The sequence below is a fragment of the Wolffia australiana genome, chromosome 16, assembly GCF_029677425.1.
Source record: "Wolffia australiana isolate 7733 chromosome 16, ASM2967742v1".
Classification (NCBI taxonomy): Eukaryota; Viridiplantae; Streptophyta; class Magnoliopsida; order Alismatales; family Araceae; genus Wolffia; species Wolffia australiana.
In genome coordinates this window covers 6,668,340-6,740,428 of record NC_135850.1, presented here as the reverse complement: position 1 = coordinate 6,740,428, position 72,089 = coordinate 6,668,340, and the positions used below count along the sequence as shown (strand labels likewise).

General features: G+C 37.8%; 4 protein-coding genes and 2 long non-coding RNA genes across 7 annotated transcripts in view; all 6 read right to left on the bottom strand.

The window, feature by feature from the left end:
- Positions 1-9,293: 9,293 nt before the first annotated feature.
- HSFB4 (heat shock transcription factor B4) lies at positions 9,294-11,302 on the bottom strand. Its single transcript, XM_078588672.1, has 2 exons — positions 10,847-11,302; positions 9,294-10,039 (listed from the first exon to the last, which is right to left on the bottom strand). The coding sequence occupies exons 1-2, from the start codon at positions 11,108-11,110 to the stop codon at positions 9,326-9,328; spliced, it is 978 nt and encodes a 325-aa protein (XP_078444798.1). The 5' UTR covers positions 11,111-11,302; the 3' UTR covers positions 9,294-9,325.
- A 2,347-nt stretch (positions 11,303-13,649) lies between these two features.
- Positions 13,650-14,977, bottom strand: LOC144713786 (uncharacterized). Its single transcript, XR_013584149.1, has 3 exons — positions 14,752-14,977; positions 14,572-14,650; positions 13,650-14,281 (listed from the first exon to the last, which is right to left on the bottom strand). It is a non-coding gene; the product is annotated as an uncharacterized LOC144713786 (long non-coding RNA).
- Positions 14,978-35,962: 20,985 nt separating this feature from the next.
- Positions 35,963-38,783, bottom strand: LOC144713835 (uncharacterized). The gene is made up of 4 exons (XR_013584173.1): positions 38,606-38,783; positions 36,903-37,060; positions 36,770-36,826; positions 35,963-36,197 (listed from the first exon to the last, which is right to left on the bottom strand). It is a non-coding gene; the product is annotated as an uncharacterized LOC144713835 (long non-coding RNA).
- A 2,940-nt stretch (positions 38,784-41,723) lies between these two features.
- On the bottom strand, positions 41,724-43,298 carry LOC144714032 (uncharacterized). Its single transcript, XM_078588772.1, has one exon. The coding sequence runs from the start codon at positions 42,926-42,928 to the stop codon at positions 41,933-41,935; it is 996 nt and encodes a 331-aa protein (XP_078444898.1). The 5' UTR covers positions 42,929-43,298; the 3' UTR covers positions 41,724-41,932.
- Positions 43,299-59,645: 16,347 nt separating this feature from the next.
- Positions 59,646-60,835, bottom strand: LOC144713659 (transcription factor HEC2-like). The gene has a single exon (XM_078588312.1). It carries the CDS (start codon positions 60,336-60,338, stop codon positions 59,820-59,822), a length of 519 nt encoding a protein of 172 aa, XP_078444438.1. The 5' UTR covers positions 60,339-60,835; the 3' UTR covers positions 59,646-59,819.
- Positions 60,836-70,642: 9,807 nt separating this feature from the next.
- The window catches only part of LOC144713774 (elongation factor), a 5,042-nt gene continuing 3,595 nt past the window's right edge, over positions 70,643-72,089 (bottom strand). For both annotated transcript variants that reach the window (XM_078588457.1, XM_078588458.1), the window contains exons 5-6: positions 71,867-71,975; positions 70,643-70,906 (exon numbers count right to left, since the gene is read on the bottom strand). In XM_078588457.1, coding sequence (XP_078444583.1) covers positions 70,825-70,906; positions 71,867-71,975 — 191 coding nt within the window. In that variant the 3' untranslated portion in view covers positions 70,643-70,824. The remainder of the gene's footprint in view (positions 70,907-71,866; positions 71,976-72,089) is intronic.

Here is a 72,089-nt window from a genome sequence, read left to right as displayed (position 1 = left end):
AGGGGACACAAACAAACTGTTGGTGCTTGAGGTCTCCACTACAGCATGCAGTGATATCACTATTATATATTTTTCCTTTGTGTCATGGGTATGGGCAAGTGGGGTCTTTGTGTAATTGGAATATTTATGCTCGTTCCACGCTTATACATTTTTCTAAACACTCAACCTTATATATATAAAATCCCTTGGGTAGTGTCTACGGCACGGTTGGATCGGTCTACAAGCCAAATCCTTAGGTTGGTTGTACCCAACACCATGTTTTTTCTAATAATAATAATAATAAAAGGAGATTCATTTTATGATAAAATTGAATTAGGAAATATCATTTTTAAAAATTAGGCTTTTAGGAAATATCTCTTATTTAAGATGAAAATTCTATTTACCTTCACTCGATATGATATTTTTAATGAAATATTTCACGTGGATATAAAATTGAAGATAAAGTTAGTTATTTACTTACATGAGGAAATGAATGCCTCAAGTGATTATTTGTGGATTAATTTTTATTCATTTTAAATATTTATAATTTGTACAATAAAAAATTCATCTCATAGTTTTGAGTATTCATGAATTCATAAATATGAAAGTAAAAATGAATGACATGTGAACTTGTCTTGTTCTATGGCTTTTTATTCGGATTTCATTCATCATCAATATTTCCATAGTGATTAGCTGTAACCTTTTATCGGATAATAATGACAAATAACATTAAATTTTTATTCCATTAGAAATGGAATATTCATAAAAATTTTCCATTTCTAATGTTTTGATATCCGATACAATGAACAAATATCAGATATCAAAAGGACTTGATATATATTTATATATATATATATATTATATACATATTGCATTGTTGTTCGGTGAACACCCATCCAGGCCCTAAGCGTTCGCCCAACTCACTTAGTGATCCTCTTGGTGGAGATTTGAGAGAAGTTGATGACAGAGATCTCATGGCAGAGGGGGATCTCATGGTGGTGGCGATCTCGTGGCAGCGGTGATCTCGTCCGGGTAGTGAACTTCTGGTATTAGCAAACCCATGATAATGGTAGTAACTCATGGTGGCAGGCTCTTGGCGGTAGTAGAGTTGTGCCAGAAATGGGGGTCTCATGGTGGTAGTGAACTTGTGGTGGTGGCGGTGTTGGACTTCCAGTAGTGACAAACTCATGGTGGTGGTGAACTTGTGGCTTCAATGGCGAACTTGTGGTGGTGGTGAACTTGTAATGATGGTGGCAGACTTGTGGCAGCAGTGGAGGGCTCGTGGTGGTGATGAACTCGTGGTGATGACGGCAGACTCACGACGGCGGTGAACTTGTGGTGGTAGTGAACTTGTGGTGAACTTGTGGGGGTCTCATGGTGGTAGTGAACTTGTGGTGGCAGCGGTGTTGGACTTCCAGTAGTGACAAACTCATGGTGGTGGTGAACTTGTGGCTTCAATGGCAAACTTGTGTTGGTGGTGAACTTGTAATGATGGTGGCAGACTTGTGGAAACAGTGGAGGGCTCGTGGTGATGATGAACTCGTGGTGATGGCGGCAGACTCACGACGGCGGTGAACTTGTGGTAGTGGCGATGGACTCATGGAGGGATTAAACTCGTGGCGGTGGCAGACTCATGGCGGCAGTGAACTCATGGCAGAGAGGCTCTTAATAATGAATTCATGGCAGCAGCAAAGAGTTTTACATTAATGGCAGTGAATAGGTGGCAATGGCAAGAGCAGTGGCATCATCAGACATGTGGCAGCGATGTCAGATGCGGTGTTGGTGACAATCAACCTAGTGGAAGAGGTTGAAAATGATGGTGGTGGTGAAGGTTACATCCACCAGAAATTGTGGAGGTGATGTGCACCAGCATTGGTGGTGAACAACCTTCAAGTGCGTAGGTTACAACCACTAGCAGAAACAACGGAGAAAAAGAACCTAGAAGAGGTTGTTATGAGATATGGCAGTGGTGGTAAACATGTAGCAGCAACGACAAACATATTGCAGCTGCAACAATGGATAAGGGCGATTGGTGTGGGGAGAATGGGGGGTGATATGGGGGGGGTACTGTGCTTTCAGGTATGTCATACATGTTTCATTCCCATGTTATTTCAAATAAGTTTATGTTGATTGGAAGATGAAAAGCCTTACTATTTATTAACTTAAAATATTTCTTTTAAAATGTATATTTGTTGGTTTATGTTAAAAGTTTCTTGATATCACTCGTACCCATAAATTGTCTTCAATTATATCCAAGTGTTATGTCTCTAATTATTAATCATATAATATGTTTACGGTCCATTGTTCACTTCGAAGATTGTCATGTTGACGACGGAGAGCTCATGACTCCAAATAGTTGAGGACTTATCTGAGCAAGAAGTTTGAAGAGACACAACCTATGATCTTTGAGAAGTCCGAAGATAGTTCTAAAAGGTCCCCAATACTTAAATATTTTGCACTGGTGAAGGGTTATATTTATGAGTGTGAAATTTGCCCCACTAAGAGTGCGACAAAGAATATCCAAGCGAATCATTCATCGGACAGTAGTTCAAGTGTCGTTTGGCGACACTTCAAATTTGTCCACCCTAAAGAATATGATGTGCTGAAGGGCGCTCCTACCAGACAACGTTGTTTGGAGGAGATCTTGGATGATGGGACATCACGACTCTTCGGGGATAAGCGACCATTGGAGATCTGAAAAAAATGAGGAAACAAATGATGTTATTAGTCGCCATGTTTGTCACAGCAATTTGCCATTGATAACAGTCATCACATATGCTGTGTCTTCCTTGACCCCTAATGTTTAACTCAAAGAGAAATAATATCACCTCCTGATAATTGAGTCCCAAGCCATCAAGAATCTTGGGACAACCTTCTGCCTTTGGTGTTAACCTCCAGAGTAGGCCTCTACACTTATAAGGAGAGTAGCCTAAGTAGTTATTTTGAACAATATGTAATGAGGCTTTAATGCTTATCTCAAATCATAAGTGCCATCATCTTTTGAGTAAATTATAGACTTCTTCCCTTTGGAAGTAACATGGGATCAACACATAATCAGAAAGCATCCATAATTGCTAATATAAAATGATCACATTTGAATTTATTAATCCATGAAAATTTAAATTTTTTATTTTAATCATGTTTTTTTAATGCAAAATTTGAACTTAATTATTATAGGTCATCAAGAAATGATAGCACAAAATTTTGTTCATAAAAAAAATTAATTATTTTTGTGAAATAAAAAGTGATATCCCCTAAGCTGGTACATAAATATATGATGGAAATATTTAGTTATTGTCATATTTGTTCCATATTCCATTAACCGTGCCACAAGGAAACATCTAGAGTAATTTTTTTTGTGAACCCTCTATTTTCACTCTCTAGGAAATTTTCATAAAAGTCCTTAGGAAAAAATCATAGAACTCCTCATCCCTGGGACCATTTATAAAACCCCTAAATATGTATTCTATCCACCAATATCCATAAATCTTATGTGTGTGACCTTCTAGGTTCATCTATCCATATAGTTGATACTTTTAATGGCCCAATAAACTTTATAATTTACAAAAAATAGACTAATTAATCAAATATAAATTGTGGTGTGCCAAGGTGTACCTTATGTTCTAGAAAAAAAAGGATTATGCCAGCTCGCTTTAGAAACCTTTACTGCCATTTGTTATTGTGTATGCATAATCCTTCATGAGTTAGGTTGTGGTTAACTGCCAAACTCTAATAGGTTGTTCTAGTTAGTACCGGTATATGGCATACTCATTCAAGGTTACCTTGTCTAATATTTCCACTATCATAGCCAGGGATTTAAGTACATCATCTTCCTTAACTCGATCTCCTCTCCTACTTAGGGTAGACAGTCCCATTCTGACCAGAAAATCACCTTCGTGGCCCTATTATTGTATATGAGCTATGACAACTTTGAATCTTATGAATAGAGGATCTTAGGTCATAGTCAAAATAAAACTATTGATCCATAATATGTCTTTGGCATCTCATGCCTAAGGACTACTCATACAACAGTGATGTGAACCATCATGATTGACATTAGGTATAATACCATTTAGGGATTCATATGGATAAATTTATTAAACTCCAAAAGAGCACCCAATATCTGTCCATTATGTATCCACACTAATGACCAGATCAACCATACTAATCATTTGAGTTAAACTAGACAGTGTTATTATATCCCAATAATTTGATGCCCAAATTAAGCATCTTTTGAATAATATAATTTGGAACACATGTTTTTAAAGATCAGTAATCACAATAATATAATATCATCATAACTTGTTTAGTCATAACATTCATTCATAGACTTCCATTGTAAGCAATGCATGTGCATTGCAATGAATAGATAAATTAACTTCGAATGAGATATGGAATGTGAGATTGGCTTGTAGGCCACATATATTCCATACAACTAGCCCAATTATTTTGCATAACTTCTGGAATCCGCTCTCCCATCCATAACTAGTGCATGTCCTATTTTGAGACTTGTGATTCGTCCCCTTCATCTAATGGTCCTTTGAAGTTAATGTGGTTTAGAAAGTCTATTCTTTGTCACGTGAGAATTAACCTAAAATATCTATAATTTAAAATTCTATTATTTAATTCATTATTTAAATCTGTGCATTGTGACTTAAAGTTGAGCTTTTACTTGAATGATAGTACAACTCTATTTTATCAGGAACTATTTTTCCATCTATTTGATTTCCTTCCTGTGAGATTCTCCAAGGTAGAAGAGTGATATCTTCTTCATTAGTTGAACCAGATATGGTATTCATAGAGATGGGCTTTTATTTTAGTTTATCACGACTGTAATGGTTGATATTTGATTACATATTCTTATTCCTCTTGATTTGGCTGGTTATAACCAAAGTCCATGAACTCATTCACTAGTATCCAGTCAAAGTAATTCAATTTCTCTACAGTATGGCGTTATTCCCCATGAATCATAGAGAAATTAATATGACTATGTTAATTTCATAATGATTGCAGAACCCTAATGCTCTCGTGTGTTTGATCAGTATGAATAACATTTTTCTCATCTTCTTTAACCTTCATATAAAGCTCAATGTTTGTTTAAAGTATCAAAATATCAAAAAAAAATTACCTTTCAAGTTATGTCATGAATGATTCACATATTTTCCCAAATTTTTTAGGAAGTTATGAGACAGACTTCACTGTCCAATGACTACACAAAGGAAATGATATTATTCTAATATTTCAAATTTAATGGTTATTCCTTCTCATCTTCTTAATAAGAACCTTTACATGGGCATTCAATATATATGTTTACTGTGTAACAAACATTGATATGTGGAACATATTGATCTTGTTCTTCAAAGATAAAAAGTGAGTGAGAGTGCGGGACAAAAAGAAGGAGAGAGAGAGAGAGAGAGAGAGAGAGAGAGAGAGAGAGAGAGAGAGAGAGAGAGAGAGAGAGAGAGAGAGAGAGAGAGAGAGAGAGAGAGAGAGAGAGAGAGAGAGAGAGAGAGAGAGAGAGAGAGAGAGAGAGAGAGAGAGAGAGAGAGAGAGAGGGAGAAAGAGAGAGAGAGAGAATGAGAGAGAGTGAGAGAGAGAGAACGAGAGGGGGGAGAGAGAGAATAAGAGGAGGAGAGAGAGGGAGAAAGAGAGAGAGAGGGAGAGAGAGAGACAGTGTGGTGGCACAGATGACCATGCCCCATCATCGAACAGGACACCACCACCAAAAGAGGAAATGACCGGTGTCATGACACATCGTCATCATCAACCTTAGACCCGGGATCAGAATTTCATGTATTATTAAGATTTGTATTCTGAACTTAGTTCAAAATTTCTGGTTCTTTTCTCTCTCCTCCAGGACCTATAAATATGCCATTGCTGTAATAGATCATTGGTGATTTTTGGAAATGATTTCTTTCTCAAGAATTACCCTGCTTCCTCTCTACTGTCGCCACCGCCGCTTGTTGCTGCCGAGAGGAGGCTGCCCATCTCGTGCGATGTTCTGACCGTTGAGCACCATCCCACACCGCATGTGTTGGCAACTCCTCCACTCGCCGCCTGCGCCATTGCGCACCACACAACCTCCGTGCGACCACCGTGCGTAGTCGCCCTCCCGTTTGGCCACTACGCGTTGCCACCCTCCTGCGTGGTATGCACCGGTATGTGCGGTCTGCCCCTCACCCCTCTACCCTCTACGGGTGGCCTCTGCATCCGTTTGCCGTGTTTATTGTTTAGCTTTCAGGCCTTGTCGAAGCACATGTCATCCGCTCTCGCCACCGAACGCCTCCTCAACTTTGCGCATTGCCCAATCACTCTACGCCTGCGTTAAGGGTCCATTGTTCCCTCTTTAGTGATCCACATTATTTTTATCCACTATCGTCTGACTTAGTAGAATAGGTTAGTGAAACAGGTTTGTATCTTCTCGAAGTTGACCATTTGGGACTTTGGAATTTGAGCTTTTTTTTCACCGCAGTGGTTGTAAGACAGTCCTCCCACCCTCGATCAAGGCAAGGAGCTGCACCATCCTCATTTCTACTGATTTAAATGTTTGAAATAGATCGTGTTGATTTGTGGTCTGCCTTCCTTAGGTGACCTTTACTCATCCCTACCCGTGTCAGTCCTCATCATCCTACATCAGAGCGAGGGGGAGAGAGAGAGCACGAAAGGGAGAAAGAGAGAGAGAGAGAAATAGAGAGAGAGGGAGGGAAAGAGAGCATGTGAGAGGTAGAGAGAGAGTGTGAGAGAGGTAGAGAGAGAGTGTGAGAGAGGGAGGGAGAGTGTGTGAGAGAGGGAGAGAGGGAGAGAGAAAGATAGAGGGAGAGAGGGAGAGAGAGAGTGAGAGAGGGAGAGTGAGTGTTAGAGAGGGAGAGAGAGTGTGAGAGAGGGAGAGAGAGTGAGAGAGGAAGAGTAAGTGAGAGAGGGAGAGTGAGAGGGAGAGAGAGAGAGAGCAAGAGAGAGAGAGAGAGTGAGCGAGAGAGAGAGAGAGAGAGAGAGAGTGAGCGAGAGAGAGAGAGAGCGAGTGAGCGAGAGAGAGAGAGAGAGAGAGAGAGAGAGAGAGAGCGAGAGAGAGAGAGAGAGAGAGAGAGAGAGAGAGAGAGAGAGAGAGAGAGAGAGAGAGAGAGAGAGAGAGAGAGAGAGAGAGAGAGAGAGAGAGTCTACTTAGCAATGCAGAGTCAGAGAGGGAGATAGAGTGTGAGAGAGGGAGAGAGAGGGAGAGAGAGAGTGTGTGAGAAAGGGAGAGAGTGAGTGAGAGAGGGAGAGAGAGAGTGAGAGAGGAAGAGTAAGTGAGAGAGGGAGAGCGAGAGGGAGAGAGAGAGAGAGAGCAAGAGAGAGAGAGAGAGAGTGAGCGAGAGAGAGAGAGAGAGAGAGAGAGAGAGAGAGAGAGAGAGAGAGAGAGAGAGAGAGAGAGAGAGAGAGAGAGAGAGAGAGAGAGAGAGAGAGCGAGAGCGAGAGAGAGAGAGAGAGAGAGAGAGAGAGAGAGAGAGAGAGAGAGAGAGAGAGAGAGAGAGAGAGAGAGAGAGAGAGAGAGAGAGAGAGAGAGAGAGAGAGAGAGAGAGAGAGAGAGAGAGAGTCTACTTAGCAATGCAGAGTCAGAGAGGATAGAAGGGTATCCACCTACGAACTTTAATGAAATTCTTCTGGGAAAGTCTGTCTAGGTTTCATTGGAGAGGGCGGCCCCTACCTCGAAGGTTTTCCTTATTAGCTACACTTCTCTCCTGGCATCTGCTTCCAACAACGCCAGCTCTTTTCCTTTTATGTGGTCTTTCACCCGTTTTCCCTTTCCTCATTTAATGATCAGCTCTCTCTCTCTCTCTCTCACTCTCTAGCTCAGTGGGGCCGCAGAGCACACAAGAGAGACGGTTTGAATAGTGCAGTCCACGAGTCTCCTCGCTTAGTCAAAGTTTTATGCAAGCTTTCCTCTTCTTGGCTAGGCTAGAAGTGTGCGGTGTGATGCAGACAGGGCCCATGGAAGTAAGCTAGCATAAATATTGCTTCTTTGCAAGTTTACTGCAACTTGGTGCCTAGGGCTAGGTCTCTCTCTCCCTCTCCCTCTCTCTCTCTCTATGTCTCTATTTCTCTCTCTCTCTCTATGTCTCTATCTCTCTCTCTCTATGTCTCTATCTCTCTCTCTCTCTATATATCGGCCCCCGTATTCCTGCAGTCGTTGACCCGCAGCTCTAAATGGAACTTGGAAGAAGAGAAAGCGAAAGGGCCAGAAGTGAAGAGGCGGCGCAGAGACCGACTCAGAATATGAAAGGGATGAAAGGAATGAAGTTTTCACGGGAAAGATAATAGCGCTTCTTGAGCGTCGGTCTCCATCTGTCTTCGTCTTCTCACTACTCTTTGCGTCTCTTATCTGTGTCAGGCATATTTTCAAACGTCTTCCCTTGCGCAGTCATGGGATTTGTGCCTCTCTCTCTCTCGCGCGCGCGCGCCGTGTCGGAGAGAGAAAACAGGCGGTAATATCATCGCAGTTTAACCCTCATACAGCTCCCGCTGAGATCATCATCAGACCAGATACTAATGATCACGTCACACGTAGTAACTGCGATCTTCCAAACTTCCAAACTAGTCTAACATTTCTCAAACAGTACGATGTGCTCAGAGCCATTCAATCTCTTTCTCTCTCTCTTTACTAGTCTCAATCTCTTTTTCTCTATCTCTCTCATTCGATATTTCTCTCTCTCTCTCTCTCACTCTCTTTATGTCTTTCTCAGGCTCTCTTTCTCTCGCTCTCTCTATGTTTCTCTCTCTCTTTACTAGTCTCAATCTCTTTTTCTCTATCTCTCTCATTCGATATTTCTCTCTCTCGCACTCTCTTTATGTCTTTCTCAGGCTCTCTTTCTCTCGCTCTCTCTACGTTTCTCTCTGCCTTCATCTCTTTCTATCACTCTCTCTTTCTCTCTCATACTCTATGTCTATCTCTCTCCCCCCTTTCTTTCTTTCGCTCTCTCACAATATTTCTGTCTCTCTCTGGAGCTCTCTTTCTCCCACACCGTCTCTCTCTTGTTATCTCCTTCTCTCACACTATGTCTCAATGTCTCTCTCTCTCATACAAACTCTCAGTCTCTCTTTCTGTCTTTGCCTCTCTTCCATTCTCTCCCTTTTTCCTATTTCTCTCTGCATCTCTCTATCTTTAGATACCTATCTATCTCCGTATCTATCTATTTCTATTTATAAACCTATCTCCATCTCTCTCTCACACGGGAGAAATTCTTAAATATCAGCCGAGGATTTCACAGGTCCTTCATCGTACTCTAATGTTACCGAATTGAAACCGCACAAATAACATCACGTACGAGCACATCGCAAGAGGAGATAAAGAACTCATTCACTATTCAATGGCTTAACAGGCGCAAGGAGGTCCAAGGTTCAACCCTAATTCCTTCCTACTAATCAGCCTCGGCTTGCTGGCCGGCGACGAACTCTCCTCCGTCTCAGCAGACTCCGACGGCCTCTTTCCAGGACCAAGACAGACCCCAAAGAGCTTAGCCTGCGCGCTTGTACGCGTATCATTAGCAGTCTCATTATCACCGTCGAAGTCATCCTCGCTGCTACTGTTCGGAGACTGCTCCTCAGCTAAGGTAAGTGAGCTTCTTGACGTATCGCTACTCCAGTTACGGCACATTTTCACTGCAAACGGCGGCGGCGGCGGCGCCTTGTGGAGAAGGAGAGATGAAGGGAAGACGCTGCTCGGCGAGACTGGCTGGACGTGGTTCTGTACGAAGTAGATGATGTCGTTGTAGAGTTTGCGCATGTGGGATAATTCTAAGAGGAGGCTAGCGTTGGCTCGCCGAAGCCTCTCGTTGTCCTCGGCGAACGGTGGGGAGGTGAGAGACGACGAGGAGAAGCGCTCGTCGGAGAGGAAGTAAGTGGCGGCGGTGGCGGCGTTGTTAGCGGCGTGGTAGTGGTGGAAAGGGAGAGGGAGAGGAGGATGTGCGGTGGGGGAGGGAGGGGAGTGGGTCTTTCTGCGGTGGATCTCGCAGAGGAGGTGCTTCTCCCCCTTTCGGAAGAGGTCGTTGGCGAACTCCCATCTTTCTGGTACGATCTTTCTGAATCCCTGCGAGAAGAAATGGGAGAAGAGATGAAGAGAAGAGAATAAATGCAAGAAGAAGACAAAGATGATGATGATGCAGAAGAAGAAGCAGAAGAAAATAATAATGATGATGAGTAAGAAGAAGGTTATGCTTATGAAGGAGGTGATGAAGAAGAAGAAAAAGATAATGATGATCAGGATGTCGAAAAAGATGAAAAAAGGAGGAAGAAGAAGATAATGAAGATCAAGAACTCGAAAAAGATGAAAAGAGGAGGAAGAAGAAGAAGATAATGATGATCAAGAAGCCGAAAAAGATGAAAAGAGAAGGAAGAAGAAGAAGAAGATTGTGATGATCAAGAACTCGAAATAGATGAGAAGAGGAGGAAGAAGAAGAAGATAATGATGATCAAGAAGCCGAAAAAGATGAAAAGAGAAGGAAGAAGAAGAAGATTGTGATGATCACGAAGCCCAAAAAGATGAAAAGAGGAGGAAGAAGAAGAAGAATAAGAAGAAGCGGAGGAGGAGGAAGAAAAAGAAGAATAAGAAGAAGCGGAGGAGAAGGAGGAAGAAGAAGAAGAATAAGAAGAAACGGAGGAGGAGAAAGAAGAAGAAAGAAGAAGAGGAAAGAAGAAAAAGAAGAAGAGGAGGAAAGAAGAAGAAGAAGAAGAAGAAGAAGAAGAAGAAGAAGAAGAAGAAGCAGGAGGAGGAGGAGGAGGAGGAGGAGGAGGAGGAGGAGGAGGAGGAGGAGGAGGAGGAGGAGGAGGAGAAGAAGAAGAAGAAGAAGAAGAGGATGATAACGATGACGATGATGCTGAAAGTAGGCTATCGTACGTAGGTATTGAGCTGCCGGACGAAGGAGGAGAAGTTGTTGTGCTTGAAGTAGTTGGGGAGGACGTCGCGAGCGAACTCGGGAGGTCGCCACACGATGAAGGTCGAGTTTTCGTCGCCCCAAGAGACGATGTGGTCGGTTGCTGGGTCATCGACGAGCTGGTAAGTCTTAGTCAGAAATGGCGCCGGCACCGATCGGTGAGGTTCCAACGTAAGCAACGCCGCCGCCCCGCCGACCTCGGCGCCATCGCAGGCCTCTAGAACCATCTTTTATCTTTCTATGACTAGAGAGAGAGATAGATATGGCGAGGTCCAAGCTGAATAAGAAAGCTTGGGAGGGGGGCGAAGAAAAGAGAGACTTGCTGGGTAGTGTGTCGCGAGGACGGGAAAGATAAAAAGAGGAAGAGAATATATGTCTGCCCGACTGTCGCAGAAATCGCTGTGAGAGAAACAGGGAGGAATTGGTTTCAAGACAAACCCGTGACTGCTCTCTCTTTCTTGGCTTCTTTCCTGCTTCTTTTTTGATTAGGAAGGCAAGATGCCCGCCATCTCTCTCCTCGTTTTCTCTGTCTCTCTCTCTCTCCTCGTTTTCTCTCTCTCTCTCTCTCACTCTCTGTCCTCGTTTTCTCTCACTCTCTGTCCTCGTTTTCTCTCTTTCTCTGTCCTCGTTTTCTCTTTCTCTGTCCTCGTTTTCTCTTTCTCTCTCTCCTCGTTTTCTCTTTCTCTCTCTCTCTCCTTGTTTTCTCTCTCTCTCCTCGTTTTCTCTTTCTCTCTCTCCTTGTTTTCTCTTTCTCTCCTCGTTTTCTCTCTCTCTTTCTCTCTCTCTCTCTCTCCTTGTTTTCTCTTTCTCTCCTCGTTTTCTCTCTCTCTCTCTCTCTTTCTCCTCTTTGTCCTCTCTCTCCCCTCCTTCATTGCCGCTCTCTTTGTCTCTCTTTGTCTCTATCTCTTTCTCCTCTTTCATTCCCTCTCTCTTTGTCTCTCTTTCTCCTCTTTCATTCCCTCTCTCTTTGTCTCTCTTTCTTTCTTCTCTCTCTCTCCCTCCCTCTCTCTCTCTCTCTCTCTCTCGCTGTCTCTCCTCTTTTTCCCTCTCTTTATCGTCTCTCTTTCTCTCTCACACTCTATCTGTTTCTCTTCGCTCTCTCTCTCTCTCTCTCCCTCTCTCTCTCTCTCTCGCTGTCTCTCCTCTTTGTCCCTCTCTTTATCGTCTCTCTTTCTCTCTCACACTCTATCTGTTTCTCCTCGCTCTCTCTCTCTCTCTCCCTCTCTCTCTCTCTCTCACACACTCTATCTGTTTCGCCTCGCTCTCCCTCTCCCTCTCTCTCTCTCTTTCTCCTCTTTGTCTCTCTTTATCTCCCTCGCTGTTTCTGCCATGGCTCCACAGGCCACCTTGGACTCGCTGCTACGTTCCCGAATACAGAGAGGATACTGTTGTAAAAGAGGGGAAAAGATGAGGATGCCCATCCACCCTTGGGAAGCACAGTTCGAGAATTTTGGAGTCGCTCATCATTTCATAGAAATGCACTACCGTCAATTAAAACATGTATAAAAAAACATGTAACTTAAACTATATATGTAACAACACGCGAAATTATTATTTACAAACGTATCATACTTGTTAATGCGTCTTATAAATATCTATAAATGTGTGAGGTTTTGATCGACACAGTTAATACAGCGAGTAGCGTTACAGAGCTGGCCAATATTTTTTTTATACCGGCCGTTATTTATCATTAGACCAAAGAGCATCATAATCATAACTGTATTGTTTTATTGTTTTATGTTTTCTATTATGCCAAATGTGAATTTTATGAATTTGGATGGTTTATCATTAACTAATATAATGTTCATCGCCACGACTTCCAAAGTACGATTGTCAAAATATAAGAAACGGTTATATGGTTTGTTTAGGCTGCGTACACTTCTCCGTTTTGAAGCCGAACATTTTTGAAAATTTCAATTTTCTATACGTTAATCATTCCAGCGAATAGGTTCACACGTTATTTTCCTAACCCATGCATTTTTCACTGATCATGATCACCGATTCCAGACATTACACTGAAGTGTGATCGTCTCACTCACCGGTTTTAATTCAATTCGCTAGGTAACGCCACATTTAATTTAGAGAACGGCTCCGAGATTTTCAACATAGAAGTTCTCTAGTAGTTTTTTCATTAGTCCAATCATGAAACAGAGTATAATCTGAGATGATGCTGGCAGAAAAGAGTAGCATTAAATGTAAACAATGACATGATTATAGGATCTCCCCCCTCACAGTTTCCACGTCATAGTCACGTCATTGACGTACTGAAAGTTTCCCTTCTCTCTCTCTCTTCCAACGCAGTGAACAGAAAACACGTTTGCCTTGGAGAAGAAAGAGAGAGGAGACAGGAAGAATGGAGAGCATTTTCAGCACTTATGCCAATTGAGTCTTTTCTTGGTATACAAGAGTTGCTAATTTTTCCGTGTATATGTTCATGTAGCCATGACTTTTCCTGTCTAAGATATCAACGCTTCTTTCTAGGAGGTTCCTAGCGCTGACGACCTTCTCTCTCTAGCCTACTCCTGGGCCTACGCAAGGAAGATTGACCGCCATATCCAATAGTTCTATTTTTATTTTTTCGGGATATCCAATAGTTCACTTCTCTCGCAGCTTTTCCCTATCATCGTCTCTTCTTCTTCTTCTTCGCCTCTCCTTTGCAGTTGATTCCGTCACATCCCCGTCGTTACACAGTTGAAGGAAGACACGTCTAAGGTGGCGTTACCAAAAAAATAAAATAATCAGAGAGATGGGGTTATCATACAGAACTACAGTTGAGGGGGATGGAGATATGAGGAGTAGGGGGCTCGCATGTGATTGTGCCATGGAAATAAGACAAGGTTGCTGCAAGTACCAATGAGTATTATAATGTGAGTGGAATATGTCTTATCCGTACAGCAATGCTGGCTTCTGGCTTCTAAATCTTCGGTGTTTCGTTCTTTCTCTCTCTAGAGTGAGTGCTTACGATGGACTGTAGCGCAGCGGAAACGCCGGCATTGTGGTAGCGTTCGATAGGTCTCGCCTTGGCCGCCCTCGTGATCCTTGTAATCTTTTGTGGGATGGGCTTCTCGCCAAGATCTAGGGGGGTCCTTCTTTGGGTAACTGTGTGGATTTATAGATAGATGAATAGATGATATATAGATAAATGTATAAATAACTTTATAGATAGAAAGAAAGAAAGATAGATAGATAGATAGACGGGTAGATAGAAATATATATGGATTGCTAGATAGAAAGATAGATAGATTGATAGATTGAGGGTAGAAAGAGTGATGCAATGAACAGCTTGGAATTCCAGAAGATGCCCTTCTTCGATGAGAAATGAAAAGGAATATCGAAAAATCAAGTTGCTGAAGCTCGAGCAGAAGAGAAGAACATGCCAATTGTGCTCATTATTAAACCTGTCGAAGAGATCAAATAAAACAAAGGTCTATCATTTGTTGAATCAATCATCAGAAGAAGAATTAAGCAACAATGAGAATACATTCTAGAGGTAGACAGAGAGATAGAGAGATAAAGATAGAGAGAGAGACATAGAGATAAAGATAGAGAGAGAGAGACAGAGAGATAAAGATAGAGAGAGAGAAAGAGAGATAAAGATAGAGACAGAGACAGAGAGATAAAGAGAGAGAGAGAGAGAGAGAGAGAGAGAGAGAGAGAGAGAGAGAGAGAGAGGATTCTAAAATCCTACCTTCTTTCTGCCTTTAGGAAAATCACATGACCCGTCAGGCCGCAACAGCCGAGTTAAAAAATACTATATAATAATCACCCTGAAGGCAGAGAGCAGAACAAATAAATTTGTCTGAATAATGGCATCTAAACTGAGATAATTATCTCACACTTCCAGCGTCAGCAAGCAGCCAAAGCTCACCTCTTTTGAAACCCCTCAGCCTTCGCGGTTCTTTTTTCTGTCTCTTCTTCCACTCTCTCTGTCCTCTTTCCCCACTCTACGTTTTTCCTCCCACTTGGTCAAGGAACAGAAGCCCGACGTATTCTTCTGCCGTTTCGCTTAGATACGCGCGACCCCTCTGTATCCCTGTTTCTCTCTCTATCTATCCAGCTGGGTACAGAGCGAATACATGTCACGAGAGAAGAGGAGTCTGCACGCAGCCTCTTCTAGGTCAGGTAAACGAGAAAGACGACAACTCGAGCTAAGGCCAGGAAGATTCCTCTGGCTGTTCCTTGTTTGCAGTTTACCCCCATCTACCTCTATAGTTTAGCTTCATCCACACATTGTAAAAATCTGTAGCATAATCTTGCTGTTTGTGGAGATCTACAAAAGCTGCTCATGTCTGCATTCAATTTTATATCTCTGCACGCCGTCCTGGAAACGACGTGCAAGACGCTCATTCTCTGTCCGCTGAGGGAAGAAGATTTGGCCGAAAGCTGCGCTATCCTGGCTGTATCACATTGTTGCGTTTTTCCTTCTTTGCTCATTGCTTCCTCCATGTTCACGATCTGCAACTTGCGCGTTTGTGGAGAATGGAAGTTAGTTTACATGCGATGGATCCCTCTTGGATCTAGTATTAGACATCTCATCCCTGACACAGAGAGGACGATAGATGGATCCAGAGATAATGAGATAGAGAGAGAACAAGAGAAAGAGAGATAGACGGATAGAGAGAGAAAGGGAAAGATATAGAGAGCTAAAGAGAGCTATAGAGAGATACAGAGAGAGCGAAAAAGAGATGCAGAAAGATAGAGATGGATAGATAGATAAGGAGAGATTGAGAGAGACCGATAGAGTGACAGAAGGAAAGAGATATATAGAGAGAAAGAAAGAGAGATAGGAAGATATAGATAGAAAAAATAGAGAGCGAAAGATAGAGAGACAAAGAGAAATGGACAGAGAGAGAGAGACATATAGAGAGAAAGATAAAGAGAGAAAGAGAGAGATAGAAAGAGAGATTGAGAGAAAGAGAAAGAGAGAGATAGATAGAGAGCTTGAGAGATTGAGAGAGAGATAGATATTGAGAGAAAGAGAGATATAGAGAGAGAGCTTGAAATATTGAGAGAAAAAGAGAGAGATATTGAGAGAAATAGAAAGAGAGAGATATTAAGAGAAATAGAAAGAGAGAGATATTGAGGGAAATAGAAAGAGAGAGATATTGAGAGAAATAGAAAAAGAGAGATATTGAGAGAAATAGAAAGAGAGAGATATTGAGAGAAACAGAAAGAGAGAGATATTGAGAGAAATAGAAAGAGAGAGATATTGAGAGAAACAGAAAGAGAGAGATATTGAGAGAAATAGAAAGAGAGAGATATTGAGAGAAACAGAAAGAGAGAGATATTGAGAGAAATAGAAAGAGAGAGGTAGAGAGAGAAAGAGAGAGATATTGAGAGATAGAGAAAGAAAGAGATATTGAGAGAAAGAGACGTAGAGAGATTGAGAGAGAAAGAGAGAGACAGCTTGAGAGAGTTCTTGAAAGATAGAGAGAGGTGGAGAGATAAAGAGAAAAATTGATATAGAGTAAGAAAGAGAAAGAGCTTGAGAGATAGAGAGTTGGAGAGATACAGAGATAAATAGATATAGAGATAGAACGAAAAAGAGCTTGAGAGAGGGGTTGACAGATAAAGAGATAGATAGATAGATATGGAGATAGAAAGAGACAGAGCTTCAGAGATAGAGAGATAGATAGATATATGTAGAGATAAAGAGAGAGATAGATAGATATAGAGAGATAAAGAGAGAGATAGAGAGAGAGAGAGATCGGGAGAAATAAAGAGATATACAGATCTAGAGAGGAAGAGAGAGAGAGACAGAGTTGTATATTTACTCAAATTATCCCTATGATTTATTTAGGAAAAAATTAACTCTAATTTTCTACTAACTCTAGTTTTCCAATTTTAGATTCACTATTAATTCTAAGTTGCTAGAGGTTTCCAATATAAGGTTAGTAATGATTGGGAGGATTAGTAAACTAGATATATAGATTGATGTAAATATATACATAAATACAGAAAGAAAGACAAAGGGAGGGATAATTATAGTAAATAGCGACATTTTTAGTTTGGATGAGTCGTAAATAGTGTGATGGATAGATTGGTAAAAGATAAATAGATATAAATGGATAAATCAGTAAATTGTTGAGTAGGAATGTAAATGACAACATATAGATGAATAGCTAGTTTGTTAGATTAATAGGTAAATAGACAGTCTAGTAGATAGATATTGATCGATAAAACGATAAATTGATGGATATATACCAGTATAGATTGATAAACTTTGTAGAAATATAGTCAGAATGATATATTTATACATGCACGGGTTTAAGAAAGTTCCGGAGATGGCGTGGAGCAAGATTTTTTCGTATAGTATTCCTATGCGAATAAAATCTAGGGTGCTTACGATGTTGACCCATTTGGATAATTTAGAATACGATTGGACGGAGATAATAGTTATCATTCCAACAGGCGGGATATGTGTTTCTCTCCCTCGTTTTGATCGAAGCTACCTTCATCACCTTTAGAGGCACCTAAAGTGCACATGACAAGGGAAATCAGCTGAGCCAATTTCATAACCCTATAGAATCTTGCATTTTACTTTTACCGTTTAGTATCAGTAACGTCCAGTTTTCAACAATTTAAAGACAAATTATCATCTTTGAAAAGAATAGCAAACCTTTTCTCATTAACCACCTTCTTGATTCTACCCCAAATTATCATCTTTGAAGCATTACAATAGCAAAGCATTCATTCACAAACGCAAATTACATAGACAAATACTTCCGTTCATTTCCAGAGCGTTGTTTCTTTCGGCGATTGACACTGTACCATCGATTGAACAACCACTAGCTACAAAACAAAAGAAAGCACGTATTGGCTACAAAAACAGAACGGACGAAAAAAATTTGACGGGTTTCGCGGGAATCAACTGGCTGTCCATTGTCATACATCCATTGTGGTCAGCGCAATCGAAACTCGTCAGATTGGAGAATATCACTTGTCAGAACTGTTCAGATAAAAAACGAATTTTGGTAAAGAGGTGAGGGTGGAAATGGAAAGGACAATGAAGAAAAAAAGGAAGATCGGGGCAAAGAATAAAAGACAGAGTGTCTTGTTCCCCGTGTCTGGTTGAGCAAGCACGCATCTAAGTCTTCCTATGAGTTCTACAACCGAGACATGCCGAGTCAACCCATCTGATAAGACGCTCAAGCACGCGAGGCGAAGTCTACAGTTTCGCCGAAGTGGAACGTTCCCCTAATGATCGAAAGATTAGAAAAGATTGCGAGCAGAACTTTCCGAAAGTTTGATGTGGCCTTATTTCTTTTCGCGAGTCTTCTAGAAAGATAGGTGAGGGAACAAAGTGCGTAAAGAATAAGAGAGAGAGAGAGAGAGAGAGAGAGAGAGAGAGAGAGAGAGAGAGAGAGAGAGAGAGAGAGAGAGAGAGAGAGAGAGAGAGAGAGAGAGAGAGAGAGGTGTGTGTTTGAAAAAGAGATAGACCGTAAAGGAATAAGAGAAGAGAGAGCGGGAATAAGGGGGGAGGGAGGCGTGATGCAAGTAGGATCCTTGTCGGGACGACAGGTCAGTTAAGTACTCCAAACCGCGTGGGGAAATTCGAAGGAGAGGGCTTATCAAAAGAATGGGAAAAAATATCTCTCTCTATCTCTATCTCTATCTCTATCTCCATCTCTATCTCTATCTCTGTCTCTATCTCTATCTCTATCTCTATCTCTATCTCTATCTCTATCTCTATCTCTATCTCTATCTCTATCTCTATCTCTATCTCTATCTCTATCTCTATCTCTATCTCTATCTCTATCTCTATCTCTATCTCTATCTCTATCTCTATCTATATCTCTATCTCTATCTCTATCTCTGTCTCTATCTCTATCTCTACCTCTATCTCTATCTCTATCTCTATCTCTATCTCTACCTATATGTATGCCTCCATATATGTCTTTGTCACTATCTCTATCTCTATCTCTACCTATATGTATACCTCCGTATATGTCTTTGTCACTATCTCTATCTCTAACTCTACCTATATGTATACCTCCATATATGTCTCTGTCACTATCTCTATCTCTCTAACTTTATGTGTATCTCTTTCTCTCTCACTCAGTCTAGATCGCTATCCGGGCAGGAGTGGTCCACTTAGATGCTCAAATCTGTCTAGAGAAAGAGTAGTGCGCTCTGATGTCCCACTGAAGATCCCTCCTCTCAAATTCAGCAGCAAGGATCTACAACTGGATATTCTCCAATATGAGGGGAAATGAAAAAAAATCACAATTCTTAACTAGCTCTTGTGAGGGGCCAGGAAGAGGTTTTATACGCGCTGTGTCACGTTCTCCATCGTTCACGAGGTTAACTTTCAGTCTAGAGCCTGCCCGGCTAGTAAGAGAAAACCAGTCAGAGAGAAGAAAAAAAATCAAAGGGAATCGAAGAGAGAAAGATCCAAGCTTAATTCAGAGAAGCGGTGAATGTAGAATGGAGGAAGTATTTTGGATGTATTGCTCTTCTGTCATCAAAACTCTCTGCCAAAGACGGAAGCAGCAACAGAGACGCACAAAAGGAACAAAAGAGAACACGCGGGTGGATGAAGGCTGCGGCTGCAGCCCCATGGGTCTGCCAGACCTGCACAAGTACAGCAGCATCTAATCTTATCATCTGGGTATCATTTCAATGCATGTAAGCGTATCACAATCATGCATTTCCCATGACACATCGGTTCATTGCCCAAATGATTGTTGCCCTTCAGTTATGTGTTGTCACCAAGAGGCCAAGAGCTTCCCTGGGGTAGTCATTAATATATCTTAATGACTGTCTTAATGACTTAATAACTACTAAATATATTCAACAATGGTATATTCATTAATATATTCAAGAAGAGTTTTCTCTTAATGACTGTCTGTCATTAATATATTCAACAATGATAGGTTGTGACTCAGATATCACGTATTATCCTACTAAATACTATATTATATTATATTCGTGCTAAACAGATGTGCAGATTATAAACAAAGAATATATGTTTGCTAATTCAGAACTGGACTGAGGGTATCAGGGAAAGAGCACTTTTAAATCTTTATTCCAGATTGGAGAGGGAAAATATATTGGAGAAAAATGATTGGGAATGAAACTTTCAGTCGCCGGATTAATTTTTGGAAAGAAAAACGTATCCCTACACTTTATCACAATCTCTGCTTAGCTAATTACTGGTTTCTGGCTCTGTAAAACCTATAGGTTTGGTCAGAAGTATCTGAAAAATAAAAATAAAATTAGGTCAAATATTAGTTAAAAAGTTGAAAATTCCACTTTATTAGGATGATAATATCGTTTCTTCACAAATTCATTACAAAATAAAGCAAATTTTAATTGATATAAAATTTTATATTTATATTTACATTAATATTAATATTTAATTTAATATTTATATTTTACTGGTTTTTATCTTGAAACCTTATCATTTATATATGGTAACATGTTTTTCTAATATTGACAGAAATTACATGCAGTGGTCTAGTTGCTAGAAGGACCTAGAAAACTCTTCGTAAGTACCAGGTTTGCTACCTGGAAATACCATACACGTTTATTCCACTATTTGGATATTGGTGTAGTTTCTAGTCCAGTTTTCTCTTTTCCTTAGTACAAAAACCAGTAGGGAGTATTTGATGAACTTGTGAATATTTGGACCGGTTTAGTCAAAGTTCAGTAAAGTACGGCAAATCCAAAGTACAGATGTTTCTTAAAGTTTAAAGGAAAATTAAATAGCTAATAAATCGTGCTTCAAAATAAATCAGCTTAATAAATTATTTTAACTTTGCTTATTTCTTCATTTTTCTATTAACATCTATACCAAGATTCTACAACATATTATTATATTTAGGCCAGAAAAATGCCGTTATGGGAATGATTAATGACTTTAATCATACTATATTGACCTAGTATATTTTTCATGATCTTTCATTTCCTAGTTAAGTGATTGATAATGCTCTAATACCTTGAGGAAAAGTGCGTCCCATCGAGTTATTTGAGAGTGAAATGATAAAACCTTCTGTGCGACATATTAGTAATTTCAGGGATTTTTGCAAGATGGTATCAGAAAAAATATCCTTAGTCACACAAATAAATGATTCATGAACCATAATATTTTTCATACCTTATATTTGATTTCAAAGTTAAATTCCAGAACGTTTCCATCAACTTATGATATTTCTGTGGTTATCACTTATTATCATTAAAAGCATTTAAGTTTAGTTAAATCATATGAACGAAATTTTTTGGAAACATCAATTCATGATTATATTTGTGCAAAGATCACACCACTCCCATTATTTCTGTTTCATAAGTGGATTTTGTTTTAACCTTTGAAACTATAGCCTTTGTTTATATCACAATAGGATGAGGGACATGCACTAGATCAATATTCACTCCTATGTTTGGGACATCCACTCTACGACAAAGGGTTGAGATATATCTGGTATGATAAGGACTGATGAATGTTCTTTCAAAAATTCATTGAAAATAGGAACTAAACCTCTTTGGAATTTTGAGTTCGTTTAGGTATCTTATAATCAATCGATATTCCCCATTAACAACCATTGTAATTTGTTATGGCAGGACTAGAAAAAAGAATAAGGATATTATAAGGTCCCTTCAATTATTTAGCTCCTGAAATAATTTTATATTTTTTTCCTTATAAAGACATGATTAATGGTAGGGCATAGTGTTTATCAAAAATTCTCCCAACAGCAAGTGTATGTGATGATCCATCTCTGTTTCTTTGGATCTTTTCATAAAAAATAAAAGCATGGGATAAAAAACATTGAAACTAATAAAATTAAGGATATCGGCGGAGTTTGCATACCATAATTTTTAGGAATCAATGGCTTTGTGAAGCTATCTAGACCTATGCTGCCTCTCAGATAATCTAGGGCTTTAATCTAGTAAGAATAATGATGACATAAATTACAGATTCACTTTGAGAATATAAATGAAAGTTTTCATAGACTGAGGGTAAACAGTTTATAATTTGAAGGAAATCAATTTTCTATAGCCACAGAAGCATAGAGTAATCTCTAACTATCACCCCTTGAAATGAGTTATTCATCAATCTGCTTCTATTCATCCTTATTTTAATGACCCTAATGTTGAAAGTTTGCTCCTCAATGCAGACTTAACTTTAGGGGACATATATTTAAAATTGAGCATCATGTGACTTCCCTGAATAATTATTCTAGGTTCTATGTTTAATACATGGAGTTATACTCTTAATAGCTTATCACATTTATTTCTATGTGATGGAAAATATATATCTCCAAGATTTAAAGGTCTATATCACATAAATTAATGCAAAATTCAGCCCTCAATCCACAAAGATGAGAATTTCACAATAACTAATCACCTAGGTGAGGATCATAAACTGATTTTATATTTTTTGAATGGTGTTTTTGAAAGAAATTCTTTTCCATCTCACACAGATCTTGACCACAAGAAAGTAGTGTTCTGAAAATCTATTTTTAATATTTTCCAAATTCTTGGACTATGTTGTTTTACAGTATGCATAAAAAAGAAAGTGTGTAATCTTAAAGAGGTAATATATTAAAATAAAACTTATCACAACCATGTATTTTATGTATCATTAAGAATCATTACACACTTAAATCAGCATTGGGGCTGATTTCTTCTTACTGAAATTGTAGAAATCAAGAGCTTCAAAGGTTCAAAATGACTTCCCAATCAATGTGACAGAATGTAATTCACTCAGATTACAGAGGATGATTCACTATCCCAATCAACGTGAAAATGCACTTGTATGTCATCACAAATCACAATGCTATAATGCACCAATGATCGACTAAGATTATATTTTTAAAAAATATGCAGGGACTGCTAGCATCAAAATAAAAGGTGAAAATTTGAGGTTTAGTAACTAAAATGGTATTTGGGAATCTTTGGAGATAAGGGAAAATTATTTATTGAATTTGAAATGAATGTGATGTGAATGACATATGGGATACATATGGCAATGTGAACTGTCATCAAGATCATAAGAAAAATCATAAAATTAGTATTAAAATGGCACCACAAAAATCGATGGGCTAATTAAAAAAAATGAATACGGAGCATCCATCGTGGATAATGAGGCACTTCTTTTTTAATTCAAATGATGTAATTTTTACACACTGCAGCTTATGGCTTTCAAGTATAGAAATAAGAGTGGAATCTTCTGCGAATATGACGATTCAATTGACATAATGAGAATCTACTGTGGAGAAGAAGAAGAATCAAATGGTTTGATAGGATTTTATGCCATAAGCTTATAAAGCTCAAGAATTAACTTTGCATGCACTACATGCCTTAGTCTCTAAGCAGATGTAGGACTTGGTGAACACCTACCGAGAAGGCATATATCTCATTCATCCAGATTTCTTGCAAAACATTTCTACAATGACTTGAAAAACATGTAGTACCTCAGTCTCAACCAGCCATCTATATCTATCTTATAAGATCGATTCATAACTTTCAGTAATGAGTTCCCTTAACTGGAAGATTCACCCACCCAGATTACGACATTCCTCTATATTCCTAAAAAAATCTATTTTTGCAAATATGTCACCTGTTTCTATTGTTGGGTCCAATGGAGATGCCTTTTAAAAATTATTCTTTTCAGCAGCACTACTATTATGCTACCACAAGCACTAGCTAATCAGTTCGAGACATTCCTTATTTACCCAAAGGTGTTATCTTGTATAAGAATCATATTTGGTATCAATCTATATTTATTGTGAGGTCCCAATTATTGACTGGAAGAGACACCCAAGAAAACATACCAAATATATTCCCTCCTATCGATGATTAAAAATCTATAATTTGAGTTCATCATTCACTTTAATGTGACCTGTGCACTTCAAAAAGTTAGATTATTCAGTCAAATTTACAGGCATTCATCATTGGTACAAAAATATTATTAATCCATAAAAAAATTAGGGATAATAGTCAACAATATGCTAGATATCTTCAAGATAATGAACGAAGTAATAAACGGCCTTGAACTTGTTGAAAGGCGTATTTTATGGAGGTTTTGGGCTGGAAAGATATACTCTTTGTTGGTTTTGTTTGAAATAGAGGAAAATTTGTAATAAAATATAAATTTACTGAATTTTGGAGTAAATGATTGATAGAAATATCTCTACCAGACATACTGATCATTATGTATGTCTGATACTTGTAATGAATTCCCTAATGACACGATCCAACATATTGAGTTAAAATGATATCATAATATAGGGATTACTAATACTGAAGCATGTGTTCTAAATATTCATATTTGAAAGATACTCTAGAAGAAAATTGAAAACTTCAGTAGAATAACACTTGTTATTAACTTTCTTAAAAAATAAAATTTTTCTTCATGTTGTCTTTTAAACGTTTTCTGAGAATCAACTCTATACTCTATCTGTTTTTAAACAAAAAGAGTACATATAGTCAAAATATGCAAAATAATGCAAATAATTCATCAAAAATTATTCAATTATATTATGAACAGAATAGCACTATATAATCTTCCTTACATGATGAGTATAAATGATACTGTACCATTTTGGGTTAACACCAAAGACATGTAGTGGATGTTTTTCAGAAAGAGTTAATTGAATTGATATGTATGAGTCCCTTAATGGTACTGCACCAAACTATCAATAAAGGTTATTCATGTAGCAGTCGTGTAAGTGCTATTTCGATGTGAGAGACTAAAGACATCTTGGTGATGGACACTAGTACTTTGATTATGACCTATAAATTCCAAATCATAGAACTCCAAAGAGTCTTAGTTCAGGTGTATCATGAAATGCATATAATTTCATGATTCACAAGGTCAAATATATGAAATAAAGCTTCAAATGATATTTCTTGAGCTATCTCCTTTTCTACCTGTTAATCATCTTCCCTGACTTCTTACTGCATCTGAGCTAAAACTAATTAAAATATTATGATAACAGAGTTTAATGAACTCAAAATTAGGTATGTAAATTATGTCATTGTTATTTGAGCTTAATAAATATATTTATGAACATTTAATCATATAAGTATGAGTAGTTATTGGTGACCAAGAATCATCTACATGGGGAACACTGATAATGAATTTAATATTTTTTTCAAGTGATTATTAAGGTGGTAACAAGTGAGACTGAAGGCATGACCTAGAGAGATATTGAGATAGTTTATATTTATTAATTGTATGATTCGTAATGTGGAATATGTGGAGTAGATGATAGAGATGCAAAAATAAAAGTAGGACAGATGAAAAGGGTGGAGTGAATGAATGATGATGGGATAAGAAAGGGGAAAGACAATAAGGGTCCGCATACGTATACTCAATTGATGTGAAGAAGGTATGTAAGTTATGGAGTAGTGCAAGGATGAGGAAATGTGATGTGGAAGGGACTATGTAGCAGCTAATATCTTGTATGTGATTCGAAGGAAGATTGGGATAGAGCTAATTTAGATAGGTGGTGGTGAATCAGAAAACATTGCAATATAAGAAAAGACACTGTAAGTCCTTCCATTTTACTAGGACTATGTTGATTTTCAGATGCTGGTGAACCCATCTTCTTTTCTGTTGATCATGGTTTTATCAGCATATGACATCGATACTCTATGATGGATCTACAACTCACTCTCTTTCACTTAGCCTAAAAATATAAGAACAAAGTTCAAAGATACTTTTTGCATCTTTTCAGACATTTGCTTGTAGATCAGAGTCCTATATTAAAAGAAGGGATAATGACAAATATGCCCCAAAAAAATGACCTTTTACCAGAATTCTGTATCCCAGTAATTATGATTTGAAATTGGTGTAAGTTGAGAAATTAGTTTTTTATATTGTTTTGCATCCTAATTTCTTGTAAATATTCTTGCTGATGTTACAACAATGTTTTCTGAGTTATTCTTCACCCAATTCTCATGATCCAATATGTATCTTGCATGAGAAAAAGGAAAATTATATGTTGTTAATGTCATATCTAATGCATGACTTTATGAGTGGCTTACAAACACCACATCCACGTTGCAAGTGGCCAATGGAACTAGGCCATGTGCCCAACCATTTTAGGCATTGTAAAGCATTCCTTGCAAATAAACTAGAAAAATGTAAGAGTACATGCCCATTGAAGTAAAATGAAATATATCTCATGATTTATATATCATAGAGACATATTTTTTTATACTCTAATTGCGCCTTTAAGGGATACTTATTATGGGAAATCACTGTGTTTTTGTCGTCCAAGAAAATTGGATTCTGAGACATGATGGATTGAAATTTTAGATACTAAGATTTTAATTTAAACAGAATAAAACCTAAAATACTAAAAAATAAATTAATATTTAAAAATTAATATTTTGACATTAGGAATTATTTTTTTACTAATATGATATCAGAAACGTCCAAAATATATTAAAAAACCAAAAAAAATTAGAACTATCATTCCAAAATATGTTTAAACGTTGTAGGCTTTCAAATATATTAAAAATTAAAACAGATAACTAAATTTATTAATAATAGTATTAATACATAATATATTATGAAAATAAATATAAAATAATAGTATTATTAATATTAATATAAAACATTTTATTTGTATCAATCAAATAGTTAGTTTGTTAAAAATATAAAATAGCCCCCCAACTTAATTATTCTTAGGAATGCGCTCGAATTTTCCTTGGATTCTTCATTCAGAACTGGAAAAAATTCTGAAGTGTCAAATATGTCAATTACACATCTATTTTATAAATATCACAATGCCGTATTAAAATAATTATGATATAGTCAGGGTGTTGGAAAGAGCAGGTTGTCTGGAAGAGTTATGCCTACTTTTGCCCATGAGTTCACAGAGAAGATGGAAATCTACTATATAGGTCACGGAGAAGAGAGGAAATGTGATCACTCATCTTGATCTAACTTCTACAAGAGATATAATGATCTAGTACAATTTTTTAGCTCATTGGACAAGGCTAGGTCTATCTTTAGCCACACTATCCATTATCTTGGATCTACAAATAGTCTGCCATCAGTTGAAAAAGATATACCCTCTGATTTTCTTCGTAATTGTGATTAGGGGAGTATTCTGTTCATTCGAAACATTTTTTGGTTTCGTAATTACATTCCATGAGAGGAGTGAAGTTCAGATAAATATTTCAGAAGAAAAATAATAAGTTTTCCTCTTGAGCACGGGTCGATGACGTTAGTGTGATCTGTGTGCGTTTAAGGCTCTCTTCTTCATCTGTTTTCCTTTGCTTATCATTGTGAATGGTCTAGATTTCCACCATCATGCCCTAAAACTTTAAAATCAATACTCATTGGCAGCTATCCACCTCCATCTCCATCAGCTCTAGTACTCCTGAAATCCACATCACTTGCCCTAGTTTAGTAATTAGTCTACTTAACATAATTATAGTTATTTAACATATATAAAATTCATTATGGTTAGAAATTTAAACACAATACTCTTTCCCTCTAGATTCAAGCCTCACTTGATCTTTTGTTGCAATAAAAATTTTAAATATTTTTTGGCGAAATCCAAACTAATAAATCATATATATATATTAATCCAAATTATAATTTATCAATATAAACTTTTGATCGAGGACATGATCTCAAAAGTTTGGTTATCTAAGTTTGTCTCTCACATGTAAAGACCACTTAGCATTTGGGGTTTCCCTAGTACCTCCCTCCTACGTGAACTTGAAAGATTGACAGTCTTTTCTGATTGTTCAAATACAAAATATAAATTATGGAAAGATAAAAAAAGTGAAAAGGCATTAAAAAGTGTATTTCATGTCACTTTATAATACATGGGTTTTGATTGGACATTAATTTCTGAACTCATTAAAATGTATTGACTCAACTCAACTCCTCACAAAGCACAGGTTACATATCGAACACAATTAAATTAGAAAAAGAGATAGGTAAGATTATGAATGATATTTATCATTTAAATTACTATAATTCACAGTATCTATTTTAATAAAAAATAGAAAAATTCGATTGAAATTGAAAGAAAAGTCCACTCAAGCAAATATTTTGACCAAGTTAACTAACTACTTTTAAAATATTGTTTTAAGAATTATATTTTTTGAAATACCCTAATGTGCGGATTATAATTTTGAATAAAAATAAAATCAAGAAAATAAAGAAAAGGACTTGGACCTACTTGTTGACTTTATGTGAATTAATAATGAAAATTGTAATAAAAGTTAAGATAGGTAGTAGAAAATATATGTATAATGATAGGAGTTTTTGGAAAAGGTATGAAATTAGTGTTCATTTTCAGATTTTTTATCTTCAAATTAACCAAATTTAGGACATTTTTCCAAGTCAAGTAATAGATAACAGATGTTTACTACATGCGGATGAATGATGTATTGATGGAGAGCGTGCAAATAAACGACCTCAAAAACAAATAGTATGAAAAATGGATGTTTAAGTATTGAGATATGGATCTCAAAATTCAGCTGCTAAAAAGTTAGATAATGTATGAATCGTAAACTGGGTTAGTTATATCATTTACAGCTTCTAGATTATCCAAAAGTATTTGTTTGTTTTCCTTGGAAGCACAAATTAAGTAGGGGTCTAATCCAATGGGAGTGATTGTCAAAACAATATTACAATTATTATTTTACCTCTTTTATTTGTAGTTTATGGAAAGTTCAAGTGATGAAATTTAATTTAAATTCATTAGCTAGGCTTTAACAGCACTTACGAGGGCTGATGGCTGTCGACATAATTAGTTGTAAGATGATGAAATAGTGCCCCTAAACATCATGGTGATGGTGGCAGATAAACCAAAAATCAGGGTACAATTACATCATTGTTGCCTTTGAGTTTAACCAATAAAATTCATAAATAAATACTCTCTTGAAAGCACTAGAAAATAGTGGATGAGTACGGATAGTCTCCACGAGGAACATGTATCAGGGAAATTACTCCCTTGATGAATTTATTTTAAGAGAACAAGAAGGAATACGCATACCATAACAAGTAATAATAATATGAAGGTGGCCATGAGATATGGGGTTAATTACAATTTAATATGAATGAGAAGAATATAACCTAGAGTGGTATATAGTGTAAAGTGAACAAATTGAGTGAAAACCAAAGAGTCGGATAGAGAAAGATATGAAGAATTGATAAGACAAAAAGATGATAACTGAAGAAAAATGATAATAAGAAATATTTAATTGAGGGCTTAATATTTAAACTGGAGTTTAAAATAGGATAAGAGGGCTTTAAAATAGGACATGATCGGGATGATACAACAGGACTTCAGAATGAAGGTAGTGGATGTATGGAATGAGTGAGGAAAATGATGTAGGAAAATGGAGGTTTAGGATAGCACTGGGGTAGATATGAAACTACGTGACAAGTCATAATCGTGTGGATGCTATATGACATAGATGGTGATTGAAAACTAGAAAATTTTATTTTTAAGTTTTTCAATATTACATTACATATTTGTGTTTAACTAGCTATATTTGCATGTTATCATAATTAATTGGATATAAATGGCTTGCACTATGATGTTACTATTGTTTTTAATTTTTTTAATTTTTTAAATAACACTTGACCTCAGCACATTGAAGAATTATTTTTTTTCAGGGAATAAAATACATGGCTAGAGGTTGTTAAGGGTTTTACTAATTCATCTGTAATTTCCATCTTTTTTTATATGTTTCTGACCATTATATAGCCAAGAAATAATTATTAAAATTAAAAATATGTTTTACGATTTATTTAGTATTTTAAAAATTATTTTTTAATGAATTTCGTGGCATCCATGTCATTCGCCTGAAAATTTGGACGAATGATTGGATGCAGAAATGAGCACTTTATTGGCTCATTATGGCATCACAATGTGCGATATCATAATGAGCAAATCATTACCTTGAAAAGAACAACATGGAGCGGAAGGCGAGGTAAAAGGCACAATGTTTTTATCTATTTAGCTTTTTCTTTCAATAAATGCACATCGAGAACCGACCTCTACGTCCATTTATGAAGTAATAATATTCCGCATAATCAATGAACGCGGAATCGATTAGCCGCGTGCATTAATTGCATGCAGTAACCAATTCTTCACGCATTGATTCTAAGAAAACTAAAAACCAAAAAAGGCGCGTGTTTTTTAACTTTTTTTATAGAGAAACAGAATAGGCAACGTGGCTCCCTCCTAGCCGCTCAAAAAGCATCACAACTCGGCAATGATTGCGCCCTTTGGAAGCGCAAAAAACATGGCAGTGCTCAATCCAGCGAGGGATAGAAAATCCAAGGAAAAGGCATGGGCGAATCAGAAATGCAATTTTCATTGTGTGTAGGAGAGATAGAAAATCCAACGACTAGGATTAATCGCCAGTAAAATGGCGATATCTTGAGATCTAGACATCGGATTACGCTCAGATTTTAAAGGTAAGTTTGTCTTTTCACCCTCTACGATTCATAACGGCTGGATTATAAATCAGAATTCAGAAAGAAGGGGAAAATCACTGAGGAAGCTCTCCCTCAAGAAATTGGCCAGGAAGGACAGGTGCTGCTTCTAAAGTCGACATATCTTAGTTCAAGCATCATAGTTGTAAGTTTCTTATGCACTGTTTGAACTTCTTCTTGAACAATTCCAAGACGCCAAGGCATGGGCAAAATGTGCATGCCCTTGGAGATTATTTTAATGGTGATTAGCATTGAAAGTGGAATTTGATTCAAGATCTGACTCTTAATTCTTAGGTCTAGAATGATTTTCATCTCAAATTGCATCTTAGATATTTAGATTAGGGTTGAATTTCATATTTAATTCATTTCCCCCCAAGTTTTTCTATTTTCTATCGTTAGGTTAATTCATCCACTTTCTCTCGCTAGGCCTAGAAATTGATTATTTGAAAATTAAATTCAACATGTCAAAACCGAAATCAAAATTTTAATTGAAAAAGGCATCCGTCTTCAAGCCCAATTTCAAAATCCCTTTCTTGCTAGATAAATTCCTAATTTTAGTACATAAAAAATTGCTTTCATGAATCAGATTTGTTTAAGTCATGATAATTCAAATTAATCTGATTCAAAGGAATCAAAATTATCCTTTCTAAAGTGTCTTGACTGAAAATATTATGATCAATATTTAGGTTTTGCTTAATTTTGATTAATTACAAAATAAAATTAAGCACACTTAAGGCCCATTTAATGCAAACAATTAATGCATTCTTGAATCAATTAATTTGAATTAGGATAAAAATTCTGTCATAGTGCCTCCGCGTGGTTTGACCCCTTGCTCTATACATAGTATTTAGTGATTAAGGGCTATTATAAAATTTATTGCATAAGTCGAAAAGCCCAAACAACGACATATTTTACACACCAATTTCAGTGCAACATGACCTCAGAATAAAGGTAGTGGATGTATGGAATGAGTGAGGAAAATGATGGAGGCAAATGGGGTTTAGGGATAGTACCGGGGTAGATATGAAACTACATGACACGATCATAATCGTGGATGCTATATGACATAGATGGTATGTGATGATAGATCGTGATGTATAACGGCAGATAGTGTTGATGTTATGAATATGGTCTATCAAACTGAATGTGTTGAAAATGGATCACCCCCGGCCTTCTCCGACAGCTGCTCTGGTATCACATTTGTATCTTTTTCTTTTCTTCATCATGGGCATAGGCGAGAAGGTTCAGGGTGTAATTAGGATATTTAAGCTGGCTTTACACCTATAAACTCTTATAAACACATTACTTCAAATATAAAACCTCCCTAGGTGGCATCTAGGGAATGGTTGGATTGTTCTACAGGCACAACTGTTGGGTTGGCCGTACCGAGCACTGTGGTTTTCCCAATTAAAAAAAAATTACTGGTAAATATATTTCCATTGAATAATCTCAATTACTGACGAGTTAAAACCCTAAATTGAGTTTATCACCAAGTACACCACAATTTGGTTCCTTTGATATCAGACTCACAGCGAGCCAACTCATCGTACTTGGTAATATAAAGAGTTCCAATGGAGAGCCCGTGATGTGCATACACGACACGAGCTTCTTCTGGAACATGTCTTGGTGGACCTTGATCCCTAGACCCCCCTTGGCCACTGATGAACATGATTACTAAAAAGAAACCAAACGATGATGGTGTGATCCATCAAGTTTAACCCATCACATGTACTGCATACAAAGGTGCTCCACATATCAATATATAGTGAGTGATATAGAGTTCACCGCTAGGATATGCAGTGAGATTGTCATGGGGACATGATGTATGAGTAGGATGCTTCCTTTGGGTGGTAGAAAATAATGTTTCCATCCCTTGGGTTTCTTCCTCAGTTTGGCCAACATGGCATCAAAATAGTGATGTTGCGTGTGATTAAGAAAGATGGGGCATCCTAGATAATTGAAAGGCAGACACCCTCGTGAGTATTTGGTGTAATTTTGGATGATGTGTGGGTGGTTGATAGTAGAAGATGCACCTACCATAAAGTTGTTCTTTGAAGTGTTGAAGAGCCAGCCCCAGACCCTACGGTATGTAGTAAGTACACTTATAAGGCCTTCATTGTATTTATTTACATGAAATCAATTATGGAATGTATGATTGAGTTTCCAGCTACTTATTTTTCAATCACGGTGAACCATAATAGTCTCATATGTGACTTTCACTAAAATTATTTTTTGACTTGATACTTATGTCAATATCATAATGATTGCGGAACACCTCATCTCCCTCCTTATATTCTGACTATCATTTTTTCACGTTCGAGGGGGATCTGATTTTGCTGGCCTAAATAGATTTCTAAGACACTATGTATGAATGTCATAATTCAAGGAGAGCATAGATAAATTTATGGCTAAAAATATTCATCTCAAGTTGACAGCCTTGTTCTACATGGTCTCAGCTTAGAGAAGAAATCTCAAGGCTCTAAATTCCATGAATCTCAATAAGACATGGAATTATTTCAATCTGGAGCACATTGAGACTGACAATAAAATGGTGGCGATGACATCAACGCACCGACACCGGATGCGCCACCTACGTCATCTGACACACCAAGCATGTAGACTCGTCATTGACATCAACTAAATAACCGCCAGACCTCGGACGTGCCAAGGCAGCCCGCGCTAGATGCCCAAGCGTCGGCTGCCCCGCCAGGGCTGCCCACGCCAGGCGCACAAGCGCCGGCCACCCCACCAAGGCAGCCTACGCCAGGCGCCCAAGCGCTGGCCGCCCGGCCAAGGCAGCCCGCGCCGGGCGCCCAAGCGCCGGCCGCCCCGCCAAGGTAGCCCATGCCAGGCGCCCAAGCGCCAGCCGCCCCGCCAAGGTAGCCCGTGCCAAGCGTCCAAGCGCCGGCCGCCCCACCAAGGCCGCTAGCGCCTGGCATCCCAAGCGCCGGCTGCCCGCCAAGGCCACCCGCGCTAGGCCTCCTAACGCCAGCCGCCCTGCCAAGGCAGCCCCGCGCAAGCGACGCGGCGCTGATAGTCCTGCCGCTCCTGCACTAGTGTCGCCCGTCTGTCTATATCTATTGGTTGTCCGCCACACCCATCGCCAGGGCCGCTCAATGCCCAAAAATTCAAGCTTTATCATCCAAGCGGGGCCATACAACGCCCGGATCACCAAGCCACGTTACGACCAGAATTCCCCGCAGCCTCATCACGCACTCTAATGACGAGGTACGCCTGAACTCTTTGGTGTCGTGTGTTCTTCGTCCAATATTCCACGGGAATTCTTCCACCGCCATCAGATTTGCTTTGAATTTCTTGGAATTTCAATGACTAGTGGATTAGGTCTTTCGTGGGATTTCCCGCGAACGTGAATTCGAAAGTATTGATTTTGGTGCTTAGGCATCGTCGCGGTGGTTGAAGGCAGTACTCCCACCCTCGACGAGGAAAGGGGCTGCACCACTATTATTTCATCGGATTTAAGTTTTCGAAACTGATAGTGTGGATTTGTGGTCTGTTTTATCCCTCCATTCCTAAACCATACCAGCATCCACCATCTTTCGTCATCCGTCTCGTCTCCTCAGTCGTTTGCACCCGTTCCTCTAGTTGTCCTGCATCATAAAAACTAAATAATAAAAGAGAACAACTCATAAATAATTAGAAACCTTTTGACGGTCCACTTCAGCTAACTTTTCAGATGACCATATCTTAATAAGATAATAGTCATTTTTTGAATATGTGCCTATCTTAGAAATATATGTGGCCTCCAAGCTAATCACATATTCTACATCTCATTGAATATTCATTGATATAACATATCCATTATAATGTATATGTAAAGATTCTGTTGTTTGGATTAAATCATCATTAATTAATTAATTAGTATATATGTGTTATAGTTAATAAATTGTGTAACCCATTGAACAAAGCTCATTGGACCATTAACATTATTTATTAGACTGATACATGGGCAGAGAGAGTCACACAGTTTTTTTTGAGCTTGATGGATGTTGGTGATCACATGCACAAGAATCTAATTTTGAAGCTTTTAACAAATAAATTTTTACAAAATCTAGAAAAATCACAGTATCATTTTAATCATCTTATGCCATGGTAACATGCATATATGATAATTATGATGCAAATATATATCTAAAAATTGAGACATTTGTGTGATGACAAGCATGTTATCATGACCCCCCGAAGTGAATCAATGGTAGTCCCTTACATTATCTCATAAATCTTTCTTAGTTCTGCATCTATCCTTGATACTAAATGACACATGAACCAAGCATTTATTGCACTACTATGTATGAATACCCCTTGAAATACTAACTCCCTTGTTGCATGGTAAAGATATGCATTCACGAGGGAAGGTTACATAACACTATGTATGATGCTGTCATCATGAATAGATCTCAATCTCTCAATGAAAAGTGGCACTCACATCTAGCATGTATAAGGTTGTTCCATTTTCCTTATTCTATTCAAAGAGCTCTTCTTGAAATTCTAAACAGCTTTCATTCCAAATCTTGCTCACCCCAAACTATGAAGTTCCACACAATAAACTTAGTACCCTCTTCTTCTTCCAAACATCACATTCTTTCTCTTGTCTTTTTTTCATTTTCAAACACCCTTAATCCTTCTCGAAACATAACTGGAACATTCTCTCTCTGTCTATGTGTCTGTCTGTCTGTCAGTAGGGACGGACACGGTCTGACCGAAGTTCGATCAGACCGGACGAAACCGAACAGTCCGTCAGCCTTTTTAGGGCTGACCTAACCTTCTGTTCCGGGTCCGGTTCGCACATCAAACCGGACCGAAGAGCGTTACCCTCTCTAACCTGCTCCCTCTCCCCTTCTCTCCCTCATTTCTTTCTCACGTTGTCTCTCCCCCTCTCTCTTTCGCCCTCCCTCCCTCTCGCCCACTCGTTCTCTCTCTCCCTCTGGGTTGTCCTTATACTTCTGGGACGCGGACGGGACGAAGATTTTGTCCCGGGCTGAAATTTTTGTCCCGTCCATGGGCGCGGACGAAATATTGGACGAAAAATCGTCCGACGTACCACGGATGGGACGAATCTCGTCCCATCGGACAGAAAGCTCATTCATCCGGGGTACCCAGACGGTGGATGTCCGAAGTGGACGATAATTTTTTCTATTCTTTATATATTTTTTCTTTTCTCTCTCTATATATTTTTTCTTCTTTTTGATTCTGAGATATTTCACTCATGTAACAAATTCATGGAAAGACATTTTAACTGAAAAGTTAGAGAACGCTAGGAGACGAGAAAAAGCGTGACACATCTTAGTTATAATTTTGATATCTTTCTAAATAAAATACTTGACCTTGATAAAAGTAATAGAGATTTTCAAATTGAGGTTCAAAAGTACACTTACGTTTAAACTCTGGTAAGCACAAACTCTTAGGAGCATCCGTGGACATGTTTAAAATATAAACTGGGATTAAATATATATTTTAAATTATTTTTTGGATAATGACTTCGTCGTCACATGCGTAACAGTCAAAGGTATATTTTTAATTCACAACTCTGAATTAAGTTCACCGATTCATTACAGTAGATACTATCAACATTCAACTCTTCGATCGTGGTGATGGCAGTCCACATCGGAATCATTATATAGCAGTGCTTAAATTTTGAGTCTTGTGCGCCATTGATGACTTGTATCCATATCTTTGGAGTTTCCACATTAACACAAATTAATTGTTCCAAAAACAGGCTTTAGTCACAGCAAAGGTGAAACAGAAATAGAGAGTGTTTTTTCAGAAGCTGGGACAGAATCTTGAGGCAGAGTTCATGCACCCATCCTTCCACCTCGCGCAAAATTAGTCAGTGTTGAGATGGCCGTCTCACATGTCCCACATGTAATCCGTTCAAACTGAAATCAAATCAAAGTCGTAAGGAAACATACAACAGTAATCAAATCATAGAAGAAGAATAGGAAAAATAAAAAAGGGGGAGAAATGGAGAGGACAACATGAAACGAGAAGGGCGAGGGAGAAGAGGAAGAGAAGGAATGAACGAAGAGAAAGAAGGAACTTGAAAAAAGGAACAGAATTAGATGGAATGAAGAAACCACATTAAACAGAAACATAGAAGATATAAGAATAAACACAGGCAGCTGAAATCTTGTTCCTGTTTCATTTATTTTCCCAACAATTTCACACATCGAACTGTTAGGCCGGTGAGCATGACATGCATACTAAATACGACATGAAGATTAAATCAGCGCAAATTTCCCAGTTTGGACAGTACTGGTTCATCTCCAAGATAGACACACCCTTCTGCACTATTCGCTTAAGCCTGGGAGCAGGCGAATAGTATGCACCCTTCGTTTAGGGGAAAATACTTCACCAAGTTATTTAAACTAAATTTCAGACCAACATTGTAGGGAGATATTCACTGCAAGCATACGGAATAAAAATATATGGGGTAAGAAGCATGACTTACTGTAAATCAAGAGGGATGTAAATGGGCGGGCCACCTTCCTTTTTTGCTGCTCTTATGCTGTCACGTGGAAAGGAGTGAGTTAGAAAAAAAACATGCAAAAACAAAAGGTCAAAAATGTTCTAACGTAACTCACCGTCAGAAGAGCTATCATCATCGTCAATGTCATCTCGGAGTCAGACAAGCAATGGGCACACAGGTAAAAAACGAGAAAAAGTACCAAACACTTAATATTCAAGCAGAGCTTCTTAGAAGAAAGGAGACGACGCAGCCAAGCCCTGCGCCTGCGCCAACCTGCATAAGCCAAAATTTTATTGAACGGCGAAAATAATTTTTAATAAGAAACAATTCAGAGATAATTATGTTTTTAGAGTTCCAAAAAACTGATATTTTGAAACAATGCCGTGTTTCAAACAGAAATATGCTGCTGGTTGGTGAGGGAAACAGAGAAAAGATGCAGAGAACGAGAGATGGATAGAAATGGGTTGTCTCTACTTAATTTGTTGATATTCCAATTAAATTAGTCAATTTTTTGCCAATAGACATTGAAACTAAATTAGTCATGGATAACTATTTTCCTAATATATCTATTTTAATCTCGTTAGATAAAGAGAAATTTGTACAAACACAAAAAGAGAGAGTGAGTGAGAGTGATGACACATATTTAGAAGATATTTCGCAAGTGAGATATCACCATAAGCAAGAACCCTAAGTAAGACGGACTAAAATTAGCCCATAAACTACCAAGGATAACCTTGGTAATCTAGAGAAATATATATATATATATATATATATATATATATGTATATATAGAGAGAGAGAGATAGAGATGGATGGATGGATTAGATGGATTTATAGATTGAGAGAAAGAGAGAGAGAAAACATCAAACTGATGGTAAATATTTCAGGGTGGGACGCTGCCAGAAAAAAAATCAGAAATATCAAGGTTAAAACTAGATTACCTCATTTTGATATCGTGATCTGGGGAGCAAAATATAAAGAAATAGAGAGTGAGGAAGAGAGAGAGAGATAGGGAAGCTGACATCACATATTTCAATGTTAAGACTAAAACTTAAACTTAAAGAACCATAAATAACTATCAATGTTAACATATTTCAATATTTCAATCGCAAGGTTAAGACTAAAACTTAAAGAACCATAAATAACTATCCATGAAGATACAAGGAATTGATATCTTCATTTCAAGGGAAATATAGAGAGCTATGCGTTGATTCCACAGTTTTTTGATCTTTCAGGTTCAAGATATCAACAGAATAAAATAAGAAACGAAAATAGTCAAACTGAATAGTCCCATAGGATAAATATTTTCATCAGCTACCTTTCTTGAGATAACATTTTGTTAACATTTAACGAGCGAAATCTTAAAAAGAAATTAATCAATAGATAGCTACATAGAAAGATCGATAGATAGTTAGAATTTGACATGGTTTGATTGCCGGTGAGTTAGATAGGTAAAAGGGGAGATAGTTGGACCAACAGAAAGATAGATAAATAGATAGATAGAAGGACAGATCGATAGAAGGATAGATCGATAGACAGATAGAAGGACAGATCGATAGAAGGATAGATCGATAGATAGATAGCTAGGTAGATAGATAGAAAGATCGATAGATAGATAGATAGATAGATAGATAGCTACACAGAAAGATCGATAGATAGCTAGATCGACAGATAGATAGATAGATAGATAGATAGATAGATAGAAAGATAGATAGATAGGTAGATAGATAGATAGATAGGTAGATAGATAGATGGATAGAGAGAGAGAGATATATAGAAAGGTAGATAGATAGAAGAATAGATAGGTAGAAAACATACCTTGCCGGCGGTGGAACACCTTCGCGACGGTGAATCACCGCTATCACTCGCAGAGATGGAGGAAGACAAAGGTGGGTTTCAGAAGGCAACCCGATGGCTCTGCAAGGTACTGGGTACGACTCGTGCTTCCCGACGCCGAATTCCTTTCGAAGAACAATACTAGGGCTGGCGGCGTGAAATTCTCTCTATTTTCGTCCGGACGGGATGAAAATTCGTCCAGGAGAGTTGGGACGGCCCGAAACTTCGTCCAAGAGAGGTAGGACGGGATGGTCCCAGACGAAATACCGTCCTGTCCTTCGTCCCGGGGGAAATGATGGACGTCAGCCGGGACGAATTTCGTCCCGTCTCGTCCATCATCCTCGTCAGGGACGATCCGGAAGTATATGTTCTTTTTCCCTCTCGCCTGCCCGTTCTCTCTCTCTCTCTCCATCTCTCGTTGTCTCTCCCTCTCTCCTGCTCGTTCTCTCTCACTCTCCTGTTCGTTCTCTCTCCCGCTCTTTCTCTCTCACTCTCCTGTTCGTTCTCTCTCCCGCTCTTTCTCTCTCACTCTCCCATGGGTTCTCTCTCCCTCTCTTTCTCTCCCTCTGTTCCGGTCTCACTCTCCCTCTCGTTCGCTCTCCCTCCCTCACTCCCTTTTGCCGTCTTTCCCGTTCTCACTCTCTCCCTCTCGTTTTCTTTCCTCTATCCGTCTCCCTATCGCGTTCTCGCCCTCTCTCCCGCTCTCCCTTCTCTCTTCTCTTCTCTTCTCTCTCTCTCTCCGCCCTGTTCCGGTCTTACTCTCTCTCTCTCATTCGCTCTCTCTCCATTCCTCGCTCCCTCTTTCCACTGCTCCCGTTCTCACTCTCTCCGATTCATTTTCTTTCCCTTTATCCCTCTCTCTATCTCGTTCTCTCCCCTCTCTCTCACCTTCTCTCCCCTCTCTCTCACCTTCTCTCCCGATCTCCGTCTCCTCCTCTCTCTATCTCGTTCTCCCCCTCTCTCTCTCACCCTCTCTCCCTCTCCTCTCTATCTCCCTCTTTCACCCGCTCTCCCTTTCCTCCTGTCTCCCTCTCTCTCTCATCCTCTCTCCCGCTCTCCCTCTCCTGCTCTCTCCCTCTCTCTCTCGCCCTCTCTTCCTCTCTCTCATCCTCTCTCCCACTCCCTCTTCTCCTCTCTTCCTCTCTCTCTCTTTCGCCCTCTCTCCCTCTCCCTCTCTCTCTCAAACTCTCTCCTGCTCTCCCTCTCCTCCTCTCTCCCTCTCGCTCTCTTTCCCGCTCTCTCTCACCCCCTCTCTCTGTCACCCTATCTCCTGCTCTCACTCTCCGCCTCTCTCCCTCTAGTCCTCTCTTTTGCTCTCCCTCTCTCCTTTTCTCATTCTCTCACACGCACTCTCTCCCTCTCGCAAATTTCTCTCGACTGAACTCCCTCCCTCTCGCCTGCTCCCTCTCCTTCTTCCCCCTCACTTCCCTCTCTGGCTCTCCCCCTCTAGATCCCCCCTCTGTCCATCTCTCACTCTCGCTCTGTCTCGCCCTCTCACTCTCTCCCTATGGTATTCTCTCTGCCTTTGCACTCTCTCAGTGTCACTCTCTCGCTCTCATTCTCATTCTCATTCAACACTGCTTCAGCAGTAGAAGTGACATTAGATGCAGTGAGAAGATCAGGTCAACTTAACGTTGACTAGTCAACATGACCGACCGAAAACCAGACCGGACTGGACCGAGACCAAGACCGGACCGAGCTTCAGGTCTAGGTTTAGGTTTTCAGTAAAACCGGACCGAGACCGGACCGTGTCCTTCGCTATCTGTCAGTCTGTTCCTCTCTCGCTCTCTCTCTTGGCCTCTCTTTCTCTTTCCCTTTCTACCTCTCTCTCCCTCTCTCTCTTTCTCTCTCTCTCTCTCTCTACCTCTCTTTCGCTTTCTCTCTCTCCCTCTCTCTTTCTTGGAAGACGCTTTATTCTATCTTTTCATCCCTATTTCGAAGTCACACGCCATTACTTTTTTGCTTCACTTTCCCTCCCTAACAACAGTAAACTCGCTCAGTCATCTAAATTTTAGTCTTTTTTCGCCCATTCCTAACACAAGGTAATCTCTCTCTCTCTCTCTCTCTCTCTCTCTCTCTCTCTCTCTCTCTCTCTCTCTCTCTCGCTCTCTCTCTCTCTCTCTCTCTCTCTCTCTCTCTCTCTCTCTCTCTCTCTCTCTCGCTCGCGCTCTTTTTCTCTCTCTCTCCATACAAACATATATATGCCTCCAGAAAGAGGAGGGCAAGGGCCATGTGATCTTAAGCAACGATGGGGCGGCAACCCCCGAGAAACCCGTTCGGTGTCGCCGCCGTTCACGTGCCATCTTCGTTAGTCCTTTCTTGCTCACCGTCATTCACCATTCACCTCCAGCACTCTACAGAGACGTTACTCTCGGCAGATTTCGTCGAGATCATTCGATGGTAGAATATAAATAGAGCTTCTATCTCCACATATAAACCTCGTCTACATTTAGGTATATGATACGACATTTTAAGGGAGAGCGATTCAGATTCTCTCTCTCCATTAAGTCATCAACCCATCTGCAGAGGTTATATGAAGATCATTTATAATTTTTACAACATTTTAAGACAGAGAGATCGAGCGAATACCGCGTCATCTCGCTGTCTATTTATCAATCCATCTACCCATCTGCAGTGAAAATCAGAGCAAGAGAGTCCAGAGAACATAAATAGATCATATATGTTCGTGAATAGATCATCCACATCATGACAGCATTTGAAGCCATAGAGAGAGAGAGAGAGGCCGAGAGTCATCCTCTCTTTCCCTCTCTATCCATCTACAGAAAAATCAAGGGAAGAGAAAGTGCAGAGAACATAGGTGGATCATCTATGTTTATGGATATATCATCCACGTCTATGATACCATTTTAAGCCATAAAGAGAGAGACAGGAGTCATCTTCCGTTCCCTCTCTATCTATCCTTCTATCCACATACAGAAAAATCAAGGGAATAGAGAGCACAAAGAGCATATATAGACCATCTTTGTTTGTTCAAGGATCATCAACTTCTAAAACAATGTTTTATACCAAGAGAGAGAGAGGTCCATTGTATATTTCCGTCTCTTTCCATCTGCAGAAAAATCAAAGGAAGAGAGAGAGATTGTAAAGAGAACATATATAGGTCACCTATGTTCGTCCACAGATCATCATCTTTTACTACAACGTTTATATCATAGAGAAATATGCTCATTCTATCTCTCCCTTTTCCCATATCCAATCCATCTACATAACTAAAGATGGAGAGCACAGAACGCGTGTACTGATCACCTATGTTCATCTACTATTCAGAGAGCGCATCATCCTCTCTTTCTATCCACGTATCTCTATCTCAATCTCTTTCTCGAAGGCAGACCTACCCTTGAGACAGGAGAAGTCAAGGTTGATGGCGTCGGCGACCTCTTCATCACTCCACCCCCCGCGGCGGAGCGAATCGCTGCAGCGGTCAGCCTTGAGGAGCAGGCCCTCGAGCGCGATCTCCGCCAAGCACGTCCCTTCCTCTCCCCTCGTCGCGCCCGGGGAGTGCACCATCTCTTCCACCTCCGCGGCCCCCCACCCGCCCTCCCTTAGCGCCGCGCTGATCCCCTCCAAGAACCTCCACGCCCAGTCCGGCAGCCTCGCCGGCCGAATCTCCACAAACTCCTCGCAAGACAGCCACATCCGGCGGCGCTCCGCCGCCTCGCTCCACAGCTCTATCCGCCGCGGCGGCGGCGCCGGAGCCCCCCGCGGGAAGAGAAAGAACTCGGAAAGGTTACCAGCGCAGCAGCTCACCTTGGTCTCGTGGATGGAGAAGACGGGGTTCCCGGCAAGGCAGGGGGAGGAGGGGAGGTAGCAGCGGCGGAAGAGGGGGACGAGCGGCGGGGCGCGGAGGATCGCCGGCCTGGCGCGGCGGAGCGCCGCCGCGGGCTGCGCCGGGCGCGGGCCGAGCGATCTGGGCCAGAAGATGTCGCGCGCTATTTGTATGGAGAGGGCGGCGATGGGGAGGTCGTTGGGGCGGCGGAGGCGACGCCAGTCGGGGAAGCCGAGCCCGGCGGGGAGGCCGAGGGAGAGCAGCGCGCGGAGGTCGGGGGGGAAGTTGAACTTGCACTCGGCTTCTATTCTCGCGAACTCGGCGTCGGAGAGGCCCGGGAGAACGTCTACGCCGGCGTTCTTGAGCCTGTCGAGGATAGCTGTCGCTTCTTCTGAGAAGGTTAGGAGGCCGTCTTGGTGGGAGAAGGAAGGAGCCGCCGGGGAAGAAGGGAGAGTCGCGGCGCGGGAGGAGAGCCGGCGGAGCGCCGCCGCTTTCGCTACCGCTGCCGCCTCTGCCATCGCTGCACGACAAAGAAGAAGAAGAAGAAGAAGAAGAAGGAGGAGAAGGAGGAGAAGAAGAAGGAGAAGAAGAAGAAGAAGGAGGAGAAGGAGGAGAAGAAGAAGGAGAAGAAGAAGAAGAAGAAGAAGAAGAAGAAGAAAAAGAAGAAGAAGAAGAAGAAAAAGAAGAAGAAGAAGAAGAAGAAGAAGAAGAAGAAGAAGAAGAAGGAGGAGGAGAAGAAGGAGAAGGAGAAGAAGAAGAAGGAGAAGGAGAAGAAGAAGAATAAGAAGAAGAAGAAGAAGAAGAAGAAGAAGAAAAAGAAGAAGAAGAAGAAGAAAAAGAAGAAGAAGAAGAAGAAGGAGAAGAAGAAGAAGAGAAGGAGAAGGAGAAGAAGGAGAAGGAGAAGGAGAAGAAGAAGAAGGAGAAGGAGAAGAAGAAGAAGAAGAAGAAGAAGAAGAAGAAGAAGAAGAAGAAGAAGAAGAAGAAGAAGAAGGAGAGAGAGAGAGAGAGAGAGAGAGAGAGAGAGAGCGATGATGATTTGATAGTGGAGGCTTGGCTCGTGCGTAGGAGCGGTTTTCTTTTATAGTTGTGTCAGAGAGGGGAATGTAAGTCCACCTCCAACGGCTTTGTGTGGGGTGGGTGTTGGATTTTGGTGCTTTGACACATGGAGGGTCGGATGTGAGGGAAGAGTTCATCTGTGCCGAATGATTTTAATGCAAGAGTCTTTAAAGGACTGGTGATTAAGTGTTCAAGCGTCTTTGGATGGTTTTAGTCCTGGATCCCATTTTATTTGGGTCGTCGGAAACTCGAATGCAACACCCAAAACTGTCCCAAAGCTGTCCCAGCCCTTGCGCCATAACGCTGTCTGATGTCCCAGAAGGAAAACGATAGAACTTGATAATTTATTATTCAGAAACTCAAATGATATGCCCATGTTATTGTCTCTCATTCATTGAGGGTTCTCTCCTTCGAACAATTTGATCTTGCTCTCACATCTCTCTCTCTAGGCAGGACGCCATGTACTCCCGCCTCCAACATTCCACGCGATACCCCACTCATGCTGGCCGTCCAGCGCAAGAGTCCGGCATGTGAGGAGAGCTGGCAACCCGAGTCTCCCGACATGATGGCTGCCTTAATATGAACTTTAGGTGCTTTAATTTCGTTCAGAAAGTTTCAGCTCTACATTTTACGCCCAGACATTTCAACTTAAACCAAATTCAAGTTGTAGAATGAATGGCATTAGATTAAGATATTAACCTTATCAGTTGAAATTTTGAGAGGGAAAACTAGACAGTGAAATTGAAGACAAACATGAATGAAAATTTACATATAATTTTAGCTAAAAATAGGAAAGATAAGAAATTTAATTGTGGAATAATAAAGTAAAAATTAGCGAGAGAAAGTATAGAAAATTTGGGGAATTTTTAATTTTTAGGTTAATGTAACATAGATTTATGAATCTAAGATTGTAATGGAATGAAGAACATCAATCTCTTTTTTATGGTTTTAATCTTGATCTGGAATGCAATGAAGTGATCTTAATCATTAAAAGTCCTATAAAGCATGCACATGTTGCTCAAGCCTTGGCATTCCGAAATGTTTAAGGCGGAAATCAAAAGAATTAGAAGGAATTTACAATATGAATCTAGCATGCAAGATTTGGTTTGTCGAAAGCAGCTGATGTGTCCTTCTTGGCCAACTACATTTGGGGTGAGATTCCTTGGTATTGTTTCTCTCATCCTCTATTTTCTTAATCACCTGATCCTGACCTTTGTTTTCATAGGGGATTAAAAGATGCTCCTACCCTCAAAATTTGGGCTCAATCTGACAGCTGGATTTGGAGATATCACGATTGAAAATTGGCTTGAGTTCAACAGTTGGATAAGTTTTTATTTTTCCATCATGTGTCGCCAGCAAAACCAGTATAAACAATCTGATTGGCAATTTAACTTACCCTCTTTTCTAAGCTAAGCAATGGCCTGAAACCATGTACCCTAGGTGCTGAGAAAAGGGAAAATCATTAAAATATGATAAGAACATAAATAATTTAGCGCCCTTTATGGTGCTGATTTCACCACCAAGGATGCCATGTTTAACCCTGTACAATGATGTGACGTAGACTGCATGAAAAAAAAGAAAAACATTGAGATATCAGTATGAAAGGGTTATGTATGAGGAGATTGCCAAAATAAATCCTAACTCATATTTTTATTTTTGAATTCTCCTGAAAGACGTGCCGCATTTATTGTAAAAATAATGCAGCATTTTTCTCAATCAAACACATGGCTCCTCACCTTTAATACTATGGAAACTCTTATATTGCAATTGGACATGTGTCTCTATGACACAACGATCCAAACATTTACAGAATTATGGCATTGTGAATCACAATGCCATAAGTATGCATATGAATTTATTAGGGTATATCAATGTCATGTGAATTTAATTTCATAAGGGTAATTAGCGTCTTATTTCTACCATATTGATGTGCTAATGTTAAATTAATGCTAAAAGGACTGGTGCAACTAAATCTAATTCTTTTGAATAAGTGATGTGACATGATCTGTGTTAATCAAAGAAAACTTACTAATATAAATTATGCTTGATTTCTAGAATTTTAATTTATCAAATATAATTTCAAAGAAAATTTGTTAATAGGATGTAAATATATTTTCATTATATTTGAATCTCCAGTCAAACGCATGGGTATTGCTAGGGATTATCTTTTTCTCTAAATTTTATTAATTTTTGAGAAAATATAGTACTTCAAAATAATTGTGAGATTTAGAAAGACTATTTTGAATTTTGCCAATATTATCATAGGACTACAAAATTTTAATTATTGTTGATTTGTATTTTAAGATTTATCAAAATAGAAGATGTATTTTTTGTTAACTTTCAATATATTTTTCTGGGGAATAGAAGCATTATATTATTTAAAAAATAGGAAAAATAATATATTTTTGTAAAGACATTTCGTTAATGATATCTTATAAGAAAACATTAGAATGTAAAATAGGATACAAATCTGATAATCCCATACATAGAATATAAATTTCTGGATAATATGTCAATAATTCAGGTCGAATTACTTTACTTTTCTTTCCATAAAAATAGTTCTTTCATTAACTTTGTAAATTATCTCAAAAATGTCCCAAATAAAAAGAATTTATACATATGGTTTAAGTGATAGATATAACATTTCTTTTAACATTGCAAATATTATATTGCATGATGTTAAAATTGAAATTGAAGCAAACAATAAAGATTTTTTTAGTAAAAAAACCTTAATCTTAATATATGTGAAAATTTTGACTTATGCATCTCATAAAATTCACGTAAAGTTGGCTGAGTAATGAAACAAATGTTAAACTAAAAATATTTAATTAAAGATAAAATTATTTTTTAGAGTGAGGTCAATATATTTTAGGAAATATTTTTATTAATTTATCCATAAAAGTTAATTTTTATCTAATGCTATCACAGGTGACTGGGCATTAAAGTGCAACAAAAAATCTACAATAAAGTTTTTCCACAATAAATACTTCAACTTAGAACAAACTAACATATCATATGGTTGATTATTGTCTGTTAATCTCAATAGGCATGACTATATAAGGATAGACATCCAGAAAAATGTTTTCCCCATTGATGCAGACGTTTCATAAATCTCTACTCTACACCTGATATTCTAATCTTCTACCAATTGTTGAAAAAACTCTCTAGTACATACAGCACTACAAAAACACATTTGTTTAATTTATGTGTATCTTAAGATTTTGGGTTAAATGTTTTTCTGAAATTTATACTAATGAAATCAAATACAATTATTAATAAAAAAATTTCCAATACAATTATTTTAAAAATGAATTGTACCAAAATATATACCGAAATTCCCATAGTTTTAATATTTAAGTACGATGGTAAAAGATTATTCCAATATTTATATGATTTCATACCTTAGATGATGTAGCTGCAGAATCATCAAATGACAACAGCATTTGATACAAGCTTTATCATTGACTGATTTGATGTCATTAATCACTGAAATGTAAAAAACTTACTTGCAGGTACAACATTTCTACAAATTCATTTAAGGTCTGTAGCTCAAATTCTGAGGTAGAGAGAATGGTAGGTCAGAATTTGCTTAACTTGGGCAGTGCACAACTGCCTTGTATAATCGACACATTTAAAGTTAAATAACTAAACACATTTAGCATAACTTATTATCTCTATATGGGTAAAAATTTAAAAATCTTTAGTTATATAAGTCACATTTTTTAAATAAATGAAAAAATTTATTTAAGTCCAATATCTTTCCGGAATCTGAAATCAATTAAAGAAAAATTTAACCACTCAAAGTTTCAATGAATCAAAATAACAGAAAATTTGAGCACACGCTATCATGGATGACGGAAAGTTAGGACTCGAAGAATTTACAGACCCCTAAAAGAGAAATAAAGACTGCATTTTTATTTTAAAGATTTGAGATACCTTACTTGGTTGATAATTATCTCCTTTACTGAAATCTAAAATGTTCCTACTTTATACTTCTTGATGTGTACATTTATGATGCTGATAGAACTCTAATCTTGGTGACAGATCCACATATAATAATGAGATATAGAGCTCCTTCTTAATACTGGCCATGGGATTTTTCAAACTATGAGAAGTAATATTTCCTCATCAAATTGTTTATCTACTTAAATAGTAACATATGACAACACCTTATTTACATCTATAATTCATTCATATTCAAATTGAAACAGTCTGTCCCAATTCTATCATAAATTTGAAGGTAATTTAATGTTATTTTAAAATACCCCAATAGTTAATGAATATCATAAATGCATGTTTTTTGAACTCCAGATCACGTTTTTGAATAGGTTCCAAAAAAGCTCTGTCTTTTCACTTTGGTCAAAACAGTTTCTAATTATGCATGATTAACTCAAAAGGAACCTTATGCACAAATCTTTTTGCTATTAGTCTCTAACATTTCTCACAAGTACCAAGGAGATCATAAGCAATAAGTTTTCTTATTTATTTTAGAATATAGATATTTTATGTGAGAATTTTATCTAGGTCTTCTTAAAACAAGTGAAAAGTCAAAAAGTCTGTCAGAATAACCCTTAGCAATTCAACATCATGAATAATCTCGAAATGATGAAATTGTTTATTGATCATAACTAAACTATGTATTTCACAAAACATTTTTTCCCGAGGACTGAGATTAGAATTCCACATGAGTTATAAATGACGCTTTGGCAACAATACCCCTATACACGCACTGATAAACTCAAAATTAGGGTTTATTTACATCGTTGTGAGTCTGAGTTTAATGAAAAAAAAATTAATGAAATTTTTTTATAAAAACTTATAAACATGTTATTGAACATATGAATAATTTGACAATATAGTGATGAGGAAGGTTCATCTTCATTGGGAATGGATCTCAGAGAAATAGCTGTTTCAATAGGATGAATATGAGATAACTAATAGGGATACATAGGGCATAACACACAGCGGAATGATGAAGGTAATGATTGGAGATTGGTATGACTCCTATAAAAGAAGAATGAGACAATATAAGCGCGAGTGGTGGGTGGTGATTAAAGTGAGTGAAAACTATAGATTTGGATGAAGGACGACTTGAAGGAGTGACGATAAGATGAAATGAAAGCTAATGATAACGAGTATCTGATTTTGGGTTTAATAAACATTAGACAGTGTGAAAGTGAGATAGGATAAAGATGATGGTATGAAATGTGATGATGAAGGTGGTGGAAGTAGGAGTAGGGTGATGAGTGAAATAGAGGAAGGTGGTGGTTTCTATTTCTTAGTCGAATGGAGAGGGGGACACGTGACGAGACTATGACGACATAGGAGACACATGAGGTGGATGGTACATGATGATAGGTAGGGATGGATGATGGACTTTGATGGATAGGGTTGTTGGATATAGATGATAGATAATCTACCTAAATGAATGTGTTGAAGGACCGATGGAAAGACAATAACCTTAGATACCAATATTCCGTGTGGATCAAAGCTTCTTCCTAATGTAGACCAGCCTCCCACTTCTTTGTTGATCCTCTCCAATCACTCGAGATGCCAAGAACAATCTTGATGGACCCTCAAAACCTCACTTTCTTTCAATTTGCCTCTCTAGGAGGAAGTGAGCTTAAAGATATTTTTTACAAAGATCAAAAGTTGAATTTGTAGATCCAACCGTATGGATGGATAAAATGTGAAACTTACTTGCTTGGCACATATATTTCTGACACAAGAAAGGGAAATGGGTTAACTTTCATAAATTCATGAGTTGCAAGAGCTATAGAAAGAGGATAATTAAAAGGCTCTCATTTCTAAAACTCAAGTGAAGAAGTTTCATGAGCACAGACTGACCCTAAGGAGTTGCCTTAAAATCAGAACGAATGGCTTTATATTTTGCGATTAAGATTTTTTCCATGAAAGCAAATTTTAGTTGTATGTATTATTTGAAAATTTTGAAGTATTTACGAATGGTGAATTTTAAAGTCTTGATGAAAATTTCAAAAACAATCTCAAAATGACTGGCCCCATAATTAGGTCTTATATTGATAGAGCTTCTCCTCAAGTACCCAGCCATACTCTTCAAGAACCCAGAATCTTTAACACCTCTACATCCAACCCATTAGTTCGCTAATGGAAATATATGTGGTTGATAAGAAAATAATGCATTTCAGATTTATTTCATTGTTCGTTGAAATGATTTATAGGTTTAGTATACTACACATGTGATGCTTATAACGAATACATGATTAGGCTTAAAGAGTTATGTTGCGATCATGATACAAGGGATCACAAGTCGTTAAGCATGTGTTCTAAATATATACATTCTAAGAATACTTGAGAAGGACATTGAAGTATCCGAAAAGAGTATCACTATATATCTTCACTCATATAAAGAGTTTGTCCGATCTTTTATCCATCCGGTTTATTCACATTATGTTTGTGTAAGTGATCCTTTGAATTGAGACATCAAAGACATTATCAATGGACGGTTTTACTTAGTGTATGATCCTATGAGTTCATAAACATTGGATTCTAAACAGTTTTAGTTTAAATGCATCAAGAAATTTACGAAGATGATTGAGTCATCAAGATGGGATATTCTCGTGATAGTATAAGAGGAGATAGCTCAAGGAAGATGATTGGTAAACTCAAAATTAGGGCGTTAATTTGTAGCTGATATCTAAGTTAATAGATAACAATTTTTAAACCTTTACTAAAAATAATATGACTAGTTAGTGATGAGCGAGGATCGTCTCGATAGGGAACAGATATTTGGGTTTGAATAAGCTTTAAGTGATGATTCAAGAGGGTTGAGAGGACATATGTATAAAATAGGAGATTTTTTTGTAATGAATATAAGGTAATGAGAAATTAATAACGATTATTTAAAAAGGATCATATCAATAATAATATGAGGAATAGGTATGATAATAAGGATATATCAAACAGAAATCAATGAGTGAGATACATGAAGACGTGAAATGATGGTGGATGTAGAAGATGAATAAGAAGATAGGATGATGAAATGGGTAAATGGATGTGACTGAATGTGGATGGATGATGTTGAAATATAATGAGGGAAGAATCAATGATAATGATCTAACTAATGGATGTGATGGAAGAATGGATAGGCAGTTGTGAGACGAAGAATATGTGAACAAGATGATTTAGGGTTTTTATATGAGAAGAAGGTGACGAGATTGAGGTCAGAGATGGATGTGGTAGGGTGAGATGATTGAAGACGGTAATGAAATGGAGATGATGGAAATAAGGTTGTAGTTCTAACTAAAGGGATGTGAAGGAAAGAAACTAATGTAAGGCAAGAGACTAACCTTAGATCCCTATGTCCCGCTAGGATCAAGGCATTTTTTCTGATGTCGATTGATCTCTCCACTCCTCTATTCATCTTCCCTAAGCACTCAAGACACAAACAACACCTCTGATGGACCTTTAAAACCCCACTCTCTTTCAATCAGCTTCTCTAGGAGGAAGACATCTTAAAAATCAATTTTTACACAAATTTGAGGCTCTACTTCTAGATCCACACACATGAATAGAAATAAGTAGGAATAACAAACATGACCTAAAAACATTCAGCCCAAAACTCTTTTTGGATTATTAGATATCGTGATTTGATTTTGGATCATTCTCAGCCCTCTCATTTTCTCTTACCTCCAATTTTCTTTATTCTCCAATTGTGGATGTTTGGGGAAATTCAAAGAACTATTAAATAATTCCAAAAAATAGAGATTAATTCATAAAATGTTATAAATATATCTTTTGATTTTATAAAATGATATCGCTTTGAATATAATGCCCTACAAATCAAGAACAATTATATTCTGACTCAAAAAATTGTTCTTTCAGAATTTGAAGTCACAATAACTAGTAATGATACTTAAAATTGATAAAATCCAAAATATCATTCTAAAAATAAATTTAATCATTGTAGGCTTGATAGCATTCACATAGAAATAATTTAATACAAATCAACACTTATACATTGTTATATTAACCTATTTAAAATCTTCGTCAACGATGCACTAAAGCCTTTGGCGTAGGTAATGAAATATCAAAGAATAGTAATCCAATGATTTTCAAGGGCATAAGTACTTACTCAAATGGCTGATTAAGGTTTGACATTTGACCGTACCCTAAGCCATGTCATACATGTTTCTTGAGTGAATGAAGAAAGTTTGTAATGCCAATAAAGGTTAGTAGAACATTGGATTCTATTTAGATGATATAACCAATTAATTTGAAAGGCAATAACAGTTAGCGCGTGACTAGGTTCATTAATAAAATTGATAGATAGGGCGAGTGGGTCACAAGTAAATGATCTTTTGGACGTTACAGGATATTAATAACACCCTAATTTCGGTTTTTATTTCATGTTATTAGCATGATTTATGCATTTAAAAGACTTAAAATTGGGTTGTTATCATATATTTACACGAAAATAATGCTTTCAAGTAATTTCTGATTTTTCCCTAATTTTCTGTTAATTATATGAATTTGTAAGGATTTTTTGAAGCTCAAAATAATTATTTTTGGATGCAAATGGCACATTAAAATTTTTATTTCGACATTTATCAACATGGGAATGAATCAGGGAATTTTCAAGAATTTTCTAGAATTTTTTACAAATTTTTAGGAATTTTCTGGGATTTATTTCAAGAAGCAATGCATTTATTCTATTAAAAAAGGGCATATTTATAATAGAAAAAGAAGTATTTTTATTATTTTCAAACTTTCAAGGGCCTTTTTGCAAACTTTCGTTGCAAAAGACCCTGAAAACAGCTCTCGGTCGCCACTGCAGGCGTAAAGATCCAATTTAAAATTTTACAGAGTTTTATTGCAATTTTTAATATATATTTTTAATGTTTTAGGAGAAATCGGAGGAGAGAGAGTGCGCCAGGGGCATATACGCAATTACTTTTGGGCGGCGTCCAAAAGCAATTCTAGGCTTTTTAAGGACTTTTCTGCAAAAAGGAGGATTCAAAATGCGCCAGCCAATGAGAGAGCGACACGTCATTGCGTGTTTAAAAACGAAACTAATAAATAAATCAATTTTAAATCCAATGGATTAAATTGGTTTAAAATTGATTTATTAATAACTTTTGATCCTGAAGTCCGATTGAGATGACTTTTTTATGGATTTGTTTGTCTTGATCCCCTCTTTATATCTGTACGGTTGGATCATTCAGATCTAGCCTACATTGATAGATAAATATTAAGTACTAAACGGGGGTAAAATGGTGATTTTTACCATATAACCTAAGTATAAAAGCTAAATTTTGAGAGGGGGAGCTCATTCTGGAGGGTGCTTCATCACAGCTGCAAGACAGAGAGGAGTCCCAGCCTGGATCAACAGTTTTGGTATTTTTTTTCTTTCATTGTATTCAAACTTTTGTGCATTTTGAATGAAATAGGTTAAGTTGTTTGTTTCTTCATCTCCATTCTAGTCTGAACTTCTAAATCGCTTGGCTTGAGCGGCATGTACAAGTCCTGATTAGGATTGAGAGGAGAAATTGAGAAATTTTACCTGGGCATTCAATTGCATTACAAAAGAAAATTCTAAAAAATTTACTTTTAATTCTTAGAATTCTCAATCTCCCCATTTTAGTTCTGAATTATCAATCTGCAAAACTCAACCCAACTCATTTTAAAAACCCTCTTTCAACCTCGAAATGACTTCTTGGATCCTTTAATTAGGATCAAAGAAGGAAATTTAGAGCCCTTAATTCTTCTAGTCTTCTCATCTCTTCTATCCCGCTCTCTAAATTCTCACCTAATTAGGGTGACTTGATCCTCATTGAAGATCAAATTCACTCTAATTAGGATCTAAAACACCAAAAATAAAATCAAATTGAAATTTCTACTTGCCTCCCTTGGACGACACTCATACTTATCACTATACATATTAAGTAGAGTTTTATAAATTTTATTGCATAAGCCAAAAATTCACAACGACAAGGGCTAAAAAATTTGCGTAATTTTCACCCCTATTTTCAGCTTATCAGATATACTTCAAATTTGGGGATTTTTCCAAAAAATCCCTCCTTAGTATAAATAGGGTAAGGATTTGAATAAAAGTCACCCAAGCGATAATTTGTTCAGGGTTCTTTCCTTTTTCCTCCCTTTTTCATATGGCTCCTCTCCATTCCTAATTTAATAAGCATCGTGTAACAAATACAACCAATCAGAGTTGGAGCTCGTCAAGGTTAAAGAGGAGATTTAATGTGGCATGGATCATGTGGATATGCCAAGAGGCTGGAAAGTTGAGCAGCTCGACATGTGTTATGGATTTGATCCGTGCCAAGGTGATTCAAGTCATTGTGTTGTAGATGTTGTTTTGATTCCATTATCAGTCTTCTGGTGGAGGTATTGTACTTGTTTCATCCAAATAAAGGCTTTAGAATCTAACATATTTGAGAGAGGATAATAAAGTCCATGTGAATTCAATAATGACACAAATTGATTCTTCCATTGGAGGACGTTTTTGTGAGTGAAATTTAAAGTGAGAGTCATACCAGAAGAAATTTGACTTGTCCAGATACCATTTGTAAGACATTTCGACAAAGAAGCATGAGCGGACAATGTGGGTGTGCTCTCATTTCACGTTGAAAAAGGGACTGGATGGAAATACATCAGTCGAAGAAGGATAGCAAAAAGAGCAAGATGCAGAAATTGAAATGACATGTATTTCACACTAGGGTTTATAAATAGAATTGGTCATTATAGAGTTCCATTCAACATTTGAACAACGTGTGGACGTGTTACCTTTATTAAACTCAATAGACTTTTGGTAGCTTTTGGGACCCTTTGATGGACTTGACTTTGATGACCCTCCATTCAAAACATTTTTTGTGTGCTCGCCCTACTTTTATGTGTTTACTCATTAGATGGAATTTTATTTCATGTTGATAAAATCAGTTCTTCATGTCCAAAGCACAAAATCACCTCTTTATTATATCCCACCTGAATGCCTTCCATCATGCGCTCACAGGGACATTGTAGGACCATTCTATCACTTGTTACTAATGACATGTTAGTTTCCAAGTTTGTATATATCTCCCTTTGCAATTTATTTTCTTTGTCATCTTTTAAAGCATATTTATCTATATCCACTGTTTCACCTACATATCTGTATAAGTCATAGGTTGTGAAATTCCTCATCTTTAAATTCCCCAAAGGAAAATTTCAGAATGAATTTGATGATAATCAGAAACAACCTCCTTTGAAATGTTATATCTACCATTGCTTAAATTCTGTAAAGCTCGATCAGGTTATGATTGAACTCACCCACCATCTCAATGGATAGCTAACTCTTGGTCCTATCCTTTTCCACCTAAACTGGAAATAGCAGATCTTACTCTCGCGCACACTTCAATGATCCTGTTTTTTGTCATATATCATATTCTTCATATTTGGATAAACAAAAGAGTCTGGTTTGATCTTAACTACCATTTCTACTATGGTTAAGAATTTTGGGTGACGCTACTACCAATTCAAAGGTGAATGATATTGAGCAAAAACCCTACCTTACTGTCATATCAAACCAACAGGGAAAAGGGGCTTCTCTGAACCAAGTAACTACTTTCACGACCTGCCATTCCTGCTTTACTTCGTACTTCAGCATCACGGTTAGTGCTACTCACATTATCCAACCAAAAAACCAGCCCTTTCGAACGCCATAATTTCAATGTCTACCTAGAACCATGAGTTTACGAACAGGCGCGAGGAGTCTAAGTGAGACTTTTTTAATTCTTACAGAACCTTTAGGATTATCATCACCATATTTCTGTTCAAAGAGCCTAGTTCTCAATAGTGCACAAGGTGTCTAGTGTGTCCAGAGAGACTCTTCCTATAGCTAGCAATTTGATTAAAGATGCGTGCAATATCAAGTTTTTTTTTTATAAAATAAGGCATGAGTATGATTATACACAAGGGAAAGGAAGGGATCCATAATGAGATATCATCATTGAAAATTAAGCTTATAGGGCATTTTAGTAAAATGATTTCATGTGTGTTTAATGAATGTTTAAAGTAATGCGTGACTCAATAAGGTTTGTGGTCCAAGCACAAGAAGTCCACAATCAATTAGTTGATTGATTGTAAGTGAAGATAAAATAGCAGCCTTAGTTATCTTAAAATGTTACATAGTTTGACCATATTGTGAACAAGTCAAATCATTTATCAAGGACTTGTATTTTCTACAAAATAAAGATAAACATATTTTCTAACATTGTTCAAAGTTTTTGTCTAAATTTGACTTCATTTGATGTGTTTAATAAGTTCTTCAAACCTAATTACTACCTTCTAGTATTTAATTAAAATAAATACATGAAGAAATTATAATCCAAAGGTGATATCTTGATTAAAATGATGTGGAAAGCGTACCTATAATTTTATGATTATTTTAAAGCTAAAATCCTTGGCACAACGGCTAGTTTTTTGCGCTTTTGAACTTGAAAGGTATTTTGAACTTATGACAAGATACTAAATATTAAAATGATTACTGTTTTCTATTTTCTAAAGATGATCAATACATATGACTGCTGGACTGTTTAAAAATTACCATCATACCGTTGTGTATTTTTTAGTCCAACTATACAGTTTTGACCCCTAATTTTAAAACCCTTCTCCTTGCCCTTTGAGAATTGCAGTCCAAAAGCCAGAGAGATCTTTCAATCACTCGAGCAATTTTAAAGCCGTTTTTTAGCATTCTTTCAGGAGAACATTTGTTGCTAATATCACCCCAAGTCCAAAGAACTTGGAATCGTGTTTTATGGTACAGGTTGATTAAATATTCAAAGGAAAGAAGGTTGGCCTCCAAAATTCACAAATCTTCGACCTTATGATAAGTTTGACATCCTTAACATACTTTATATACAGAGAGAGAGAGATTTTTTAAAACTTATGAATCATTGCTAACATCCATACAAATTCAAAGAACTTATAATCAATTTTATAGGTGAATTGTGGCAGAATTACAAGGGTTTGAATTTGGATGCAGAGGAATCGGGTGGTCAGCTCAGAACGTGGAAGTATTGATCTTTGGAGATTTATCTGATTTAATTTTGAACATTTTCTATAAGATAACAGTTGTGCAAAAACTGTTTTAGGGAGAATCATCACATATGGTGCAAGAATCAAAAAGATATGTGAGTTTTAAGTATTAAAGTTCAACCACAAATCAAGGAATCTCATCCACAGATAAACATGGAGGAGAAGAGGGCTCGCGAAAGCGACGACAACGAAAGGGAGGACGTATTACTGCAGAGAAGTCATAATTATATTCATAAATTTTTATCTGTGAAATAATAAATTACTTATCTAAAAGTATTCCTGTAGAAATACATGAAATTAGGCCTCTCCATGAATACTACTTAAGGAGTTCTCATACTATGTGTTGTTGAGGAGAAGATGCTGTTAAAATGTATATATTTCTTACTACATCTATGTGGTGAGTCAGGTCAATGCTTTGGGGCCCATAAGAAGAAGGCTTTAGGGGCCAAGTTGAAGTAGAGTCAGGTTAATGCTTTGGGGCCCGTAAGAAGAAGGCTTTAGGGGCCAAGTTGAAGTAGGTCAAGTGATGTCATTCTGTGGAAAACTTTGGCAGTTGAGGACGACAGAGCTTAATCGACTTTTTCTTTTTCTTCAGTATCCTTGTTCAGCCCTATTTCCAAGTCATTTGCTTGGGGGCATTCACACAACCTCAGTTAGGGCACTTGATCACCTTGGGTCAAATACCCCCAAACAGTATTAAGGATTAGCCTAAGCTATCTAAAGAAAATATTGTCTCTCATTTCCTCTCCCTCACTTCCTATGTAGGAAAATCCTAGGTAAATTAATATATATATAACTAGAGAACTGAATTTCCCCTCTTTTAGGTTATTCATTAGCCAGATAAACTAAAAATCATAAAACCACTCTCCTAAAATAGCCTGATTTTGCCCAAGGACTTCATTGCCTTAGCTTCCTTGTGTTTGTCTCTTCTGATATTGAGGATGGATGATCCCATCTTGATCAGGCCATTACTTGCATAAAGTTGTTGTTCTATCCAAAATTAGAGACCCATAGGTCATATTCAAAACACAATTACATATATTAAATATGCCCTTCATGTCTAAGGTGCAAGGAAAATTTACACAATTGTGAATTAAATTAACCTGGTAGGTAATCAGATGTAAATCTTTTTAGAGATTCTTAAGGATTAACTCGTTGAACTCTTTCCCCAAGGAGAGCTTACATCATCATTTTGTGGGCAGAGAATAGTGTAGTACTATACTATGTGAATATTTAGATGTCTTTCTTCAAATGTCTTATTAATCTGAATTTGTTTATATAATTCCATCGGATGCGGTCTTTATAATTAAGGTATCTCTCGCTGGCTCTCTCTCTCTCTCTCTCCTTGCCCTCTCTCTCACTCTCGTTTCTCTTTCTCGCTCTCTCTCTCTCTCTCTCTCTTTCTCTCTCTCTCTCTTCCTCCTTTTGACTCTCTCTCTCTGTCTCTCTCCCTCCTTTTGACTCTCTCTCTCTCTGTCTCTCTCTCTCCCTCCTTTTGTCTCTCTCTCTCTCTCTCTCTCTCTTCCTCCTTTTGACTCTCTCTCTCTCTCTCTCTCTCTCTCCCTCCTTTTGACTCTCTCTCTCTCTGTCTCTCTCTCTCCCTCCTTTTGTCTCTCTCTCTCTCTCTTCCTCCTTTTGACTCTCTGTCTCTGTCTCTCTCCCTCCTTTTGACTCTCTCTCTCTCTGTCTCTCGCTCTCCCTCCTTTTATCTCTCTCTCTCTGTCTCTCTCTCTCTCTATGTCTCTCTCTCCCTCCTTTTGACTCTCTCTCTCCCTCCTTTTGTCTCTCTCTCTCTCCCTCTCGTTCGCCTTCTCACTCGCTTTCGTTTTCTCTCTTGTCTGTCTCGCTCGCCTTCTCTCTCACTTGATCGCTCTCTCTCGCTCTCGTTTCCTCTCTCTCTATCTCGCCTGCTTTCTCTTTCGCTGTAGCTCTCCCTTGCTCTCGCTCTCGTTTTCTCTCACTCTCTCTCCCGTGCCCCCTCTTTTTTTTCTCTTGCTCCCTCTCAATCTACGGCCCTATCCGCTCTCTTTTTCTCTCCCTCTGTACTCCGCTTGTTCTCCTTTTCTCTCTCACTCAATCTTTCACCCGGCCATCACATCCATCCATGCATCGTAGACGCCCAGGAGAAGCTCAAGGGACCGATCGGGCCTTAACGATTCTACCTTATTTAAAACTCCGTTCCCCTTGACAACAACTTCAGGACACTCAATACCACACATCATAAGGATGATGCAGTGTCCAGGCCGCAGAAACCAAAACGTTTGTCCTTACAGTTTTATATTTTAAGTTCAATAAGTTATGCTGTTTGCAGATGGCGATTCGCATTAATAGGTAGGTCAGGATAGCGTTACTTAATCGCATTGAAGGAATTACACAATGATGACCCTCGAGCTAAATATATGTAACGAACAAATTTCCAAGGAAACAAGGCACATGATAATAAGGTTGATTATGTCGAAATAGTGAGTAATGTGAATCGAACATGAAACAACATCACATGTCCTCAGGTGATTCAAATCAAGTTTTCTCATCTTTTTCTGTAAGAATAATGGTAGAAATTTCGTTTTCTCGGCTAGTCTGCTTTGCTTGGGACCTCAGATTCAGGAATGAACCAGTGCATTTAAGCTCTTATTCTCCGTCAGTACATTCAGAACTGTGCCATTGAAAACTGTTGAAGATGGCAGATCGGGGCCATCTAATCTGAACGTTGAAGAGAGTCAAGCAATACGCGTCACTTGAAAAGTGTGACGGTGGGTTCTGCCGGCACAGTACCAAGGAAGCCGGGTCAGAGCAAGTCGACTAGTTTGAACAATTTACTGCGGACTTGATCTCCGATCTCAAGTAAGATTATCCCACGCAGGAAAATGGGAGTGGGTGATCGAATACTCTCAACAATCTAGATGCGATTTAGTAGAAGTCTAAACGATAATGTTATAATTCGCGAATCTAGATACGATCAAGAACGAGAAGATAACACAATAACGGACGAGAGTTTTTCGACCCATTTGAACAGTAAACCGAGATCATCATCATATTATCATAATCAGGAAAGAGAGAGACGGATGATCGAATACTCTCAAGAATGAAGACACGATGATGGGTCAGAGTTTTGTGGACACGTTTGAACAGTATCCCGAGATCAAGCTCATCAATCTTAAGAAACAGTATCGCAAGAAGGAAAAGAGGGATGGATGAGCGAACGCTGTCAAGAATGTAGACACGATCATGAAGGAGAAGATAACAAGTGTTCTTACTCAACTAATTTTACAAGGGCACGACGTTTCCTCAGCTCATCATCCATGAATGATGGGGATTGAAGGGGAGCTCTTGCTGAAACTGGCCCGGCCCTGTAACAGCGGCGGCGTTTTGGAGAGACTGCACCTGCGTCTTCAAGAACTTGACGTAGAGGATAGCTTCGTCGAGCATGGAGGCGGTGTCCATCTTCGTTCCACCGGGAACTAGGCGTTGGAGAATTCGAATTCTCTCGCTGATGCGTTCTCGGCGATGGCGCGCCGCCACGCTCTGCGGGTCCTTTGAAATCCTCACGTTTCTGCGCTTGGGCGGCTTCACGGACTCTGGATCGATGTTTATGGGTTGCATGGCTGCCATCAGAAATATCATCTCTCTCATCGCCGCCATTGACGCCTGCTTCCCCTCCACCGTCGCCGTTGGTTCTGGCGAGGCGTAAACGAACGGCGGAGATTGGCCGGTGAAGCTTGCCTGTGGATGAACTAGCTGCGTCGCCATGGCCCCCAGATCCATTTCAAATTCAATGGAACGGTCGTTGTGGAAGCCTACGTCCATCTTTTCTGGCTCTGTTTCTTCTTCGGAGATTCTTCGGGAAGGATTTGGGAGAAACCCTAAAGACAGTAGAACAGAAGAGGAGTAGATAAAGGGAGCAAACGAGATGGGGAATATACGAAGGAGAAACGGGAGAGAAGGTCGACAGGTCGTTTACTGCTGGCCTAGGATCAAGCCCTACTAGGATATACCCACATAATAGCCTCCACATTTTTTTCTCCCTCTTTCTTTGCTCTCTCTCTCTCTTATATGTTTCTCTGCCTCTTCTCCTCTGTCCTCTTTATCTTTCTTCTCGCCTCTCACTTCCCTCTCCACGCGCTGTTTCCTCTCTATTCTCTCTCTTTATTTCCTCTTTCTGTCTACCCTTTCTTCTCTACGCTCTCTCTGCCTCTTTCCTACTCTCTCTTTGTCTACCCTCTCTACTCTCTCTACGCTCTCTGTTTCTCCTCGATCTTCACTATTCTTTCTCATATATTTCTCTCTTTCCAACCTCTCTGTTTGTCATCTTTTCTGTCTTCTGTCTCTCTCCATAGCTCTGCAGAGAGACTTCTGAGTTTTCTCTGACGTATTTAATGTGACCATCAAAAGGTCGTCGGCAGAAGAAGTTGGTTGCAAAAGTTACAGTAGATAACCGGGGCTACAACTTCGCGCCGGGTATATCAAATTCTCTGGACCTTTTTACCAACCTTAAGCTTAGAAGACTTAACCATCCCCATCTTTTTACCCTTCTTAAATGCCGTCCACAGGCATCCGACAACCCGCATAGGTGTGATATTTTTGATCGAGCGGTTATAAATCTCCAGCGCTAAAATTCTACTCGCCGCACCGACCAGCAAGAGCAGAAGCGGCTGCCATTGTTTTGCGACTACTTCCAGGTGACTGACGGCTTCTCTTTGTAAACTCCCACCTACGTAATTCTATCAGATTTTCCCTGGCTTTAAGGTTTATTAGAAAAGGACCCACATGACAGATTCGTCCACATTGAATTCATTCTAAGCGATAGATGACAGTACAAATCTAGACTAATCAAAGCCTACTTAATGTTTTCATGCACTCTTCTTCTCACCCTTTTATCCACTCTTATCTGTCTCTCTTCTTCTCCTCTCTCCTCTGTCTTTCTTTCCCCCTCTTCTTACTTTCTCCTCTTCACATGATAATTTTGCCCATATTTCAATTCACAATAAACGACATATTTACTGAGGAGTCTGAGAGGAGGAAGAACTTTCGTCGAAATCATAAGCAATGATTACATAAGGACGGCTTTTATGCACTCTTGTCCACTGCTCTCTTCCTCTTTCTTTCTCTCTTCCTTTTTTCTTGTATCTGTCTCCATCTTCTCTCTCCTATTTCATCTGCCTCTCTCCGTTCTCTTTCCCCCTCTTCTTTCTATTTCTTTCTTTTGCCCGTATTCAGTTCATTGTACGCAAAAAATGATTCTCCATAACGTAGACTAACCGAACCCTAGATTCTCTTATTAACGAGAGTATAAAGAACATTCGTCGATATCATAAACTAGAACGGCTTTTTGGACTGTTATCGTGAATCTAGGCTCTCCCTATCGCTTTTCGATGCGGGCAACCGATCTCTTTCTCCATCTGTTGCATTTAAGATATAATCAGTGCTGGGAACGAGATGAAAAGATGTGACATCAATCCCTATGTGCTCATACTGCAACATTCTTGTCTTTCAGCCTTTCATTTCCTCAGTCCGCAAGCTGTTCTATCATTTTCTGGCTCTGATATTCACAGCTGCAGGATGACAACCGTAGGAAAAACAATAAATCAAAGGGCAGAGACGTTCAGAGCTGCCATCACTAAACCCTTCTCCATCGGGACTTGGACCAGCAAAGCAAGCGTACAAACGATGAGACCAAAATTAGATTTTATAGTGAAAGAGTAATGTTATAATAAACTATTAATCATTAGCTAACAAATAAGTATACTCTATTCTATTTATATCTTACTAATATTCTATTATATATGGTATATGAGATTGAATAGACTGATAGACACTGGCTAAACTTATTAAAAGACATGAGAAAGAGAACTTTGCACTGGGTTAGGATCTTACCTTATCCGTTATAAATTACTGCTAGGGTTTGGCAGAAGAGCCCTGGTCCCCTCCACTCTTGCTTTATTTCATCACTACCCAAGGCCTACGGTTTTTGCTGTCAATGGTCCGCTTGGAGTTCTCTTCTTTCTCCTCATACTTATTGCACTCTACCTTTTGTAGGGTTCATGATGCTGCAAGAAAAAAGCTTAGTTTTCCTTTGTCCTCGGAAGTGTAACATATGTAGGTAAAAATATGATTTTTATGCTATGTCTACTATAGGGGTTACTATAGGGGTACCTAGCTGCAAGGCTTATACCTTGAATTAATGTAGCGTCGCAGCTTCGTGCCATTTAAGTCGAGAATACAGCCAAAATGCGAGGTCACATGGCTCCACGAGCTGAACATGAAGAGAACATGCATGACATAAGTTCTTTGCCTCAGGGCTTGGGCAGGTGTCTTAGTCATTTGTTCTGAGAAGAAACTTTGAAAGATTTTTTTGTGTTGAACTGTTGCGTTGCAGTAAATGGTCAGAAAAATTAAGCATCCGAAATTCGCTTAGAAAAAATTTTGGACTAATGAATGACGTTCTCTTTGAAGTCTCTGACCTTGCTTAATTATCTAGACATCCAAAAGGGTTAAAGCAAGCAAAGGTCTTAAAACAATTTTGCAAGACTATAAGTTTTGTGATATTCTCTAAACAGTTTGACCATATTATAATCTAAAAAAAATTCAGATTATTACACCCCCTCTTTCCCTGTTCTTCGATGCAAATTTGTTTCCCAGATTCCTAATTTGAATCTAGTCTGCATACGTTTGTTTATAGTAATATTCGTAATTTAGGCATTTTTTATAGAGACTTAACTTCTGCATGCTCTAAGCTATTATTCGTTGAAATCATTTCAATTTTTTATTATCAAATGATGACACTATGCTTTGGCTCCTTGACGTTTAAAGGCGTTCATCTTTCTGAACAATTTCAGCGCTGTTTTTTTTCGGACATATTAAATGGGGCACACGCAATACATCAAATATATGTCGTACGCTACCGTTCGGAAAATTTTCGACAATTATGAAATAATATAGGTTTCCTAAACACCCATACACATGAAAATGTTTTCTTCAGTCTCCTGTTCATTATTTGTTGAATGTTTGTCATCTCACTTCGGAAATGACCCTTAGATTTATAGAACTTTGGCTCGTGGGAAAACGATTTGGACTGTAGGTTTTATTCGATTGTCTTCAGAATGAAATATGAAGTCGGCAGTTGTATTCTCACCTATCTTTCATCTGTTATCATAATAGTGCTAAAAGACATAATATCTTCAATCATGACTGAAAATATCCTGAATTGAAAATTAATTGCAATCAATTCTGAATGGATTTAAATTCTTGAAACCTATCCATTACCTGTCCTGACATCGTGATTCTCTCTTCAACACCTGTCCTGAAATAAAATGTCTCAGGTGGTCCCTCTTCTGCATTTTCACCCCTCAAACGATAAGTGATTCAAATTAACGTATAATTTCATTTCACCCAATTGATATGATACTTACTTTTGAAAATTAGATACCCAAAACCCTATTCACTGAAAGCCGCCGGAGAAAAGAAATAAGAATAATATGTCTCTTCTTCGGCACTAGCAGGCTTAAGTAAGAGCGAATAGTGACTGCCTCTCTCTTGAAGAGAGTGGTGGAAGATGACGTGAGTCGCCATCTCAACATCAGAGACAAGGATTTAGTCTGAATTCCCGGTGTCTGCAGTTGTCAGTGAATGCCCCACATGCTGCGACGGGACAAGTTCAGCATCTAACCACAGAGCAGTAAATGCAAAGCCCCCAAAGCACCTCTCTCTCTCTCTCTCGCTCTCTCTCTCTCTCTATATCTCTCTCCGTATCTCTCTTTCTATCGATCTGTCTATGTATCTATCTCTCTATCTATCATTCTATTTTTCTTTCTTTCTATCTCTCTTTCTATATATCTATCATTCTATCTCTCTTTCTATCTATCTATCTTTCTATATATCTATCATTCTATCTCTCTTCCTATCTATCTCTATCATTTCATATATCTTTCTATTTTTCTCTATCATTCTATATCTCTCTCTGTCTCTATCTCTCTATATCTCTATATCTCTATATCTCTATATCTCTATATCTCTATATCTCTATATCTCTATATCTCTATATCTCTATATCTCTATATCTCTATATCTATTTATCTATATATCTCTCCATCTATCTGTACATCTATCTCTATCTCTACACATTTCTCTATCTATAAATCTATGTATGTATGTATGTATCTATCTATCTAGAAAGGTAGAGATTGAGATAAATATCTATCTACCTATCTATCTCTATATGTCTCTCCGCTTCTCTCTATCTCAATCTATCTCAATCTATCTCTATCTCTCTCTATCTGTATATCTATCTTTATCTCTATATCTTTATCTATCTCTATCCAACTATTTATCTCTATTTTTACCTTGTTTCTGCCTATCTGTATAAATCGATATCTCTCTCTCTTTCTTTCTCTTTTTATCTATCTATCTCTATCTACATGTTTATCTCTATCTCTATCTCTATCTTTATGTTTATCTCTATCTCTATCTCTATCTTTATGTTTATCTCTATCTCTATCTCTATCTTTATGTTTATCTCTCTCTCTATCTTTCAATCTTTCTCCATATATCCATCTCTATCGCTATCTCTCTCTTTCTGCCTATCTATATATTTCTCTCTTTCTTTCTCCTCTCTCTCTCGTCTATCATAACCTATGTGCACGTGTTCGACATTTAGGAAGATGATGGTCTCTCTCTTCTTTCTTTCTCTTCTCTCCTTTCTCTCATCTACCCTTACCTATGAGCACGTGTTCGACATTTAGGAAGACCGAGGTCTCTCGCTTCGTTCTGCCTCTACTCTCTCTCTCTCTTTTTTCTTTTTCATTCTGGCTGAAGCACCTGTTCGACAGGCAGGAGGACAGTTCTCCCTCTAATCCCCTATTTATCCATCAAAGCAGTGGGTCTCTCTGTCACCACTGTACTATCTTCCGTAACTTCCGATGCACATGTGCACATTAAAGGTTCGCACAAACTCATAAGACTCGGTTTTTCTCTCCTCTCTCTCTTTCTCGTTCTGCTTGGAGCACCTGTTCGACATGCATAAAGATGGTTCTCTCTCTCATCACCTATCTTTCCATCAAGCTAGTTTCTCTGTATCACCATTTTCTTCTCCATCGCAACGTCAAATGCAGAAGCCTATTTTAAAGGCCTCTCTCTCTCTCTCTCTCTCTCTCTCTCTCTCTCTCTCTCTCTCTCTCTCTCTCTCTCTCTCACCCTCTCTCTCTCACCCTCTCTATCTTTCTCTCCCTCTCTCTTTCTATTTCTATCTGTCTCTCTCTCTCTTTATCTCTCTCTCTCATTTTATCTTTTTCTCTCTATCTTTCTCTATCTCTTTATCTCTCTCTCTCTCTCATTTTATCTTTTTCTCTCTATCTTTCTCTATCTCTTTATCTCTCTCTCTCTCTCATTTTATCTTTTTCTCTCCCTTTTTCTCTCTCTTTCTCTATCTCTTTATCCCTCTCTATCTCCTCTCATTTTATCTCTTTTTCTCTCTCTTTATCTCTCTCTATCTATCTCTCTTTCATTTTATCTCTTTCTCTCTCTCTTTATCTCTCCCTCTATATATCTATCTCTCATTTTATCTCTCTCTCTCTCTATCTATCTCTCCCTCATTTTATCTCTTTATCTCTCTCTATCTCTATCTCTTTATGTATTTCAATATATATATCTCTCTATGTGTCTGTATCTCTCTCTCTTTCTCTCTTATCTTCCCACCATGCAAAGAGGTAGCCAAGAAGAACGAGGTCCAGAATGAACGGAGCAACCTCATTGAAGCTTCTTTGAGAGCCGTCCTTGTTTCTGCAAACTGTCGGCTTCCAGCTTCCCCCATCACATGGGCCGGTTTGCCGGCGGTTGAGCGTTGCCCTCCTCCTCCCTTTATTTTTTATCTTTCTCAGCATGATGTTTAACTCCTCTTACTTATGCGATCTAAACTCCCTTCCTGCATACTATGATTCTGAAATATGTAGCTCTTCCTCTATAGTATCGTTTGTGATTCATTAACTCAGCTCACATAAATTCGGTTCCTGCATACTAGGGTGAGCCGCATAAATATACTCAGCTTCAAGAAAACATTCAATATTAAGTATGCTTTCCATCCCTTCATGCATTTTACAGCCTTCGATTTCACGGAGTCAGCAGCGATGAGTTTGAACGTGGCCCCGGTCAATGGATCCCTGATATTCATCCTAATCACACCAGTTCTGCATAATATTGTTTTTGAAAATAATATTATGATGTAATATACGATGAGACCATACCCTTTTCGTAAATGTAATAGCATCAGTCATTGTTCAAGGCATATTTATTGTTTCATATGAACTACGTTGCATATTTTAGGGCACATCCTGTAGCTTAACACTTTATGTGTTTGTGACTCAACCCATGAAGAGTCATAGTATTTATTAGTTCAAATAACCCATGATCAATAAATCTATATGTTTGATATAGTTCATTAATTGGATTAACCAAGAAAGAGTTATTTGGCTCAACCATCAACTTGTCTTGCACATGGGTCAACAGGTTCACACTCATAAGGTATATTGGACTTCAGAGCATATGCTTAAAAGTTTGGGGGCTTTTACAAAAAAATACCACAAATTATAATTTACTTTAGGGTCCACCATCTTCTCCCTCTCTTTTTGGGGCTCCCTCCCCTCTATATGTGTCCAGAACAGCAAGATGATAATCTCAGAGAAGAAGGACATTCATTAATTCTGCTTTATATGGCTCATTCAAGAAACAAATAGGATAGCAGATTAGATTTACACATTAGATGACTGAATCAATGATAGTGTTTGTTTTATTTTTAAAGGTTTTACTCAATTTGTTATATAAAGTATGTGAATTGATGTTTGGCTCATCTATCATCGTAAAGACAAATCATTCCCCCATAAATGTGTCTCTTGCTAATATATGAAAGGTTTCAAAAACAAATAGGACCAAGCAATCAAGTTGCTCACAGTTATCAGATCACTTGAAGTTCACTGTTTTGGTGAATTATATTTTTTTATAAAAGCCTTATGTTAGGTTCTAATGTAGTATTTTAAATGTTATGTCTAAGTTGCATAGTACTAATATTTTCAAATATTACTTTAGAGAATTTTATGGAATAACATGATTGATTAATAATTTAATGGCTTAGAATGATATTAAAACAATAAGTACCAATAGTTTTATAATGTGATTACCACCCAACTCTCTTGATGTATAATATGGTCAGTTTTACTCATTTAAGAATCATTTCTTTTCAAGAGTGTTTCAAGGCATAACATATAATATTCTTATCTAAGGTCTTAGTTCTTGTTTCAAGGCATAAAAATAATTTTGAAGCGTAACTTTTACCTGAATTTTAGCATTTATTTCCAATCATTGAGCTTGCATAAACAATTAGCTATGTTTCATGAATGTATTTACATTTATTACATTTAATGATAATATACATTCAATTCTTCTTCTTACAACTTCTTCTTGCTCTTCTTCATCTTTGCATGCAATGGTTCAGGTTCGACGTGTCCATCACACTCAAGTTATTACAAAATGAACAGCGCAAATATCATTTTTTAAAAATTTTATGATGTGCAAAAAGGGAGTTGTATCTCCCTCTTTCATATTTCCATAATATTGAAAATTAATAAATTCATAAAAAGTAATACCGCCATTAATTTAAATAGTTTAATAAAAACAACTATAACTCATTTTTTATGCAGTCATGTGAACGTAGAACTACCTATCATAATATAATAATGATATGCAACTATCATTTTTAAAATGAATACTCTATAACATTAAAAATAAATGAATTTATGAGATATAAATATTTTTCATAAATAAAAGTCATAGATATGTCATTATTAAATTTAAATTCTAAAGTTAAAATATATTAATGATTAATATCAACAAAATGATGATAGCTTTAGAAGTATTTTAATGGATTAGTTTTACTTAACCATGTATCATTCTGAAATAAGCTTTAATAAAAAGACATTTCAAGCTTTCTTTCATGAGGTTAAAAAAATTCAAAGCACAAAAATATGCTTCAAAGCACAACTTTTTTTAATATCAACATAATACTATAGTATATTTTTTTTGCCTTTTCTCTTTGGTTAGCTTGATCTTTGGTTGCAATTCCCTTTTCTCTAGGTTTTTTATTTTTCCAACAAAAATACCCTTAACTAAAACATCAAAGGCAGTATAAAAATTCATCTAAGTTGTTGGAACTGCTACATAAAACCACATTGAATCAAATACATTTAAATTGTATGATTATGTTCATCAATGCAAGGAATTAAGTTAAACACAAGGACTAAGACTCTTTAAGAATAAAAATATAATAATCTAAGCTGTAATAAAACTTAGAATACTGTACAGTAATTGAAAATAAAGAGAAGAACTAAGATTATTATTAATGTTAAATAAATTGTATATCAGTAAGATGGAAAGTCACATAGAAAGTCTACTTTGTTGTCATGATTCTGGTTAAAAATGCTTCATATCTATCTAATATATATGATCAATCATTAACACATAATCACCATAATTAAAAAAGGGAAACCAAAACCAATAACATCACCCAAGAATCCGAGGTACCAGATGTTCTCTAAAATCTACATGAAAATATCATATTTTGAAGGTAAGCATAGATTCAAAATAAATGAAGTTAGTGGACGTTTATAACAGATAGACTAAGATGCGTTTATATTTTCCTACTTTGACTTTCTCAAAACTGAAATTATATAAAACTTTAACTATATGATTAAGTTATGAGTCCTTCACATGCTATTCATCTTCTGGATTAACTAAAGTCAAACCAGTTCCAAGATGTGAGCCTCAACCATCAACCAAAAATTGATTGTAATCACATATCATCTGGTTGTGATTTATAATTGAGTCTTAATTCCGATAAGCCTAGTTCTAATTATCCAATGGACACATTTTTTCACTATTTCTGTGAAATCATATCAAGTTTGACTTGAGCAGAAGTTTCTATTGTGAACCAACCTCTCAATCTGCCATGATTAGGCTGTGGTCATTGGATTTCTGGGTTATAGTTCATTTCCTTTTCAGTTTTCTTTCATCAAGCTAAATTCAAAATTTTAATTTAAGGGGAAATCTCTCTGAATTGTATTGTATTGATAATGTACTCCGAGTTTCCGATATCTAATCTCCACAGTCTCATCATATATATTTGTAAATTACATAAAAATGTGTAAACCCATTAGCAGTTTCTATATTTAACGCATAAATAAATTTATTTATAATTCACGTAAAGTTACTGAAGTGGTGAATTACATTTAAAATTGTATTCACTTTTTCATATAAAGTACGACATTGTTAGTAAACTTAACATAATAATCTTCATGAATTAATAATATTGCTATATAATTTTTCCATAATATTTTTTTTTTGAAGAAATTTCCGTAATATTTTATAAGAGGGAAGTCCCCATCACTATGGATCAATCTAATTGGCATCTGATCTTGGATAATAAGTTTAAATGAATAAAAATTTGAATGTTTACAACATTTATTGTGCGGAATCTCATTTTAGGCTTTTTAGTTTTATAAACTCAACCTCCTATAAAAATATGGATCTCTTCCATTCTTGGATTTATTTGAGAAAATGTTTTCCCGAACAGTCTAAATTTAATGTGGTTCTACCTGTTTTCTCACCCTTTCTCACCTGAACTATTGTTAAGATGTGACTGATTCTGTTTTTTTAGCTGTTCATTATTTTTTTGTAAAGGCAAAACACCACAGTAACATTGAAATAATGATGCAGTATTTCAATCTTAGATTGAAGCTACTATTTTAAAATGACACTATTCCATGAATTTGAGAACCTCCAAAAACACTAATTTTTTCTACCATAGTCTTCTAAGCTTGTCCAAACAGCCTATTCCATTCATTCTTTAACCATAGGTGACATGTAAATAGATATATAATTATATACATTATTTCCCTCCATCCTTCCCTCCCTTTGGTTCCCTCCCTCTGCCACCATCTCTCTTCCCAGTAATTTCTTTATAGTAAGACACCTTTCTGTTTACACTCACTCCAACCTCACTCAATTCTTAAAATACTGAACCGACAGATGTCCTCGGCTAGGCGGCCTCGAGTATTGCTTAAACTTTCAAGTCCTAAAGTTATTGAATCCATAAAAACTGATATTGGTTCTCCATACAAATCATTACTTTCATGTAATTTACAGGTGTTTAAGAGCACACAGAGAAACCAGCTGATTGCTGTCTGTACATGAGAGAGAGAGAGAGAGAGATCTAAGATATTCACATGGACAGCAGTATTGGCTGTTTTACAAATCAAAGAGCCTTCAGGAGGAGCTTCCCAGTAGCCCCCACACCCTTAGCCGCAGCCTTCACAACCCCTCTATGGGTATACAATCTTCACAAAACCAAACCCACAAAGAACTCAGATTAAAGGGAAAAAAGGACACAAAATCCCAGATTTTATCCTCTCAAAAGAAAAAAAAACACGAAATTAGTAAGGATCTTGCCTCTCGTGTAATCATATTTAAGTTATAGCAATCAAGGAACAGTTAACTTGTACCCAAGTGTATGTATAACATTTCTTTCGTTTGAACTCTATCTCAAGCAGTGATTAGAAAAATAGAACAAAAAGAGGGCGCAATACTGTAGTCTCTAACTCGTTCAATTTAAATATCTCAGAATTCTAATTTTCTTATCTGAGAAAAAGCTTATTCTGGAGACTAGATAATAAACTTCGTGAGTATCTCCATGTAAAAATGGAAATAGATCCAAAGCAGACATTGTGTCATAGAACTCATGCTCAAGGAAAATTTAAAAAAAGATTTATCAGCAAATGAAGCTGTTAAGCATAGATTTATCAGCAAATGCATTGACAAAAGTAAGCAGCTATTTTCATTCCACTTATAGCAGTCTAACTGTTTTTTACGCTGGCGGTTCTCCTTTCAGTCGCAAAATGGCTGAAGCATTGGATTAATGATTGGTGATAACAGGCAGTAATCTAAACAATCATTTAAAACGTTTTATAAAGAACCATTGACTTGGAAAAATTCTTCTGCTCGATGGAATGATAAAAGAATACCCTGAGACAAAAAAAAAAGATAAAGGAATACCCTTAGACAAAGTTACAAGTTATTATCCCTGTAAGTGTCGCGTGTTTTGTTGTCTTGAGTTTAGAAAGATATCCCAGCTACTTTCTTTATTGTTATACATAAACTGATAAAAAGGTCATGTATCGATTGACTGATAAATAGATTCATTTATAGATTTAACTATCGGATTGATAAGCTAAAAAGTTTGAGGCTAAATTTATAAGTATTAGGGAATTTAAGGGAGAAATTTAAATAGGAGTGCTCACCCAGCAAAAGCGATTCCCCAGGTGGATAGAGAGTAGAGAAGCTTTCCAGCATGCCAGGTTTTCTTTAGCCTGAACCAGTCGTTCATATCACCCAACGCCTTTGCCACCGCTGCCAACAAAATGATACCACGCATCCAAATAGAAGCTTAATATGATGAGAAAGATCAGGCAATGATAAATATGGAAGGTTCCACGGATTTATATTGATACCTCTAAGGGAAAA

Bases quoted from the DNA above. Each gene is read 5' to 3' on its own strand.
- LOC144714032 (XM_078588772.1), bottom strand. From the start codon at position 42,928: ATGGCAGAGGCGGCAGCGGTAGCGAAAGCGGCGGCGCTCCGCCGGCTC.
- LOC144713659 (XM_078588312.1), bottom strand. From the start codon at position 60,338: ATGGACGTAGGCTTCCACAACGACCGTTCCATTGAATTTGAAATGGAT.
- HSFB4 (XM_078588672.1), bottom strand. From the start codon at position 11,110: ATGGTTCTAGAGGCCTGCGATGGCGCCGAGGTCGGCGGGGCGGCGGCG. The intron at 10,040-10,846 runs GTACGATAGCCT...TTCTTCTCGCAG, and splicing joins TCCGGCAGCTCAATACCTAC to GGATTCAGAAAGATCGTACC.